The following is a 72,089-nucleotide window of genomic DNA, read 5'->3' as shown; positions in this document are numbered from 1 at the left end:
TTTCCAGAAGGGGCTCTCCTTCCAGGGCCTGAGAGTGGGCTCTTGTTTGATACTTGGAAATGAGCTGTCCAAAGACACACACATACTGACAAAGCAAAAGACTTTATGGGAAAGGGGTTCCTGGGTGGAGAAAAGCAGGTTAAGGGGACCCAGGAGAGCTGCTCTGTCATGTGGCTCACAGTTCTAGGTTTTATGGGAGTATGGGCTTAGTTTCCGTGTTGTCTCTGGCATTCATTTTGCTTGTACCCATATTCTGTCTCATTCAGTGCCCTTTCTGGTGGTATGTGCAAAGATTGATTCCAGTGCAAAGGTTTCTGGGAGGTTGGCAGGACGTATTACAGGCTGGTGTCTCCTCCTTCTTTTTGGCCCCTCCTGAATTCTTCTGGCTAGTGGTAGCTTATTAGTTCTGTGTGCCTTATCAGGACCTCCTGTTGTGAGATAACTTATGAAAGCGGTTATTATCTTGCCTGACCATGGTAGGCAGTTTAGGCCAGTGGTTCCCCAACATTACTACTTTGAAAAGTAAGCATTATTTGAAAGATGAATCCTATTTTCTGAAAGAGTAAATGATAAATTTGTAGAGAATACAGTATTTTCTTTTACCCACATATCAGTTAGACAAAAATCTATAATAGATATATTTCAAACCAGTCCTCATATAACTTCTCCACCTCTTCATCCTGTCTGTCCCCTGGGTTGTGGCCATTGGAAGGCAGGAACGATTCCTCATTCCACCCTGTTTACTACATACCCAGACAATGCAGGACTGTGGTTTCAACTCAGCTGGTCTGCTATAGAGTGAATCATTGGCATTTTAAATATTCTTCTGGCTGTGGGCAGATGTGCAGGACAGAACAGACAGTGAGAAGGGTTGGCCCTGAAGGCTAGCTTTGCCTGTTTTCTTCTTCCCCTTTGCTGACTAAAATCTGTTGCCTGCCATTTCATTACTCAAGAATGAATACCACAAAAAGGAACAAAACTGGGTCATTTGTAGAGATGTGGATGGCCCCAGAGACTGTCATACAGAGTGAAATAAGTCAGAAAGAGAAAAACCAGTATCATATATTAGTGCCTATAGATGGAATCTAGAAAAAAGGTAAAGACGAACCTATTTCCAGGGCAGGAATAGAGACACAGACATAGAGAACAAACATGTGGACACAGAGGGGACAGGGGATGAATTAAGAGAATGAAATTGACATATATATACACTGCTATGTGTAAAATAGCTAGTGGGAACCTGTTGTATAGCACAGGGAGCTCAACTTGATGCTCTGTGGTGACCTAGAGGGGCTGGATTGAAGGTGGGTAGGAGGGAGGTCCAAGAGGGAGGGTATAATATATATATATATATATATATAACTGATTTACTTTGTTGTACAGAGGAAAACAACACAACATTGTAAAACACCTATACCGCAGTAAAAATTTTTTTTAAAAATGAATGTTGCCCACCATCAAAACATCAGCCACTGCAGTTCCCCTCTGTCAGTGCCCCCTGAGGGAAATTCAGATTTGAGAGCTAAGATGCACGTCAAAGGAGTAGTTTCAATGAGCCCAGACTCTTGCGTCTTGCATACATAGAAAAGCACTAAAATCATCAACTTGAGCTTTCTGTTTTTTCCGATTAGCTTTAATCTTTTGACATTTGATTGCATTATTTCAGTGATGTGCTAAGTCACTTCAGTCGTGTCTGACTCTTTGCTACCCTATGGAATATAGCCAGCCAGGGGCTCCTCTATCTGTGGGATTATCCAGGCAAGAATATTAGAGTGGATTGCCATTTCCTCCTCCAGGAGATCTTCCCAACTAGGGATCGAACGCATGTCTCTTATGTCTCCTGCATACGCAGGCATGTTCTTTACCACGTGCACCAAAAACCCCCATATATCTTGGCTCCCTCCTTTACCTCGGGGAGCAGTTCCTCAGGGTTATTTGACAGGCTGATTCTCAGGTCATGTCCTCAGTAAGGTCCCGGATAAAACATAATTCACAATTTTTAGGTTGTGTGTTTTCCCTCAATCAATACTTCTAAAGCTGTGAGTGCAATTTTTTTCTTTGATTTCTAAGTCAATTAGAAAATCAGTGCATTTTCAAAAAAGTGCTAAAGAAAATTCAGTGATCAGAGCATTAGGGTAAGGTTTTTACACACAAATGGGCCTTCTTGCCTCTGGTTCCAGTGACTTCCATGGAAACTTATGTTGTGTTCTTCACATTTGGATCACAGCTGCGCTTACCATGATCACCTAGGGTATACATACTAAGGCTGTTGTATAAACCGCTGTTGCACTTTTTCTATTTAAATTGCAAAACCCTTTCTCCATCAGAGGTGCTTAAGATGGACAGGTGGGCACAGGAACAGTAGAAGCTGTGTTTTGGTCTCTCTACACTTTTGGTCTCCCTGCCCTGTAAGTAGGTGTTGCCCATGACTCCTCCCCCCACCATTCTACCACTTCCCATCACTTTCCTTCCTTTTCCCCATCCCATTCTCTCCTTATTTTTCTTTCAATATTCTCTTATCCTCCTTTCCTAATTTCTCTCTCTCTCTGTCTCTCTCTCTTTTTTTGCAAAGTACTAAGCACTTCACTAACTACAAGGAAGAAGGTAGCATTCCTTTGTCATTCAGTAATCTTCACTCCATTCAAAATGCTTCTGAATATACACACCTCATAGTACTGATTAAACAATGATTCTACTCCATCTCTGGTCTCCATTCTATTTAATAAATTAGCTAATTTCTTTCTAAAATGTATTTATTTTTAATTAGAGGATAATAGCTAATTTCATCTAATACAATATATGGGTTTTCATGAGTAAAATCCAGCAGAGACAGTAGCAGGCTCCATGGTGGTCTTTAAAACTGAGAATCATTTGTTTTATGTAGTGATTAATTATAACCTGGACCCCATATCATTCACTTAGCACCATCTTCTAGCTCTGTGGATTCTCCAGGGAGGAAACTAAGAGTCACAATGAAGAAAGGGCCAATCTTCATTTCTCAAGCTGATGAGAGGCAAAACTAAGCCATCCATGGTCTAGGGGCTCTAGCTCTTTGCGCTTGGCCATTTGCTTAGCTGATTTGAGAACAGCGTCAGGTGTTCTAAGAGCCAGTGACCCAACTTGTGTGAGTGTATATACCAGTTGTCCTTCCCTTCAGTTTAGGCTCTACCTCTGAACACTGCTAAGCAGCATAAGTAGAATGCATCCCTAATGTAGCTTCATGGATGTCCAGCACAACACACACACACACACACACACACACACAGCACTTTCTACAAATTCTGTTGCTAATTATTTTTGAGTGCTAGTTCTGAAAATCAAACTGGTATTTCCATATTTTTTAAAAATTGACCTCATTATTATTTACCAAAGAAGAGACCCATTAGGATCTATTGATTAGAAGTATTACATAGAAATATATAAAGAAAATAATTAAATCTTATCTACTCATTTAACCAAAGCATCTTCAAGAGGAACAGTAAAATAAATAATTATACAGATATATTACTTAAAATATAGGCAAGAAACACAATTATTTCAGAAAATAGTTAACATTAACATCTTATAGTTGAGGTACAGAATATTTGAAAACATGTACATGCATTCAGAGTTTTATAAGACCTTTAAGATGCCGTCGGAATTGACAAAGATTGTATGATACAGCTGACTTTTAATGCAGTTTACTTTTTTTTTCTTACAATAGAAGTTTTTTCTTAAAACAAAACTGTATAAAATTCTCACTGAATAAATTGACCAGGGTAAATAAGTCAAAATCAAATTTAGTTCTACTTGATGAAAACAGACATGATTAGGTTGAAGATAAAATAATGTTCTTCAATTACATATATTTCCCTAAAACAATGATATTTTTCTAGAGTCACAATCAATGATAAATTTTACATAATGCTTAGAAACATAATGATTTTTTCTCTTGAATAGTGTGTGATAATATTGTAACCCTCATAATTAACCAGCACATGAAAAATCAAGGCTATTAATCAACTCACCAACCTCAGTACAATGATATTTGCTATTACAGGAGATATGGCAAATGAAAACAATTAAATGAGGTCAACATGTCAAGTGAATTTGAGGCCAGGCAGCATTTGTAAAATCTCAAACTTTTATCTATAACTCTTAAAATAGCTGTTCAGGAGTCTGGGAATCTGAAAGTCAGTCCATTGATCTGAGAGGAAGAAATCAGTCAGGTGAATAACAACTACCTATACTGCGAGGTTTTCATAACATCTTCATTTTTTGCATGAATGCATTTTTCTATTATTTTCTTCAGTCTCCATCTCTGAGAAAGGTCTGGAAACTACATTTAACGTTTTTCATTTCCAAGGATGACTTCACTTAATTCCCACTGAAGATGATCTTTTCTTACATGGACTCTCTCTTAGGGAGGTGATACTGATGGAGGTGGGCAGCTTCTCAGACAGCCTCCGATGATTCTGCCTCCTGGTCTACCCGCCCTGTGTAATACCCTCCCCTTCACTGTGGGCTGGACAAAGACAAAATGCAAAAGTGATGAGGTGGCACTTCTGAGTTTAATTAAGCCAAACCTATAAGCACATTCCCTGATCACTGCAGGGTGAATTGACCTAAACCTCCTGAGGCATAGGTTGTTACTAATTCCTGAGGCTCTGGGAGTTCTGCAGTGCACATTTAGATGTTCTAAGTTTCCCCTTCTGCCAGTCTAGCATTGGCTTCTTTGAGCTTGTTTTCTAGCTTGTGTCACTGTTTTCTTTTCCATTTTACTATAGCTTCAAAAGTGCATGTCTTAAAATTCACTTACCAGCCTTTTGGAAAGATTTGGTGAAGAGTTAGAGGTAAACATTACATTCCACTGAACTCAACCTGAAGCCCTTGATATTTCTTTTTATCCTTTCTTCCACCTGATATATAGATCAAGGAACTCAGACCTACTCTTAGTAGAAACACAAGATCCAAAATACAGGCACTCTTTACTGGGATTCTATCAGGAAAGCAAAATGTCAAAGTAGTATATTTCTATATTTCTCATATAATTTTATCACATTTCTTACGTCTAAGTTATCTGCTAAATTTTGCGTTCATAATATGATACTTCTGACCTTATCCATATGTTTTTAGAGCCTCACATTATTCTTTATTCAACTCAGTTCTTTTAAGATGATATAGTCTCTTGAATTTGCAATTCAGATAAAATATGAACTTTACTTCTACTTCAGAAAACTTTCACTTCTGCTATACCATTTCAATTTAAAGAAGAAATTCTATAACCATCAGTTTATTAAATAATTAATTGACTAAATAGAATAGTCTTTGGTTATCTTATTTAACTCTGCTAAGGCTCAAAATCTCTCAAAAATGTACATATTGATATTCATTGAAAATGCTTGCAGAAGTTTTGGTTTGGTATTAATTCTAGTATCTTGTAAATGTAACCCAAATGTATGAGGGGCAGGAAAAGTCTAAATACTGTGATTTTAGTCCTCTGTGGATATGAATGACATAGCAGGGAGAAGAGCATCCACCTGTATATCCTACAAATATTTGACTACCTTCCATTCTATATTATATTATATCACTTTATATATAATATTATATGTAAAGTGATATAATATATATAATATATATTATATTTATAATATGAACATATATTATATCACTTAAAGTTGTGAAGTAGATAAGTGCATATTATCTCTCAGTTATCATGTAAGCAGTAATCATGGTATATGTCTTCACATTAAGATAAAAAATCATCCTGTAGGTAAATTGTGAATTTTTAGGGAAGTCTATGTTCATTTCCCTGAATTTCTCTGACAATATCTCTTTATGTTAGTTCCTTTTTCCTTACCTGGTTTTTCCCTCTCACTGGGAATATACATAAGATGATGTGGCATATTACTCTGGGCTACACACTGGCTGGTCAGCACCACTGGACACATAAAGACACATGACTGCTTTGCAGCTCTCCTTGCCAGTAGACACAGGGATCCATGGGATGCTGCTAAATAACTCCTCTGTGCATTTAATTAAAATAAAAATGAAGCATCCTTTGTACTTCTTCAAAGAGAATGAAACCCCAGCAATGGTTCCAACATGAGAGATGTTATCCCTGTGGGAACAATATCCCTGTGGGAAAAAAATTCCTATACAGACCTATAAAGGGCCTCCTTCTTCCCTAAGAGTGTCTCATCACAGCCCAGCCCAGGCCTATTTTCAGCACTGATTATTCCGGCTGTCTCTGAACACTTTGACACTTTCAGACTCTCTCTCATCCCTGGTCTTTAGAAACCCTTCTTCCTGGCTCCCTTCTTCCTTTGACTCTTGTTCAGTCTCCAGGAAGGCATAAATCAAATAAAAGCAAGATAAAATTATAATACTACTTTTAACATTTGTATTTTTTAAATGTGTTGTTTATTTTAATGCTTTCCCCCCCATCTTATTTCTTTCTGGATTGAAGATCTGAGTATTCATTTTCATAAGAAAACATACAAGAGATATATTAGCCTGATTTTTCCTATGTTTGTTAATTGTTTATACCTACTTAATTCCAAATGAGATCTAAGATGACTTTACAATAAAAGCATAAATATAATTGAACCAATAAAAAATGATTGAAATAATAGAAATCCATTAATAAAAAAGAGAAGATAAAAGTACAATTGATATGCCTAGAAAGAAGAGAAATAGAATTATACTAAATGTTCAAGTAAAGCCACAAAAGGTAGAAAAAGATTATAAGACAAAAACAGGAGCAAAGATTGAGAGCAAAAAATAGAAAATAGTAACAAGCATGGTAGATATTAACCCAACTATATCAATAGTCATTTTCAACATAAGTGGTCTAAATATACTAATTGAAAGTCACAGACTGTCAGAGTGGATCAAAAACCAATATCCAGCTCTATAATGTCTACAAAAATCCCACTTTAAATATAAAGGTACATGTAAATTGAAAACAAAGGGATGAAGACGAGCATACCACATTAATACTAATCAAAAGAAAGTGAGAGTAGCTACATTAATTGCAGAGAGTGGCTTCAGAACAAAAATTATCAGGGATATAGCAAGTCATTACACAGTGATTAAATGTGTCAATATATGTGAAGCAAAATCTGATAGAACTACAAGGAGAAATAGATAAAATCCACTATCACATATGGAAACTTTAACACTTTAACTTTATCTGACTGCAAGGAGTTCAAACTGGTCAATCCTAAAGGAAATCAACCGTGAATATTCTTGGAAGACTTGTTATGGAAACTGAAACTCCAATACTTTGGCCACCTGATACAAAGAGTCGACTCATTGGAAAAGACCCTGATGCTGGGAAAGATTGAAGACAAAAGGAGAAGAGAGTGGCAGAGCATGAGATGGACAGATAGCATCACCAACTCAGTGGACATGATTTTGAGCAAACTCTGGGAAACAGTGGAGAACAGAGGAGCATGGCGTGCTACAGTTTATGGGGTTGCAAAAGGTCAGACACGACTTAGTGACTGAACAACAGCAAAATTATAAACAGACAAATTCAGCAGGCAGAAAATCAAGAAAGACATAGTTGAACTAACAATACCATCAAGCAACTAGATGAAATGGGCTTCTATAGAGTTCTTCATTCAGTGGCAGCAGAATACACATTCTTCTCAAACTAGTAGGTAACACTCACCAAGATAAACAACATTCTGGGCCATAAGACATGCTTTAGCATATCTTAAAAAGTAGAAATCATACAATTTCTGCTCTCAGACCACAAAGGAATTAAACTAAAAATCAATAACAGAAATAGAGCCAAAAAAAGTCCCAAATTGTGGAAAGTAAACAACATACTTCTAAATCACTCATGCATTAAACAGGAAATCTCAAGAGAAATTAAAAGCTATTCTGAACAAAATGGAAACACTGAAATCTGTGGAATGTAGCAAAAGCAGTGCTTCAATGGACATTTATAGCATTTAATGTACATATATAATTTATAGCATGAATACACATACCATGAAAAAAGAAAGATCTAAAATCAATAACTAAGTTTCCAGCTTAGGAAAGCAGAAAAAGAAGAATAACTTAAATCCAAAGTCAGAAGGAGAAAAAAAATAGTGAAAATTAAAGTATAAATCAGTGAAAGTGAAAATTGAAAATCAATAGGAAAAAACCAGCAAAACAAAAACTGGCTCTTTGAAAAAATAAATACAATCTGTAAGCTGTTAGCAAGACTAACTGAATCACAAGCTGGAGTCAAGACTGCCAGGAGAAATATCAACAACCTCAGATATGCAGATGATACCACCCTAATGACAGAAAGTGAAGAGGAACTATACAGCCTCTTGATGAAGGTGAGACAGGACAGTGAAAAAGCTGGCTTAAAACATTCAAAAAACTAAGATCATGGCATCTGGTCCCATCACTTCATGGCAAATAGATGGGAAGCAATGGAAACAGTGACAGATTTTATCTTGGGGGGCTTCAAAATCACTGCAGATGGTGACTGTAGCCATGAAATTAAAAGATGCTTCCTCCTTGGAAGAAAAGCTATGACCAACCTAGATAGCATATTAAAAAGTAGAGAAATAGCTTTGTCAATAAAGGTCTGTATGGTTTTTCCAGTAGTCATGTACAATGTGAGAATTGGACCATAAGGAAGAATGAGTGCTGAAGAATTGATACTTTTGAACTGTAATGCTGGAGAAGACTTGAGAGTCCCTTGTACTGCAGAGATCATATAAGTCAACCCTAAAGGAAAGCGGCCCTGAATATTCATTGGAAGGACTGATGTTGAAGCTGAAGCTCCAATACTTTGGCCACCTGATTCAAAGAGTCAACTCTTTGGAAAACCCCTGATGTTGGGAAAGATTGCGGTCAGAATGAGAAAGGGGCAGCTGAGGATAAGATTGCTGGATGGCATCACCAACTCAATAGATATGAGTTTGAGCAAACTGCAGGAGATTAATGAAGGACAGGGAAGCCTGGCACGCAATCTATAAAGTCGTAAAGTGTTGGACATAACAGCAACTCAACAGGACTTCCCTAGTGGCTCAGACGGTAGTGTCTCCCTACAATGCAGGAGACCTGGGTTCAGTCCCTGGGTCAGGAAGATTCCCTGGAGAAGGAAATGGCAACCCAGTCCAGGACTCTTGCTTGGGAAATCCCATGGATGGAGGAGCCTGGTAGGCTACAGTCCACAGGGTCAGAAAGAGTAGGACGACTGAGCGACTTCATTTAGCAACTGAACAACAAAACTAAAAAAAAAAGTAATACAAAGTTCTAAAAAGAAGCTGTTAATGATTATGTCTATAAATTCAGAGTCTCTGCTATTAACTCTATCAAAATACTATAAATTTTAAGAATTATGCATTTCCATTCCAGTTTATTTTAATAAATGATGATTTATTATTGGAGGGAAAAGAGAGAGTACCATTTTATGATAAACTTAGATTAAGTTATAAATAGTATATTTAAGAATAAAATGTTGAAAATTTTTTCTAATGTAAAAAGATTACTATGTGACACTATCTCTTTAATAAAAAGTTATAAAATCTTTAAAATATTTCAGAACACTTAAAGTTTTGGTGCTCAATCAGTGCCATAGAATTATGTTCATATATCTCATAATTGTCTAACTTCCTATAAAAAAGCCTGTTGTTTCTTCATTTATGCTGTCTGTAGATGAATTTTGTGGTTGTAAACATCTTATGGAGTAAAAATGATTTTAGAAAGCATTGTATTTTACAGCATGATAATTTATCATGCATAAAAACTGGATTTAGCTATAACTAAATACTTAACCAGAAAGAAATTAGTCCCTTGTGATGTTTTCCTTAAAATATATGTCACTAATTTCCTAGTTTGGATAGTTCTTAAATGACTGATTTGTGGTTCCTTCGGTTTGTTGGGTTAAAATGTTTTACTGTTTTGCTTTTCTTTGAATGACAGTCAGCTTTATTTATCAGTCTCACACACACAAACATATCAGCTTGTGTTTTCTTTTTTGCTTTTTGCATCTCTCTATTTACCTTTCATTTCCCTAAACTTTGCTTTAATTCTTTGCAAAAACATACAATTGCTGATGTTGATACTATCCTTTTCTTACCATCTTGATTTAGCTTCTGAGCATTGGGAACTTTGTATGCTGTGAATATCTGTTAGATTCCTTTCAAAGATTAAAATGAGATGTGTTTTTTGATGTTCACAGTGATTTTCTTTTTTAGTTTACTTTATATTAGACTATAGCTGATTTACAAGGTTTTGTTAGTGTCAAGTATACAGCAAAATGATTCAGTTATACATACAGCTATGTCTATTATTTTTCAAATTCTTATTCCACTTAGATTATTACAGAATACTGAGCAGAGTTCCCTGTGTTATACAATAGAACCTTGTTGGTTATCCATTTTAACTATAGTAGTTTTTATATGTCAATATATCCCAATTTATCCTTGTTTTAATAAGTAACTTTTTGAGCTTTCACTTTTTAAGATAAGAAATTTAATCAAATAGTTATCTTTGTCTTCTAGATTCCAAATAAATCTTATGATTCTTTGAGCAGTGGGCATAAAATTGTATGAACTCCTGGGCTTTATCTATCTCATTGGAGATTCTCATTCAGAAAGCTGGACGTGAGGCTTGGGAATCTTCACTTGATTTGACAATTACAGTAAAGCAGACTCCCCAGAAGGAAAACTCTGGGGACACATGAAGGTTTGCCATCTCTTACAGAATGGGCTTGCCCATTCCTGTTAGATGACAGGTGGAAGCAGACACTATATTCTTTGAGGATGAGTTGAAATTTGGGCAAAAAACTCCTCTGACCACTTCAAACTTGCTCTCCCCATCTCCCTTCTTGATTGATGCCCTGGAGATGAGGCTCAAGTCACAGCCTGTGGTGCCCCCAGAGGTGCTGGCTGGTCCTAAGCCCTAAGCCTTATCTCAGTAACCTGACTGGGCTGCCAAAATCTCCCCCTAAGACCACCACTTGGCTTTGTTAGCTCCTGTCCATACAGCTTCTAAGTGTACTTTGGCTTGGACTTCCAGTTGATTTACTAGTGAAACATTTACTAAGTTCAGCCAGTTTGGGACGTTCAACTATATTATTTATAAATTCTTGATTTACTCTAATTTTCTAAAACTTACATGAAAAGTTTGTCCAGGCCTTGTCACCTCTGCATAGAGTTGTCATTCTACTTGAATCATGCAAGAGATCTGTCTAATAACCATCTGGCTGTTTACTGTCAGTACTCACCCCTCAGCAGCTGTTAAGTAGGAGATTCACTTGTACACATGTCATTCCAAAGCTCACTTTTATAAGGGAAGAGGCATTAGGAATGGGAGGTGTTTAGTTAAGTTGATGAAAGATGGACCCCATTACACTGCCATCTGTGTCACAGGGCTTAATGCAATTCTTCTGTGTTCATCTGTTGATTTACAGACATTAATATTGTTTGACAACTGCCTAGTGTCAGAAATAAATTATTGGCTCATTTTTAAACTTAAGTGCTATTGATTCAAACATGCAAACATATTTGTATATCTCTTATATGTTTAAAAAAGTTACCACTTTAACTGAACATCTGCTTGGAAAACACTGGACAACATAGAATCAATAGCTATAAAAATAACTCTTATAACTTTAATAAACTCTATCATTGAATCCATGTTGAATCTTATTCTACATGGTTGGTCCTAGAGCCCTGCAGATGCACAGAGGAGATGTGAGCTGCCAAAGTATGCAGTAAGAGTCAACAGTAAGCCAAGTTGTCACAGGCACCTCTTTTCAAGCCATGTGATTATCTAAATATTTGCAGCTAATATCACACTGTTAGAAATTACTCACTGAACAGCAGTCACTTCACTTCTAAAAGAGCAGCTTCCAGTAGAGGAATTTTTAAAACCTCATCTGTGAAAAATAAATGAGAAAACTAGATAGACAAGAGAAAACTGGATAGAATATGTTAAGCTTTGATAAAGACCCAGATAACACAAATGTAACTTTGCATTGTTCAAATTCCTTAACCATCACTTCAAGTATCAAAGTATTATCTGCTAAGTTGACCCAATTCTTAGGTGCATATCTTGGTGGTTATCAGTTTCCTATCTCTGTTATAGGATTTTATGTAAATTGTACTTAATTTGATCATTAAGTCCCTTTTCAGTCTCTTCTTAGATCTCATGTTAATTTATTTCATTCACCCATTGCTACCATTGCAAAGTAAATAGCCATTGTTGTTGTTATTTAGTTGCTACGTTGTGTCCAAATCTTTTGCAACCCCATGGATTGTAGCCTCCCAGGCTCCTCTATCCATGGGATTTTCCAGGCCAGAAAACTGTCTTTACTTTATCTCTAACCGTACTGAAGCAGGAGATAGATGGACTGCTGGGGCAAATAGCTGGAGTTGTTCTCTGTGGATTGAAACTCCAAGACAAAAATAGCAGGACAATCGAGGGAGAAGGCTGAGACCTTCCCAGATAGAATATAAGCGATCACATATTTCTCATTCTCAAAGTCAAGAGACGTCCCGGACTATACATGAGCAAAAAGGCTCCTTGGAGGTCCAAAGGGGAGTGATGTTCAGTGATGTTAAATACCCATAGGCCTCTTTGGTAGAATCCATCTTGGCTGAGAGATGCATAAGCACATGGGAGGACTCTGAGATAAACCAAATACAGACTCTGAACCAGGGAAATCATAATGATTGGCCAAAGGAAATCCAGGAGAAATGCCCCATAGAAGTGACTGAAACTACCACGAGGGCTCAGCTCTCTCTCTCTCTCTGTCTGCCTGTGTGTCTATCCACACATACTGTACTCTTCTTTCCTCCTAATAAACACTTTACTTATTTCACTACTTTTTGTCTTTGTGGGAATTCTTTTTTCTGTAAAGTTGAAGGGCCAGGGCCTTGTTACCACACTGGTCTAGTGGCTAAGATCTGATACCTTCAGCACTATGACCCAACCTCAATCTCTGGCCAGGAACCAAAATCCTGCTTCAAGCCACGGTAGGCCAAGGCCGCCTGAGATTGCTACTAACTGGATTCCTTAAGTTAATTGAACTCTCTCTCTCTCTTATTTTCTTCAGACTGACGCCAGATTCTTTTCATGACATAGATCTAATAATTTTATCCTCCTACATATACACACACATTATTAAATCCCATTACTTGTTTCTCATTGCTCTCAGGATAAATACCAACATCTTTTCACAGTCTTTAAGGCCCAGGATGTCCAGGACCATGCCTGGCTTTCCAACCTCATCCAGTGCTTCCCCTCCATCTCCTGCTCCCATAGCCAAAGGGCCTTCTCTCCAGTTGTTCACACCTTCTTCACCATGAGGCTCTGTGGATGGTGTTTCACCTGAAGACCGTATCACCTGCACAGTTAATGCTCATTCCTGCTGACCATCCTGGTATTTTTGTCTTGGAGTTTCAGTCCAAGCTCTTTGGTGCTTGGAACCATACAGAGATTAGCACAGCCCCTGTGCAAGAATGGCATACAAATTCATGAAGCATTCCATTTTTTATCACAGATTGAAAGAACAAACTTATGGTTACCAGAGGGAAGGGTGTGGGAAAGAGAGATAGATTGGAACTGACATGTATACACTACAATATTTAAAATGGATGACCATCAAGGACCTACGATAGAGCGCAGGAAACTGCTCAACACTCTGTAATAACCTAACTGAGAGAAGACTTTGCAAAAGAAGAGATATATGTATATGTATAACTGAAAGGTTTTGCTGTACACCTGAAACTAATACAACACTGTAAAATAACTACAGTCCAATATAAAATAAAAATTTTGGGGAAGTCTTTACTGGCTGGATTTGAGTTCCTCTGTAAAATCTGAGAGAATTGAATTTCTTTCCTTAAGACCATTTACTTTAGAATAAGATAACTTGCTCATAATTGTCTTTATTTAATTATGTTCTCTTTACTATACTTTGTCTTCATTAAAAAGACTGATATATTTTCCTTCTCTATGTTTTCCATTTTTATTACAGGGATGCCAATAGAATGGGTACTCAAAAAATATATCTCTGTGTGTGTGTGTGTGTGTGTGCACGCGTGCACGCTCAGTTGCTCAGTTGTATCCAACTCTGTGACCCCATGGACTGTAGCCCTCCAGGCTCCTCTGTCCATGGGATTTCCCAGGCAAGAAAACTGGAGTGGGTTGCCATTCCTTCTCCAGGGGATCTTCCTGACCCAGGGATTGAACCTGGGTCCCCTGCATTGCAGGCAGATTCTTTACCATCTGAGCCACCAGGAATATATGTGTGTGTGTGTGTGTGTGTCTTTATTGAATTTGTTATAGTATTGGATTTGTTTTATGCTTTGATTTTTTTGGCCACAAAACATGTGGGATCTTAGCTCCCCAACCAGGGGTCGAATCCACACTCTTATGCATTGGGAGGCAGAGTCTTCAAACTATATTTTGAAAGAATGAATAAAGGGGTTGATATGTCTTAATATAATGTTATATACTATTACTGAAATACTACATTTTAAAATAACTTTCATACTTAGCATGAACCTAAAATTATACAACCAGTCTAACTGATAGTGTTAAACATGCAAAAAATCAAAGGGTATTTTTCCTGTGAATACTACTTGAAGAAACTTTTGGAGAATAAATTTCTTCTAATCAAGACCTACCAGCAAAATAAAGCAAAAACATTGGCAATGAAATTTGTATATATCAATTTTGATACTAAAACAAATATGGAGACTCGAACCTGGACATAAGAAAAATGTCTTGACGATGCAGAATTGACATATTCAGTGAAAACTCAAAGGGAGAGGTGAAAGAATGTCAAAGGAAGAACAATTTTATTGATTCTCTCATCTGAACAAGATGACCTGGGTAAGGGCAGAGGGATGTAGTAATTTCAGAAGTCACTGGTAGATTCTATTTTTGAATCAGGAAAATGAAATTAAATAATTCCCCTCTCTTCACTATTATATTTCTGGAACTTCACTAATTTTTATTTGGTTCATCTCAATGGACATTCTCAGTCTCTCTTAATGACTCTTTCATGTACTTTTTTGATTTGTAATGTCACTGTACTGTGTTCAGAAAGCAGCTCTCATTCCAGCCAAAGTAAGTAAAATTTCATTTCAGAACAAATTATAAAATTAGAAATTATACCATAAATTGCTTCTACTAATCTTCTGTTCATCTCATAATTTGAGGTTTATCTGTTTATCTATATTTTTATTTTAATGTCATTTTGCACTTCCAAGATGTCCAGTTGGTCATTTTCATATTTTATAGCCCTATATTTATATAGAAGCATTATTATTTCCTCATTTGCTGACTAATTGTATTTATTTATATGGTTATTGAAACTAATGAAGGAAACTGTTTTATTAATGAGTTAATCTATGTGGATTATCAATATAAGGTAATCTATGAAACAAAGCAGAAGTTCTTAGTCAAAAAGGCCATGAGATCTTAATTTATCTGGGAAATTTCACAACTTTTGAGGAAGGTGTTGGGATTCCACAGGACTTGGATTTGAGTATTTCATTAGATTTCATCAAACTCTCAAGAGAAAAGAGAAGGTCCAAACTAATAACTGCATTGTATTATGATTTAACTAATTATTCCAGGCTTTGCTTTTCATGTGGTAAGTGATAACAGTGGCATTCACACAAATGCCAGCCTTGTAGGAACAATACCTTATGCTAGACCTAAAAATAAAAGCCATTCTATTAGTTTTGAGCAACCTAAGAGCTACAGGTAGGCTCTTCATGAGGCTCTTGAGGTCTGCAGGTGAAGGATGTGTGAATCATCTATAATAATTTGATTTCTTGTCAGACAGTTGAAGACTCTGCCTTGTCAAGCTGCTGCACATTTAAAGAGAGAAGGTTTAAATTAATACATGTGAGCTTTAATTCCACATCTCCTGCAAAATATACCTCTCAGATTCCAAATATGATAAAGAGTCTGAGCATATGGCTTGGTGTCAATAATTATCAAGAGTATCTTGAATAATAAACCTTTCTAAGCCAACCAATATGTCAGTCTTTCGACTGATATTATAATTTTTACCTATGTTGAGAAACGCATTCCTTTGAGGTCCATTGTCAATGGCACATATAGAAAGGATTAAAGGAGTTATTTCTTCCCTGACTGGAGAATAATGACCTGGCAGATACAGTCCCACGTAGACCAGTGAAGTAAGAGCTCTGCAATGACCATATTGAGTGTGAATAAGCGTTTTATTTTTTTTTTTCAAATGAAATATAGGCATTAATTCTTCAGGAATTGTCCTTGAAAAATAAATTTTAGTATATAAATATTCAGATTTATCTTTTGAGCTTCTTCATTATCCATTTAAGAATAATGATATCCATTCAATTTCAGTTGACTTGTAGAAAGTGGAAAGGAGGAAATTAAGGCTCATTTTCTCATATTTTAAGTTTTAGTTTTGTTGAGTACAGATGGACTTCCCTGGTGGCTCAGATGGTAAAGTGTCTGCCTACTATGTGGGAGACCCAGGTTCAATTCCTGGGTAGGGAAGATCCTCTGGAGAAGGAAATGGCCACACACTCCCGTATTCTTGCCTGGAAAATCCCATGGACAGAGGAGCCTGATAGGCTACAGTCGAGCGACTTCATTTTCTTTCACTTTCACTTTTGTTGAGTGCAGATATTTACTGAAAAAAATGGGTAAGTGTCACGGGTTATTATATTTCTATCTTGAACCTATGTAACAGGAAAGCTAAAAAAGCAAAGCCACCTATTTTGTGAACCAGTAATGAACAAGGGGAATTTGAAATTAAACACATAATACATTTATATTATACCATCAAAAATGAAATACTTAGATATGAATCTAACACAATATGTACAAAATCTATACTGAGGAAACTTTAAAATACAGATAAGTGAAAACAAAGGACTAAGTTAATGGAGAGATATTCCATGGATAGAAAAGCTCAATGTTGTCAACATATCAGTTCTTCCAAACTTGATCTCTGGGCTCAGCAAAATTCTGGTCAAAATTCCAGCAATATGTTTAGTATACATTGATATGCTGATTCTCAAGTTTATATAGAAACCCAGAATAGCTAACACACTGCTGAAGGAAGAGTATGGAGTAGGAAAACAATACTAGATTTAAAACTTACTATAAAGCTACAGTAATGATAGTGTGATATTGACTGAAAAACAAAAGATTGATCAATTGATGAAGTAGAGTAAAGAGCCCAAAGTATAATAGATCCACATAAATATAGTCAGCTAGGTCGATATAGGTTCATTGATTGTAGAAAATGTACCACCTAGGAGTAGGCTGTTGATAGTGGAGGTTTTGCATTTGTGAGGATGAGGGTATATAAGAATTCTCTGTACTTTCTGCTCAATTTTCTGTGACTTGAAACTGCTCTAAAAATATTCCATTAAAAAAAATCACATACATTTTTCTTTCATTACACAAGAATGATCACAAAAGAAAACATAAGAAATAGTGATTCATGAAATATATTATCATTAGAGTAGTTAAAGCTTTGCAACAATAAAAACAGAATTATAATCATGAATATTATTTTTAAAATAAAAATATTAGATAAATAAGAATTAGGTGGTACTTAAATAAAAACAAGTCATTGAAAAAACAAGATGATAAAGTACATGGTTGTGCCTTATTTTACCTATTGGGTTTTCACCACCCTCAGATATGGCCTTCCATGACCCTGACTTACACAGAATCCACACTTGGAGGGCAGTGGCCCATGGTTTAGCCTCCAGCACAATAACCTGCATCTGTGGAATCAGTAACCTGTAGACATTAACTCTGAAGAAATCACAGGAATTGGTTTCATGGATTTAAGAAGACATAAAATGGTTTATCTAATGTGTAACACGAACATGAAAATATCGACAAGAATAAAAATTACCTTTGACATATGAAAAGATGCTCAACATCACTAATTATTCAGTTTAGTTCAGTCACTCAGTCATGTCCGACTCTTTGCAACTCCATGAATCGCAGCACGCCAGGCCTCCCTGTCCATCACCAACTCCTGGAGTTTACCCAAACTCATGTCCATCGAGTTGGTGATGCCATCCAGCCATCTTATCCTCTGTTGTCCCTTTCTCCTCCTGCCCCCAATCCCTCCCAGCATCAGGGTCTTTTCCAATGAGTCAACTCTTCACATGAAGTGGCCGAAGTATTGGAGTTTGAGCTTTAGCATCAGTCCTTTCCATGAACACCCAGGACTGATCTCCTTTAGGATGGATTGGTTGGATCTCCTTGCAGTCCAAGGGACTTTAGAGAGTCTTCTCCAATGCCACAGTTCAAAAGCATTAATTCTTTGGCACTCAGCTTTCTTCACAGTCCAACTCTCACATCCATACATAACCACTGGAAAAACCATAGCCTTGACTAGATGGACCTTTGTTGGCAAAGTAATGTCTCTGCTTTTGAATATGCTGTCTAGGTTGGTCACAACTTTCCTTCCAAGGAGTAAGTGTCTTTTAATTTCATGGCTGCAATCACCATCTGCAGTGATTTTAGAGCTCCCAAAAATAAAAGCTGACACTGTTTCCACTGTTTCCCCATTTATTTCCCATAAAGTGATGGGACCAGATGCCATGATTTTAGTTTTCTGAATGTTGAGCTTTAAGCCAACTTTTCACTCTCCTCTTTCACTTTCATCAAGAGAAATGCAAATCAAAACTACAATGAAGTACCCCCCCTCACATAAGTCAGAAAGGCCATCATTAAAATGTCTACAAACAACAAATGCTGGAGAGGTATGGAAAAAAGGAATCCTCCTACACTGTTAGTGGGAATGTAGATTGGTGCAGTCACTACGGAAAACATTATGGCTGTTCCTCACAAAACTAAAAATAGAGTTGCCATATAACCTTGCAGTCTCATTCCTGGGCATATAACTATATGCCCAGACAAAACTATAATTTGAAAAGATACATGTACCTTAATCCTTGCAGCACTATTTACAATAACCAAGATATGGAAGGAATGCAGATGTCCATTGACATTTGGATGGATAGATAAAGAAGATGTGGTACATATATACAATGGAATACTACTCACCCATTAAAAAGAATGAAATAATACCATTTGTAGCTAGTTGATGGACCTATGGGGCTTTCCAGGTGTCTCAGTGGTAAAGAATCCGCCTGCCAATGCAAGAGACTTGGGTTTGATCCCTGGATTGGGAAGATTCCCTGGAAGAGAAAACAGCAACCCACTCCAGTATTCTTGCCTGGGAAACCCCATGAACAGAGAAGTCTGGCAGGCTACAGTCTATGAGGTCGCAAATGGTCGGACATGACTAAGCAACTGAACATGCATGCATGGATGGACCGAGAGATTATCATACTAAGTGAAGTAAATCAAAATGAGAAAGATGAAAACTCTATGATATTGAAGAGGAAAAGTTAAAATTTCACATAACCTCCTGCTTGTTCTGCCTCTGTAACTCAGCTTGCTCCTTGCAAAGTCTGGATCAAGTAGGTCATGTAGTCTCAGAAAGTGGGGCCTTACAATACAGGAGCTGGAGTTTAACTCACTCACCCTTGTCAGACTGTTTGCAATTGCCCAGGCCCTGCAAACCTGCTTAACCATGCCTGTCTGTGTAAAGATCAGGCATTCCCCTCCCCATCTTGACTGCTGTTCCCACGTGTGAAATCCCTTAGTTTAAACCAGACTATTAGTGGCTAGTGTTGCCCACTATAGTCTGTCTATAAAAACTCTGTAACCCCTTTGTTCAGGGCTCAGAGCTTGGAATGTTAACTTCTCTAGGCCCACCGGTGTAACAAACCTGAGCTCTACAACTCTTTGAGTGTGGTGCTTGGTTTCTCAATTACTGATTTCTAAAAAATATCACCTATATGTAAAATCTCAAATATGAGATAAATGAACTTATCTATGAAACAGAAACAGACTCATAGACATAAGAATGGACTGGTGGTTGCCAAGGGAAAGAGATAGTGGGGAAAGATGGACTGGAAGTGTGGGATTAGCAGATGCAATATAAAACAGAATCAGTTTGTTATGCAGTAGAAATCAACACAATCTTATAAATTAACTATACTTCAGTAAATAAAAATTTTAAAAAAGAATACATACCTTTGGAGAGAGTTCCAAGCTAGAGATGTAGTTAATGGGGTCAACAACATTTCAATAGTTGAAGTCCAAGGGCAAATCATACTTTTCAGGAATAACTACTATACAATAGGAAGAGGACCAAGATCCGGATCTCTGAATTAAGTTGTATGCATTTGAAGATAGACCATGAAGGAGAAAAGGAAAGGAAGTGGAAAGATACAATAAATCAGAAAAAAAGGAAAAAAATCTGGTGGAAATGTTTTGTATTTTTTTCTGCAGAAAAAAACAATATTAGGGCTATTGTTATTGTTCAGCTGCCAAGTCATGTCTGACACTCCTTTACCCCATGAATTGCATCATGCAAGGCTTCCCTGTCCTTCACTATCTCCCAGATACTCAAACTCATGTCTATTGAGTCAGTGATGCCATCCACCCATCCCATCCTCTGTCATCCCTTCTCCTCCTGCCTTCAATCTTTCCCAGCATCAGGGTCTTTTCCAATGAGTTGGGTCTTTGCATCAGGTGGTCAAAGTAGTGCAGTTTCAGCTTTAGCATCAGTCCTTCCAATGAATATTCAGGGTTGATTTCCTTTAGGATTGACTGGTTTGATCTCCTTGTTATCCAAGTGACTCTCAAGAGTATTCTCCAGCATCACAATTTGAAAGCATCCATTCTTCAGTGCTCAGCCTTCCTTATGGTTCAGCTCTCACACCGGTACATAACTACTGGAAAAATCATAGTTGGCTGAATGAAAATTAGATTGGAAAAGAGTGAAGAGTAAGTGAAAGAGAAATAAGTGGGGACAAACAGCAACTATTCTTTCATGGTGCAGAGGAAAGATGTTTATAAGAAAATATAGCCAAAAGAGTATTTACTTGTTTTTAGAAGAGTAATAATTAAATAAGTTTAAAAGTTGACTGTGAGAATGGCATTGAAGCATGTAAAATATCATGTATGAAATGAGATGCCAGTCCACGTTCGATGCACGATACTGGATGCTTGGGGCTGGTGCACTGGGACGACCCAGAGGGATGGTGTGGGGAGGGAGGAGGGAGGAGGGTTCAGGATGGGGAACACATGTATACCTGTGGCAGATTCATTTTGATATTTGGCAAAACTAATACAATTATGTAAAGTTTAAAAATTAAAAAAAAAAAAAAAGTTGATGGTGAGAAACTGGTAGAAAGTGAAAAAAGTTTCCAAGGGAAAGTGGGCTAATTCAAAGGAGGTGAGAGGAGTAGACAGGTTTGACTTTCCTGAAAGGAGGCCTCACTGAACTGGAAGGAAAGGCAATCAAGAATGTCTGGGATGCAGATACAATTTAGGGGTACAATGTATCTCAATCTGAAGGCACTTGTCTCTCAGGACTCTGCAGAATTGAATATGCCTTTGAGTCTACACAATATCTCCTTGTGGAATATGCTTTCCCATCTTACACCAACCACAACAAATTTAAATTCCAAGTTTTAAACCAATGAGGAATCAACCAGAGCTCTAACAGATGTCTCCTTAATTCAAAGAGAGTAAATTTTGTAATGTGATCAATTTTTGAAAACAAACAGCAGTCAGTCTTTATTACTTCAATAAACATTTGCAAGCAAAACTTTCCATCTAGATCAATAATGTTACCAAGGGGGCTAATGTGATATTTTGAGACAGGTCTATTATTTATCTGATTTTTCTTTTCTCACAAATGTCTTTGCTTAGGAACCAACATTTGTTTCTTAAAGCATTTCTCTGCTTCTGTAGCAATTTCGATTTGAAAACACAATAGGCTCTACAAACAATATAATTAGCTGCCCAGGGAAAGAGTGAACTTGCAAATGGACATGGACAGACCATATATGACAATAGAACTCTACCCATAACTTCTGCAACCATCAGCCAGAGAAGTCAGAGCTAGGTCAGTGAAGTCAACTTCCTTATTTTGTGCTCCTGCTTCCAATTTGAGAGCAATCAAAGAAAGACAAATGTGGTTCCCAAACCAAAAACTTAATGTATTCCATTTCTTGTTTGTCCACCTTTCAGTTCAGTTCAGTCACTCAGTCATGTCCGACTCTTTGTGACCCCATGGTCTAGTGGTTTTTCCTACTTTCTTCAATTTAAGTTTGATTTTTGCCTTGGAATAGGCCAAATAAGATTCTGCAACACTTGGCTTTGATTATACATATGTTGTATGAGTATCATTTGCACTTCTCAGTCATTTTAGTAATAATGTAGTATTTCCACTTTCTTAAATCACTTCTGGAAAAGTATAGGACAGCCACCACCATAATGCGATAGATTGTATGTGTGTGTGTGTGTGTGTGTGTGTGTATGTGTGTGTGTGTGAGTGCTTCCTTAGTGGCTTAGCAGTAAAAAATCTGCTTGCAGGTTTTGCAGGAGATGCAGGTTTGATCCTTGGTTCAGGAAGATGCCCTGGAGGAGGGTATGGCAACCCACTCCAGTATTGTTGCCTGGAGAATGCCATGGACAGAGGAGCCTGGTGGGTTACAGTCCATAGGGTTGCAAAGAAAGAGATGGACACTACTGAAGCAACGATCATGTATGCATGCATGACTACGTATGTGGGGGATAAAGTGTAATGCCTTTCCTGTTCTATGTTAATCTGTGTTAAATTCTTGACCTGCCTTTCTCATTGATCCTCTCAGCATTTCATACAGAGTCCTATCTTATTTTTGTTTTACAAAGATGAAATTAAAACTTAAGTGGGGGGGTTCTCACGGCCCTTCTCAGTGTCCATTCTCAAGACCATTTCACTTCATGACTATGTAAATGAATTAAGGCAGCATTTTCTCATCACAATAATTTGCCTTAGAGAAGATTTAATGCACCAATCAAGAATCTTACTAGAAGATGGACTCTTGCTCATATTAAAAACCCTGTATCAAAAATTGTTTTTAGTATTATACTTCTGTCACATATTTCCCACTTGGGACAATCCTAGTTCACTAATTAAGCAATTAGGTCATGGACTTCACCCTTCCACAAACTACAAGATTTGAGGGGGCTTGTTTCTGTTGCTGATTTTGGTTTTGATTTAATGCCACTATGGTACCACATTGTGGTAAGCTGGAAATTAATCTATAGAACATCTATATGATTTCTACATGTTTGCCTCATTATTGACTGTTCTAAGGTAAACATAAAAAGATAAGCCATCAAAACAAGATTCACCTGTAGTACCTATGAATTTAGGTGAACTTTTCTTTTCTTGGTATACTCAAACATCCCTTACCTGTCCTTACAGAATCCTTACCTGCCAAGTAGGGATCCTCCTTACTAACTTGTAAGCTGAACCCTGTAAGTCAAGTATCAAGTCAACTTTCCCAAGAAATCTTTGAAAGCATTAGTTCCCTAGAGTCAACTTTACTTCCTTAAAAGTTGCTAGGCATACCTGATTAAACCAGCCTTTATTCTCAAATATGACATTCTGGGCAAGGTTTTGATTGCATAATCAATTTTTCCAATTATATTCTGCTAAAAAGGAGGACCACTTCTTATTGAACTTATATAAATCTTATACTTCTATGCAAAATAAGAAGATTGAATAGAAGTTTCTGAATTGTGGGGTTTCCATGTTTTGATGCAAATTGTTATATGTCATGCAAAATAAGAAGACTGAATAGAAATTTCTGAATTGTGAGATTTCCACGTTTTGGGGGAAGAATCAGTAAGAATAATATATCATTTAAAGTGTTTCATTACAATTTACAAAAGCAGATTCTACTAAATTGTTATACATTGTTATGAATCTGTAGATGACAGACTTAAAATGATTGTAATTAATTTATTACCCATAATTTTCAAATGTGAGGATTCTGATGAGTTCATATCAAGAATAATCAACTGACATGAAATTTGGCTGTTTCTGGGGCATGCAAAATATAATAAAGTTAGATGGAAGGAAAAGCTTAAAACAAAATACCTATCAGTTCAGTTCAGTTCAGTTGCTCAGTTGTGTCCGACTCTATGCAATCCCATGAATTGCAGCATGCCAGGCCTCTTTGTCCGTCACCAACTCCTGGAGTTCACTCAAACTCACGTCCATTGAGTCGGTGATGCCATCCAACCATCTCATCCTCTGTTGTCCCCTTCTCCTCCTGCCCCCAATCCCTCCCAGCATCAGGGTCTCTTCCAATGAGTCAACTCTTCTCATGAGGTGGCCAAAGTATTGGAGTTTCAGCTTTAGCATCATTCCTTCCAAAGAACACCCAGGACTGATCTCCTTTAGAATGGACTGGTTGGATCTCCTTGCAGTCCAAGGGACTCTCAAGAGTCTTCTCCAACACCACAATTCAATAGCACCAATTCTTCGGTGCTCAGCTTTCTTCACAGTCCAACTCTCACATCCATACATGACCACTGGAAAAACCATAGCCTTGACTAGACAGACCTTTGTTGGTAAAGTAATGTCTCTGCTTTTGAATAAGCACACTAATTAAGCATATTTTCAAAAAAGATAGAGAAGGATACAGCTCATATATAAAAATGAATGAACATAATCTATAAGGGAAGTATCTTGACAAGTAACATATAATAATTGTGAGATGTTATATACATACTACACCACAGATAAACCAATAGTATCAAATAAAGAGATGCAGTGAATTTGGGGTAAGGCCTAGATATCTATATAGTTATAAAATTTCATAAGTAAATCTGATGTACATACCCATCTTAGAACCGCTGCTCTAAGATGCTAGAATAAAAATGAAAAATAAAGGTGTAGTCAAGTAAGCATTTTATAGAATAAATTATGACAAATGATTTTAATTCTACACTACCATTTGCCTGCTAAGTTGCGTCAGTCGTGTCCGACTCTGTGCGACCCCTAGACGGCACCCAACAGGCTCCTCAGTCCCTGGGATTCTCTAGGCAAGAATACTGGAATGGGTTGCCATTTCCTTCTCCAAGGAAATTAGGAGACCCAGGAATCGAACCTGCGTCTCCCGCATTGCAGGCAGACGCTTTACCATCTGAGCCACCAGGGAAGCTAATTAGGCCATTTGCCTAATATAATGCAAAGCACCACCAGGCCTCCAAAAACAAAGGAAAACTCAATGGAGCTATTTCATAGCATTTTAGTGCTTCTCCTAATGTTATAACATGTGGAAAGTGAGGGCATTAACAAACTCCTAAGCACTTCTTATGAAGTATATACTTTCTAAAATAGTTAAGTTAAAAGACATTTGACTTAAACAAATTTAACTTGGCTATGACTGAGAATTTCTGCTGATTTGACAACTCTTCCCACAAAATGCATCAATACTGATAAGTTAAAAAAAAACCCACACAAAAAAAACACTAGGGACTTCCCTAGCTGTCCAGTGGTTAAGACTCTGTGTTTCCACTGCAGGCGACTCAGGTTAAATCTCTGGTCAGGAAACAAAAATCTCACGTGCTGCAAGGCCAAAACACAAAAACTAATTACTCTTAGCACTCTCTCTTTATAAGATGAAGCAACAAATCTCTGTAAATTATCAGCTATCTTCTGGAGAATCTCTGAGTTTTAGGTGCAAAAGATACCCTAAAATTTTTCATTTATTTTTTTATTATACTTAGGATAGGATTTTATGAACCTGATAGTTAAAAAAAAAAAAAAAAGATGTTATCAAAGTTTCCAAATCAGAATCATGGGTGCCTGAGGGAAGAAAGTGGTTACATATTTAATCAAAGTGACAGTAAATATCTATAAGTAAACAAAAAAGGTAATATGATTGTTTAAAAAAGAATCTTAGGTATTTCATAAATGAAGAAACATTGTTTTCTTAAATAATAAAAAGGAGTAGTAATGACAATATAAAGCAGAAAAAAATTATTTCAGTATATCGCAGAGTGTTTGCTCTCTAGAGAGCTTATATAGGAAACTAAAATAATCCTTTGTAGTAGGTGGAATTCTAAAGATGTCCCCACAAGGTTCCTGTCCCTGGTGACTCAGTCAAATACTAATCTAGGTACTGCTACAAAGGGACTTTTCAGATGTAATTAAGGCTACTAATCAGCTGATTCTAAAAAAGGAGGTTTTTCTGGATTATCTGGGGAATGTCAGTATAGTCCCACAAGCCCTGAAAAAGAGAGGAGGAGAGAAAAGAAGAAATGAGGTAAAAGTGGAGGCAGAGAGAAGAAAAAAGGGATGCTGACCAGCCATTGCTGGCTTTGAAAAACTTTCAGTTCACTTCCAGGAAGGAAATAGAACTCGGTTCTACAGCTGTGAGGAACTGATTTGAACCAATAACCCATCAATAATAAGCTTAAAAGCTGATTCTTTCTCAGGTTCTCTGGAACGGAAGGCAGCCCTGCCGACACCCTGACTAGCCTGTAAGAATCTAAGACAACAACTGGATACGCCACGCTGTACCTGGACTTCTGATTTTACAGAACTGTAAATAGTAAATGAGTGTTTATTACCTCAAGACTACAAGTCTGTGGGACTGCCTTGGTGGTCCAGTGGCTAAGAGTCCATGCTCCCAATGCAAGAAGCTTGGGTTTGATCCCTGGTGGGGGAACCAGAACTCACAAGCCCCATCTAAGAGTTTGCATGCTGCAGCTAAAGATCTTGCATACCGCAGTGAAGATCGAAGCTCCCATGTGCCACATTATGACTCAGCAGAGCCCAATAAGTAAATAAAGAAATAAAAAATTTTAAAAATCAGTTGTCCACATATCCATTTTGAAAGCTGGAAGCCCAGGGTGCTGCAGTCCATGGGGTCACAAAGGGTTGTACATGACTTAGTGACCGAACTGAACTGATTAAAAAGTTTGTGGTAATTTACTATGGCGCCCATAGAAAATTAGTGCACCACTCATATTGTAGGCAAGGCAGTAAACAATATCACAAGTCAACACACTTGGCTAAATGTTAACGCATTTCATGATTCTTCAAACTATGGTAAATAAGCCAAGGCAAATAAATTTACTTTCCAAATTTTATCTTTAATTATGCTCTTTCCTGTTCCAAAAATCACCAAAACTTAATGTCTGATATCAACAGTCCTGTGTGTGTGTGCGCTCAGTTGCTCAGTTGTGTCTGACTCTTTGCAACCATAGCCCGCCAGTCTCCACTGTCCATGGGATTCTCCAGGCAAGAATACTGGAGAGGGTTGCCATTTCCTTCTCCAGAGGAGCTTCCCAACCCAGGGATTGAAACTGTGTCTCCTGTATCTCCTTCAGTGCAGGCGGATTATTTACCACTGAGTCACCAGGGAAGCCTGAGGTGTCCTGTGAGATCAGAATTAATTTCATGGTAATACCAAGATATTATTAACATAAAATGTGTTCATTGTTGCTATTTTTAAATGAACCAATACATGAAATATTAGAATTTCTCCATTTCAGTTCCAGACCACTTATATTATCACTTCTAACCACAGTAATTAATTTCTATTTTATAATAGTGTAGAAAACTGAACTCTGCATCTTGCACCAGCATTTTAAGAGATACTTTAAAAAATACTGCAGTACTTTTCAGTATTTATAACAACTGTATAAAACCTTAAACATCCCTCATACAACTTCTCAAAGTGGCAAAAATGAATACATTTATTAACATGTATCAAAGATACAGCTTCTCTGGGGCATATAAATTGGAAAAGAAAAGTATGTGAATGTACAATTATGCTAATAGTCAAGCTTCTTAGAAATGACCTAAACAGCCAATAATTCCTCATTAAATATTTTAATTTAATATCAGTACCTGTTACTGATAAGTTACTCAAAGATACTAAAAAAGTACATTCGAGCCTTGCAGTAGAACTTAGCTACCATATCAAAAATCCATATGAAGAAAGGAGGAAAAGAAGGCTGCAGCTCATGGGTAAGGGAAAGACCTTGGAACTGACTTCTTCAGCTTCCATCAGGTTTTTAGATTACTGAAGTCCTTTCAAACATCTCAACTGCAGTCTCATGAGACACCCTGAGCTAGAAACACCTGGTGAAGCCATTCCTAGATTCCTAACCTCAGAGACTACGTGAGCCATTATGCATTTGTTTTTTAAGCTGCTGTGCATGTTTTGGAAGAATTTATATGCAGCAATAGCAATAGCTAACATACACATGGGCAACAAGAGGCATCATGATTGTTGAAAGGTCTCAGTAATACACAATAATGTTCACAATAATGTTCAGCTTGGCTGGTAGATCATTTGCCCTTTTTTAATATGTTAATTTCTCAACAGCACTAAAAAATCTAGACTCATCCTTTGTTCATTTTCATCTTTACAATCTTTAAGAAATGTCAATTCAAGTGCTGTTAAGCAAATAATCATTTAAACCAATTTTCATGGTGTAATTCCTTCCCAAAGAAACAAGTTGTTTTTTTTTTTTTTAAATGGGCAGTAGACAAATGTGATTTCTATTCAGTGAACACATCGCTGAAATGTACTCCTATCTGAACTGACAGTTTATTGACAGGTGATCTGACAAAACAGCTTATCTTTTTTATGGGCCAAACCTATTACATATAAAGAAAATCCACATACATATTTGTCATTTCTAAATGCTTCAACAAATAGCAATAAAAGTCTTCCTTTTTTTCTTCTCTTTTTGTTTGCTTTCAACTAGATTTTGTTTGTAGCAACTTTTGACAGTGCAAAGAATGTGAGAATGAGGATCTAAAAATGATCAAGTAATTCCATAATCCTCGCACACTGCACATGATACAAAGTGAAGATAATGTATACTGTAATAATCTACTTAATCTTTCTGTTGTTTACACTTTAAGCAATAACTTTCTTTGTGAGAGTATTAATTAAAAATGAGAATTCACACATATTGGGTCCTAGGAGAATCATAGATTAAAAAAATTTTTTTTTGCTTTATTTTTTGGAAAGGCCTTGCTTGTGAAATAAAACCCTAGTTATTTGTTTTCAGTTTAATTTTGACAGTTTTACAACCAAATAAAGAAACGGTCTCTCCTTAATTTTCTAACATTGTTTTCAAGATAAATGGAGTGATCCACAGTCAGACTGGAAAAAGTAACATTCCTTTATTCAAGCTGGCATTACCTATGAACAGAATGTGAAAGTGTTAGTCACTCAGTTATATACAATTCTTTGTGACCCCATGGACTGTAGCCCCCAGATTCCTCTGTCCATGGAATTCTCCAGGCAAGAATTCTGGAGGAGATTGCCATTCCCTCCTCCAGGGGATCTTCTCAATCCAGGGATTGAACCTGGGTCTCCTGAATTACAGGCAGATTCTTTACCTTCTGAGCCACCAGTGAAGCCCAGAATACTTGAATTTTAAGACTTTTCAGTCATTTCACCATTTTTTGTTATAGAAACAAGATGTACCGGGATTTAATGAGAGCTCTATGTTAAATCTAGAAAAGACAAAAACACTAAATCTGAACAAACAAAAATTATGAAACAACCTCAGTCTTATCATTTTTTGTCACTTATTAAATTTATAACCTTAAATAAGAATAACTTCTCTGTAAATTACTTTCTTTAAATGTTCAAAGGAAATCCTGATTCTTGTCCTATTTACTTCAAAAAAGTTTATGTCAATCAAGGGAAATAGCATCAGATTTGGGAAGTATTGAGCAACATACATATTTAATAATAGCTGTATTGATTTACTCAATCTGAGTGAGGGAAGTCCTACATCTTGAGGGCAATCTCTCCATGTATATTCTATACATTAACTGAAAGATGTTCTTGTGAATTTTGATAATCATTTCACTTGTTAAAATGCAATATTATCTGATTATTTTGTCTTGGCTTATCTAAATTTCAAAATATCCCAATATATGAAAAATTTTGCAACCAGATTTTGAGTATGTAAAATGTACCTGGCACTGTCTTAAGTATTTTTCCTAAGATATTTCATTTAATATTTTTACATATGAAATTGACACATGCACTGATAGCAAAAATTGACATCAAGTTGCCTCTGCAACTGATCCAAATGTTACATTTTATTCCCTAACTTGTGCCCTTCACTCCATTTGACATGTTTCGTCATTGCTCTGTGATGATGTTCGCTTCAACTCTATTCTCTTCCTTCACGCGTTAACACCACTTAACTGTTCTCCCCTATCTCTTTCACCTGTTCAACTCCTACCATTTTTAACAGGTTTTTAAAATGGCCTTTGTTTTCTCTACTATCCTCAAACCATTTCCCACAAACAGCTCTAAATAAGTGTGCTTTTGTGAGATATTGTATCCTGGACAACAGCCTGCTTCCTGGAAATCTTTTTCCAAATTGAAAATCAGCCCTCCCCCTCCCCCTTTCAGAGTTATCTACTGGCCAAACTTCTCAGAGGCCCTTCAGGATATAACAATCATTCAGTCCTCAGCATATGAGGCAAGTCACATTAGTGGCTTTAGAAACCTAGTATGTCTGAAGAAAGACTAATGTGCTCTGATTAAAAAAAAATTTTTTTTTCCTACTCATCATCTCTTTTTCTCCCCATCACTATTTTGTCTTTGCTTGTAGTTCTGTCTCTTTGTTGCTTTCTTGGTACTAAGGTTTGTATTTCTTTTGTTTGGGTCTCTTTGTGACCTCCTCTGACAGTCTGTCCGTTTACTTTCCCAGATGTCCATCTCATCCAACACTCTTTCTCTGCTAGCTCTCTCTCCCTTCTCTTAAATTCCTCTCAGGTTACAGTGAAGCCTCTTGAAGCCATTTAAGAGGTGGTGGAAAGTTTCTGCACAGTAACTTACATTAAAAAACAAGATTCAGGAACTGCTATTAATAAGTTAAGGCGGTGCTCTAGGGTCAGCCAGTGCTACTGGAGCAGCATATTTAAATACTTTTCCTCATTTATAAACCCAGCTGGAACTCCAACACTGATTTCTTCTTTAATTTCTTTCTCAGTTTCCAAGACTGAGTGGGACAAGTTACCTCACTTGGTGCTGTTCTCATTCTCTCAGTGAGACCTCACAAACTGAGCCACTCAGAGATCAATCTGCGATAGCTGGGGACGCAATTTAATTTTTTTTTTGTCTTTTTGGGCACTTATAAGAGGATTTCCCTTTAAGTACCTTCAGCTTTTTGGTAGGAAGATCTGACTTCTTATGGGAGACTAGCATTTTCCTGATTTCCTATCAATAATAAGAACAAAGAACTAAAACTATACTTTTCAATTAACCTATAAGCAGATTCTTTACTATCTAACAATTTTTATCTTTATTTTTTTCATTGTTTTTTAGTACTGGGTGCTAGGTGTAAGACTGGAAGAGCAATATCAATCTCAGACCAGTTGGGCATCTATTATGTAGATGAAGGTCCCGATAAAGATGCTGGAATCCTGGGGTGAGGAGGACATCTCCAGGATTTTCAGTCTTCATGTGTCTTTGCATACCGCACAAGGACTTTTTTGAGAAGATTCAGCACTTAGTGTGGAATAAACACCACTATTTCTTATTACAAGCATTCCTATTTTCATCTTTCTAAACAGGGGAGCAAGTACACATTAAAATCCTTCCTCGGCTTACGTTAACTTTCTGCCTACTGATTTGGAGTCTTTGGCAGAATTGGTACTGTCTGTACTCTCATATAATTTTCCGTGTATTGTTTTCTTAACAGTTTTATTGGGACATAATTGAATATGATACCATTTGCACTGAGGATATTCAATAGCTTTTTTGTATTTACCGAGTTGTTCAACCTCGACACAATCTAATTTTAAACCCTCTTGGCCATCCCTTCAATTAAACTCAGTTAATTGAAATGGGGTTTAGTTAATTTAATTAAGCAACCACTAATCTCTTTGTGTCTCTGGATTTGCATCTTCTGGATATTTCACATGAAATAAATCATACAGTTGTGCCTCTTTGTATGTGGCTTTTTCACTTGGCATAATATTTTCAAATTTACCCATGTTATAGCCTGTATCAGTGCTTCACTCTTTTTTATAGCCAAAATATATTCCAGTCCATGGATATGCCGCATCTTCTTTGTTTATTCACAGTTTATCATCGTCTGGAGTCTTTTGACTTTTGGTTATTATGAATAATGCTGCTGTAAACTTTTGTGCACTAGTTTTTGTGTGGACGTATGTTTCCATTTCTTTCGAGAAGTTTATATCCAAGTTGGAAGAGGTGAAAATGTCTTTTGCTCCTGACTATACAAAATAGTACAATAGCATACTAGGATACAATAGTATTTCATTATTTTACAAAATGTACTTATTTATTAAACCTTACTCCTAAAAATAGATCCTAAGCATAAATTTTAAAAATATATTTTGGAAAATATTAATCATACTTTAATATCTTGGTTGAAATAAATGAAAAATTCCTAAATATCTAATAATAATATAAATTAAAAGACCCACAAAACATATAGCAATAAACTAAGAAAGCCACAAATTTGGTATCTATAAAGTTTCTTTAGAGGCATAAAAAATGATAAATATGTGAAATGCATATAAATTACAGTTTTCCTTTCTTTAGACTTGTACATGTGGACAAATCAAAACTAAAGGCAGGGGTTTCATTAGGATAGGGAATGAATCAATTATTTTTTTCAGCTTTTAGAAGTATTAATTTCTTGCTTTTATGGGTATGAACTTTCAGTTATGCAAGAAGAGTAAGTTTCAAAGATCTGTACAAACATAGTGTCTAGAATTAACAATAGGGTGCTGTGCATTTTCAAAATTGTTAAGAGGGTAGACATCATGTTAAGTGCACTTACCACAATAAAAACACAAAATGATGGAAAGTAGGACAAATGGAACCCTATCAAATTTCTCAAATAGCGTAATTGTATGCATATGTATGTGTGTGTGTGTTTGTACTTTTTTTTACTTCACCAGAAGGAGATTCTGATTTTGTAGTGGTTATGGGTTGAATAGTTTAGCCACCTGATGCAAAGAGCCGGATCATTGGAAAAGACCCTGGTGCTGGGAAAAATTGAGTACAGGAAAATGGGGTGATAGAGGATAAAATGGTTAGATAAAATCACCAACTGAATGGACAGGAGTTTGAGCAAGCTCCAGGAGATAGTGAAGGACAGGGAAGGCTGGCATACTGCAGTCCATGGGATCATCAAGACTGAAAAACATGGTTTGAACTGTGTCCCCACAAATCTATGTTGAAGTCCTAATCCTCAATACTTCAGAATGTCTCCTTTGGAAATTGGATTGTTGCAAATGTATTTGGCTAAGGTGAGACCATGTGGCTTCCTTGATTTCTCATTTGGTAAAGAACCCACCTGCAATGCAGGAGATGCCAGTTCGATTCCTGGGTTGGGAAGATCCCCTGGAGAAGGGAAAGTCTACCTGCTCCAGTATACTGGCCTGGAAAATTCCATGGACTGTATAGTCCATTGGGTCACAAAGAGTCACACATGACTGAGTGACTTTCACTTTTCACTCTAGGTGAGGCCATACTGGAATAGCCTGGGCTCCTATCTCAATCTGATTGCTTTGCTTGGTGTCTTTATATAAAGAAGTAGAAAGACACACAAAAGGGTAATCACTTCAGTTCAGTTCAGTTGAGTCGCTCAGTTGTGTCCGACTCTTTAGGACCCCATGAATCACAACACACCAGGCCTCCTTGTCCATCACCAACTCAAGGAGTTCACTCAAACTCATGTCCATCGAGTCAGTGATGCCATCTAGCCATCTCATCCTCTGTTGTTCCCTTCTCCTCCTGCCCCCAAATCCCTCCCAGAATCAGGGTCTTTTCCAATGAGTCAATGCTTCGCATGAGGTGGCCAAAATATTGGAGTTTCAGTTTCAGCATCAGTCCTTCCAATGAACACCCAGGACTGATCTCCTTTAGAATGGACTGGTTGGATCTCCTTGCAGTCCAAGGGACTCTCAAGAGTCTTCTCCAACACCACAGTTCAAAAGCATCAATTCTTCAGCTCTCAGCCTTCTTCACAGTCCAACTCTCACATCCATGCATGACCACTGGAAAAACCATAGCCTTGACTACACGGACCTTTGTTGGCAAAGTACTGTCTCTGCTTTTGAATATGCTATCTAGATTGGTCATAACTTTCCTTCCAAGGAGTAAGCGTCTTTTAATTTCTTGGCTGCAATCACCATCTGCAGTGATTTTGGAGCCCCCAAAATAGTCTGTCACTGTTTCCATTGTTTCCCCGTCTATTTCCCATGAAGTGATGGGACCAGATGCCATGATCTTAGTTTTCTGAATGTTGAGCTTTAAGCCAACTTTTTCACTCTCCTCTTTCAGTTTTATCAAGAGGCTTTTTAGTTCCTCTTCACTCTCTGCCATAAGGGTGGTGTCATCTGCATGTCTGAGGTTATTGATATTTCTCCTGGCAATCTTGATTCCAGCTTGTGCTTCTTCCAGCCCAGCATTTCTCATGATGTACTCTGCATAGAAGTTAATAAGCAAGGTGATAATATACAGCCTTGACATACTCCTTTTCCTATTTGGAACCAGTCTGTTGTTCCATGTCCAGTTCGAACTGTTGCTTCCTGAGCTGCATATAGGTTTCTCAAGAGGCAGGTCAGGTGGTCTGGTACTCCCATCTCTTTCAGAATTTTCCACAGTTTGTTGTGATCCACACAGTCAAAGGCTTTGGCATAGTCAATAAAGCAGAAATAGATGTTTTTCTGGAACTCTTGCTTTTTCAATGATCCAGCGGATATTGGCAATTTGATCTTTGGTTCTTCTGCCTTTTCTGAAACCAGCTTGAACATCTGGAAGTTCACGGTTCATGTACTGCTGAAGCCTGGCTTGGAGAATTTTGAGCATCACTTTACTAGCGTGTGAGATGAGTGCAGCTGTGTGGTAGTTTGAGCGTTCTTTGGCATTGTCTTTCTTTGGGATTGAAATGAAAACTCTCCTTTTCCAGTCCTGTGGCCACTGCTGAGTTTTCCAAATTTGCTGGCACATTGAGTGTAGCACTTTCACAGCATCATATTTCAGTATTTGAAATAACTGGAATTCCATCACCTCTACTAGCTTTGTTCGTAGTGATGCTTTCTAAGGCCCACTTGACTTCACATTCCAGGATGTCTGGCTTAGGTCAGTGATCACACCATTGTGATTATCTGGGTCATGAAGATCTTTTTTGTACAGTTCTTCTGTGTATTCTTGCCACCTCTTCTTAATATTTTCTGCTTCTGTTAGGTCCATATCATTTCTGTCCTTTATCGAGCCCATCTTTGCATGAAATGTTCCCTTGGTATCTCAATTTTCTTAAAGAGAGCTCTAGTCTTTCTCATTCTGTTGTTTTCCTCTATTTCTTTGCATTGATCGCTGAGGAAGGCTTTCTTATTTCTCCTTGCTATTCCTTGGAACTCTGCATTCAGATGCTTATATCTTTCCTTTTCTCCTTTGCTTTTCGCTTCTCTTCTTTTCTGAGCTATTTGTAAGGCCTCCTCAGACAGCCATTTCACTTTTTTGCATTTTTTTTCCATGGGGATGGTCTTGATCCCTGTCTCCTATACAATGTCACGAACCTCCGTCCATAGTTCATCAGGCACTCTGTCTATCAGATCTAGTCCCTTAAATCTATTTCTCACTTCCACTGTATAATCATAAGGGATTTGATTGAGGTCATACCTGAATGGTCTAGTGGTTTTCCCCACTTTCTTCAATTTATGTCTGAATTTGGCAATAAGGAGGGTAATTGCAACATGAAAATGGAAACAGATTGTAGCTATGCTACCACAAGACAAAGAATGCTTGGGGCTAACAGAAAGAAAGAAGAAAGGCAGGATCTTCTCCTCGAGGCTTCAAAGGCATCATGGCCCTGCTGAGACCTTAATTTCAGAATTCCGCCCTCCAGAACTGGGAGACAATAAGTATCTGTTATCTTAAACAGATTTTCAGGGTACATTTTTATAGCAGCTTAGGAAAATAATTTAGTAGTCTTAAGGTCTGTAGTATCACTTACCAGACAGATAGCTGTTGCCCAGGTATGGCATAACATAGCTGTTAAGAGCAGAAGCACGGGTGTATCATGGTTGCAACATGGCAAACTTAGGAAGCCAGATTCTGGGGTTCAAATGGCATCTCTGCCACTTCCTGCATGTCTGCTCTTATTGTTGTGTTGTTATTCAGTCGTTAAGTCATATCTGACTCTTTGTGACCCTATGGACTGCAAAACACCAGACTTCCCTGTCCTTCACTATCACCCAGAGTTTGCTCAAACTCATGTCCATTGTGGCGGTGATGCTATCTAACCATTTCATCCTCTACCGCCCCCTTTTCCTTTTGCATTCAATCTTTCCCAGCATCGGCATCTTTTCCAATGAATTGGGTCTTTGCATCAGATGGCCAAACTGTTGAAGCTGCAGCTTCAGCATCAGTCCTTCCAACAGATATTCAGGGTTAATTTCCTTTAGGATTGACTGGTTTGATCTCCTTGCAATCCAAAGGACTCTCAGGAGTCTTCTCCAGCACCACAATTCAAAAGCATTAGTTCTTTGGCGCCCAGCCTTCTTTATGGTCTAACTCTCACATCCATACATGACTACTGGAAAAACAATAACACTGACTCATATGGACTTTTGCTGGCAAAATTATGTCTCTGCTTTTTAATATGCCCTCTAGATTTGTCATAGCTTTCCTTCCAAGGAGCAAGCGTCTTTTAATTTCATGGCTGCTCTTATATAGATTATGTAATTTATCTGTGATTTAGTTCCTCATCTGTTAAATGCAAACAAGAATAATAACAAAATAGCAAGACTTACCTCAGAACTTTATTATGAAGACTAAATGAATACTTAAAACAGCTGTTGTTGTTTAGTTGCTAAGTTGAATCTGTCTCTTGTGACCCCATGGACTGCAGTCTGCCAGCCTCCTCTGTCCATTGGATTTCCCAGGCAAGACTACTGGAGTGGGTTGCCATTTCCTTCTCCAGGGGTCTTCCTGACCTAGGGGTTGAATCTGAGTCTCTTACAGTGGCAGGTGGATTCTTTACCACTGAGCCACCAGGGAAGCCAACTTATAGCTGTGCCTGGCCTAAATTAGTGCTACATGACGCTGTTACTATTAACCTCTTGGTAGTTTGGTTCTCCCATCTAAACTGAGATTATAAGAGTACCTGTTATACGTTAGAGGGTACAGAGTGCTTAAAACAGTATTCAAAAGATTAGTAAAAGCTCAAATATTAGCTGTTATTTTTTGTAAGTTACAAATACATACTAGGTGTTCCGAAAGTCTTTGCTAAATGAATAAATAGATGAAGTAAGTGTAATGTGAAGTGTATTTTAATATTATTGTTGTCTTATTTCATAAATCACTTTCTACTTTTATGCTAATAATTTGTGTATGTGCCATAGCCCCTAGTGTATTATATGTTGAAATGGTCATCTCATTTTATTTGTGACTGATGAATATAAGTTTAGTCTATGAAATTTCTCATTCTTAGATAAAGAGATCATTGTTTTTTATTTCTTATTTTTATTTCCTTATTTCTCTTATATATAAAATGGGGATATTGTCCTAAATAATCTCTCAGGTCCTTTCATACTATGAATATTTCATAACTCTGATATTCTGAAGATTAAAGTCTGGGATATTAAAGTCTGAGTCTTCTTTGCAGACCAATAGTTTGAAGCAGTCTATTTAGAAAATTGTTGTTGTTTAGCCACTAAGTCGTATTCACCTCTTTTGCAATCCCTTGGACTGTAGCCCACCAGGCTCCTCTGTCCAAGGAATTTTTCAGGCAAGAATACTGGAGTGGGTTGCCATTTCCTTCTCCAATTAGCAAAATACAATAATTTAAACAAAAATATCTCTATAAGGGCTCAAAAAAAGGGTTGAGCTGCCGGAAAAACAAACAAAAAAACATACATTAGGATCAATCAACAGAGATTACCTAATCAATAGAATGGAAAGAAAAAATAAGGGGAAATGAACAGAGTCTTAAAGAAGTATGGAGTACCAGTAATGTATACCCATGTAAACAATGAAAAATCCAGAAGAGGAAAGAGAGAAAAAGACAGAAAATTTATTTGAAGAAATTATGACTGGAATCTTTCTAGATTTGATGGAAAACATTAATTTTCAACTCCTCCAACACAACAAAATTGTCCCCAACACAACAAAATCTTTATCTAGACATATAATACTCAAACTATTGAAAGCCAAAGACAGAGAAAATTTTGAAAGAAGAAAGAAAAAATGACTTTTAACGTACAAGCGAATCTCTTAACAATGGACTTTTTATTAGAAGCATTGAAGGTCAGAAGACTTTGCAATGACATATTCAAAGTGCAGTGACATATTCAAAGTGCTAAAAGAAAAACCTGTGGATCAATAAACCTGTACCTAGCAAAACTTTAAAAAGTGAAAGGAAAATAAGACATTTCCAGATAATCAAGTCTCCTTAATGAAGCTTCCCAGGTTCTTTCTCCCTACATTGGACATGCTTTGGCCCGCATTAACATCTTAGGTCTTAGCAGAGGTGTGTGGTCATGTCATTTACACAGAAAATGCCATTTAGGCTGTAAATCATCCCCATTTTATACTTAGAAAAGTACATAGCTTATACCACATTTTCCAGACAGCTGTACCCAAGAAGTCCAGAAGTTTCCGTTGTTTGTTTGTTTGTTATATCAGGAGCAGTTTTAAACAACATCACATATTGTACTGAAAGCAACTGATAGAAAAGGGATCTCCTGTGTGTCAGTAGCAAGTTTATAAGATGGTAAGATTGAATCACCTGCCTTCTTTCTTTCCCCTGGGCTTTCCTCAAAATGGGAAAAAGCACCTATATCTCAGACCTTTCCTTTCATAGTGCTGAAATGTTGATGTCAAATTATCCACAAAATGACCCATCAGAATCCTTTGGACAGAAAGTGTACATGCTGCAAATGTCTGGAGAAAAAGAGCTGAACCATTAGTGCTGGTAATTGTCCATCTATATTCTTCTCACATCAGTGAAAGAATAGATTTCTTTGCACTTGCCAAGTATAAGCATATTATAGATTCATACTATAAGTGATTAAATTAAAACATTTTCATTTCACTGAAAACTCAAACAATGCAAGACCTTTGCAAAATTAAATAAAACTCGGCTTCTGTTGGTCACTGTAATTATCTTATTCTGGAACACTATGTGTAATTGAGTTTTGAATTGAAGTCAGTAGAGCAAGTCTGTCAAAATCAATTCAATTGATTTTCATTTATGCAGATGCATTGAGTTCTACAGTGGTTGAAGTTCTTTACTGAATGGATTAGATTCCAGATGAAGACCAGTTTTTCATATTCCAAATCTTTCACACCCCAAAACTTTCCATAGATATTTTGAAAACTTTCCTGGACAAATAATAAGGCAAGTATGCTTACACTAGGCTAAGCAATTACTTCTAAAATTAAAAATATTGAGTTAACTTTTTAAAATGGAATTACTAAGAATGTAAAATACAAATAACTCTAATAGGAATTTTTCAAAAATATAGAATATTTATGTAACATAAAATAGGGATAGACCAAAATGTTAAACATCAATTGGCTGTGGTCTGGAGTTGCCAGGGATCATCCTGAGGCCAAATAAAGACAAGCAAAATGAAGAGATCAATTTTTTTTTAAATTAAGCATCAGTTGTCAAATTTTATCTTTATAAAAGTAAAAGCTTCTAGAAAAAAGTTTTTTCAAACTTGCTTTTGGAAAAAAATAGCTATTCAGATGAAATTACTTAGTTTACATTATTCCAATGCGTTGATTTAACATCTATTAAATTAACCACTAATGATTTAGCATAAAATCTTAAATTATCTGAGATGGAATGAAGGGGCAATAGAAAGCAATTTTTAAAATACCTTACATCGATTCAACTAGACACAATTATTTTTATGTGCCATCTCATATAGAGTAATTGGAGCATAGTATTACCTCATTTATTATCACTTACATGAATAAGGAGTTCCATATCCAATGAAGTATGTATCCAGAATTTTATGACGCTATTTAGCAAACTTTACTGTTGTTTTATTCATAGCCTAAATATGATTGCAATTTGTTAAAGTCCAATAACACTTTAAAATAATTGTCTCCAAATTTATTGCTAGATGGTGTAATTAATTTTTCATTAGAGTTGCAACCATTCATATTATAGTTGATGTTGTGATATTTCATAGACTGATTGCAGTATTTTAATTTTGAAAAAAGTACCATTGGTACTTTTTTGGAGTATTTTCTTTGGGTCACCCATGCATAAACTCTAACATAGGTGTCTTAAGGAGAAAAAAATCTACTTTACTTAGATAGTCATGGGGTTCTCTGTGACCTTGGAGAGCTGTTATCAAGGATGTACTGTTTCCCCACAAGAAAGAAATTGATTAGTTTGGAGGCTAACAATGATCTTTTTCATAAAGCTATATCACTTAGCTCCTTAAACAAACTGGAATTATTTCAGCTAAGATATCAGGGGAAAACTCTAGGGTCATTTTACATTTTCATATACCAAATCTTGAATTATAACTTCAGATACAAATTGCCTCACCTAGAAGTGGTTTCATGTGATTTACTAAAGGCAACTTGGATTTTCTAATTGTGCTATTTAGGATAGCACCCATAGAATCAAGTGATCAAAATGACAGAGTTCTACACCAAATATAAAATTCTTTCAAAGTTCAAAATATGAAAAGAATATTCATTTGTAAACTATTTTCAAATTCCCACTCACGATCACATGAAAGCATGTTGAAATTGCTTCATGTACAGGCAACTAATCCTCTGATTTAAAGAAATCGTTCTTATTTCTGTAGGTGAGAAATGTTGAGTGACTTGCTCACAATGATCAATGTAGTTCCTAGAATTAGGGTTAGTGGGGTATTAAAAAAAAAAAATCCAACAAATTTAAAGTAAAAATGAGATCAAGAGGGCAAAGGTGCAGCTCATTGGACCTAAAAGCCCTTCCTGGAATAGTTGTCATGGATCAAAACAGCAGTCTTCTTAAATATTAAATAGATTTTCTGAGTTTGGGGGGCTGAGAACTACACTCAAACATATTATTCTCAAAATGTTGAAAACCAGACACAAAGAGAATATCTTGAAATCAGCAAGAGAAAAATGACTCATCACATATAATGGAAAGGCAATAAGGCTAACAGTTAACTTCTTAATAACAACAGTGAAGAGCAGAAGGCAATAGAATAGCATATTTGAGTAACAGAAAGGGAAAGAATTTCATGTAAGAATCTTACATCATGTAAAATATTTTTCAAAAATTAAAGGGAGATAAAGTAATTTCCAGTTATATGTGAGAAGAACTCATTATTAGCCAATCTATTTTATACAAAACACTGAAGGAAATTCTTCAGGCTGAAAGCAGAAGAAACCAGTCAGTAATTTAAATCCACAGGGTGAGAAAACATAAAAAGCATTGGTAAAGGTAATTATGTACATAATTATAAAAGGCAATATAATTGCATATTTTTTTTCTTTCTTTTCTTAAATGATTTTAAATGTTTATATATCTATCTAGTATTATTGGTCCTATAACATATAAACTGTATACTGTAATATATTTGACAAAATATTAAAAAGCAAGAAGGTGAGAACAAAACTACATTGAAAACATATAGAAAATAATACTAGATAACTCAGATCCATTGGAAGAAAAAAAGAACCAGAAATAGCAAATAAGAAGATTAATATAAGAAAACCTAGAAATATATATTTGCTATCTTTATTGTGTCAGCTTCATTAAATTTAATTATAAGTAATAATTATCAAAATATGTTTTTGAAGCATAACATATGTAGACATAATACTCACAGAAGCAAGAGCTATACAAGAATAAATCATCTATGTGCTGAGACAGTTAAGTTGTGTCCTACTCTTTGAAACCCTGTAGGCTGTAGCCCAGATGTGAGCTTCCAGATGTTAAAGCTAGATTTAGAAAAGGCAGAGGAACCAGAGATCAAATTGCCAACATGCACTGGATCATAGAAAAAGCAAGAGAATACCATAAAAACATCAACTTCTGCTTTATTGATTACACCAAAGCCTTTGACTGTGAATATCACCACAACTGGAAAATTCTTCAAGAGATGGGGATATCAGACCACCTGACCTGCCTCCTGAGAAATCTGTATGCAGGTCAAGAAGCAACAGTTAGAACCAGACATGGAGCAACAGACAGGTTCCAAATTGGGAAAGGAGTACGTCAAGGCTGTATATTGTCAACTTGCTTATTTAACTTACATGCAGAGTACATCATGTGAAATGCTGGGCTGGATGAGGCACAAGTTGGAATCAAGATTGCTGAGAGAAATATCAATAACCTCAGATATGCAGATGACACCACCCTTATGGCAGAGAATGAAGAGGAACTAAAGAGCCTCTTGATGAAAGTGAAAGAGGAGAGTGAAAAAGTTGGCTTAAAACTCATCATTCAAAAAATGAAGACCATGGCATTTGGTCCCATCACTCATGGCAAATAGATGGGGAAACAATGGAAACAGTGACAGACTATTTTTTGGGGCTCCAAAATCACTGCAGATGGTGGCTGCAGCCATGATATTAACAGATGCTTCCTCCTTGGAAGAAAAGCTACGACCAACCTAGACAGCTTATTAAAAAGGATAGACGTTACTTTGCCGACAAAGGTCTGTCTAGTCAAAGCTATGGTTTTTCCAGTAGTCATGTATGGATGTAAGAGTTGGACTATAAAGGAAGCTGAGAGCCAAAGAATTGAGGCTTTTGAATTGTGGTGTTGGAGAAGACTCTTGAGAGTCTCTTGGACAGTAAGGAGATGAAACCAGTCAAACCTAAAGGAAATCAGTGCTGAATATTCATTGGAAAGACTGATGCTGAAGCTGAAACTTCAATACTTTGGCTACCTGATGTGAAGAGCTGACTCATTTGAAAAGACCCTGATGCTGGGAAAGATTGAAGGCAGAATAAGAAGGGATGGCAGAGGATGAGGTGGTTGGATGACATCACCGACTCAATGGAATGAGTTTGATTAAGCTCCGGGAGTTGGTGATGGACAGGTAAGCGTGGCATGCTGCAGCTTGTGGGGCCGCAGAGTCAGACATGACTAAGCGACTGAACTGAACTGAGACTGTAGCCAACCAGGCTCCTCTGTCCATGGCATTCTCCAGACAAGGTACTGAAGCAGGTTGCCATGCCCTCCTCCAGGGGATCTTCCTGACCCAGGGATTGAACTGGTGTCTCTTGTGTATCCTGCATTGGCAGGTAGGTTCTTTATCACTGAGCCACCTAGGAAGCCCAAATTATCTGTACCTAGAATAAATTCAATATAAATTTGAAGTAGACTATCCTAAGTTATGTGTAGGTGGCAACACTTAGAATAATGACTAAGAAAAACTTTAAAATATATAGTCAAAATTATTTTAATCATTAATAGTTTAAAGCATAAACATCCACCCAATGCAAAAGAAGTGAGTAAATGGGCCCAGAGAACAAAAAGATATAATACATATGGGAAAGTAGAGCAAAATGAAGAATGCATTATAATATTTAAAACATCAATATTTCAGGGAAATATAACAATTTAAAGGTATATGTACCTAAGATGAGAAACTCAAAATACATAGAGAAAAAAATCTGAAAAAATTTAAGGGAGAAATGGACAAGTCAGTAATTTTAGTTGGGGACATCAATGCCCCACTTTAAGTAATGGATATGACAACTTAACAGAAGATCAACAAGGAAATTAAAAATTTGAACAGCACTATAAACCAGTGAGACCTAACAGATATCTATAGAACACTGCATTACACAACAGCAGGATACATACTCTTCTGCCATGCACATGAAACATTTTCTAAGATAGACCATATGGTTGACCATAAAACAAGCTTCAATAAATTTAAAAGGAATGAAATCATACAAAATATGCTCTTTGACAACAATGGAACTAAATTAAAAAGCAGTAACAAAGGAAATGTGGAAAACTCACAAATGAGCGCAAATTAAACAAAATAGTCTTGAATAGCAAAAAGAGCAAATTAAAAATCCTGAAAAAATTAGGAAATACTTTGAGATGCACGAAAATAAAAATACAGCATATCCAAACATATAGGATACAGATAAAGCAGTGCTCAGAGAGAAATTGACATTTATAAAATGTTCATGTTACAAAAGAGAAAAAGTAGTTTATATCAGTAACCTAAATTTCCACTTTGAGTAAAAGAAGTAAATTAAACGCAAAATTAGAAGATGGAAAAAATTAGTGAAGAACAGAATAGATTTAGTCCAAGATATTTTATTCTTCTTGATGCAATTGTGATTGAGATTTGTTTCTCTTTCTGATAGTTTGTTGTTAATGTAGAGAAACACGACAGATTTGTATATATTTATTTTGATCTTGCAACTTTATTGAATTCATTGATGAGTTCTAATAGGTTTTTTTTTCTTTTTGGTGGTATATTTGGATTTTTGATATATAGTATTACGCCATCTATAATCATTGACAGATTTATTTATTCTTTCCCAATATGGATTCCTTTTATTTATTTTTTTCTTGTCACACTGCTGTGACTAGAACTTCCAACACTATATTGAACAAAAGTGGCAAGAGTGGGTGTCCTTGTTTTGTTACAGATCTACTTTTCATCACTGAGTATGTTAGTTGTCAGCTTGTCATATATGGCCTTCATTATGTTGAGATATGTTCTTTCTATCTACTTTCTGGAGATTTTTGTCATAAATGGTATTGAACTTTTTTTTTTTTATTTTATTTTATTTTTAAACTTTACAAATTGTATTAGTTTTGCCAAATATCAAAATGAATCCACCACAGGTATACATGTGTTCCCCATCCTGAACCCTCCTCCCTCCTCCCTCCCCATACCATCCCTCTGGGTCGTCCCAGTGCACTAGCCCCAAGCATCCAGCATCGTGCATCGAACCTGGACTGGCAACTCGTTTCTTACATGATATTTTACATGTTTCAATGCCATTCTCCCAAATCTTCCCACCCTCTCCTCTGCAAGAGTCCATAAGACTGTTCTATACAACAGTGTCTCTTTTGCTGTCTTGTACACAGGGTTATTGTTACCATCTTTCTAAATTCCATATATATGCGTTAGTATACTGTATTGGTGTTTTTCTTTCTGGCTTACTTCACTGTATATAATAGGCTCCAGTTTCATCCACCTCATTAGAACTGATTCAAATGTATTCTTTTTAATGGCTGAGTAATACTCCATTGTGTATATGTACCACAGCTTTCTTATCCATTCATCTGCTGGTGGACATCTAGGTTGCTTCCATGTCTTGGCTATTATAAACAGTGCTGCGATGAACATTGGGGTACATGTGTCTCTTTCCCTTCTGGTTTCCTCAGTGTGTGTGCCTAGCAGTGGGATTGCTGGATCATAAGGCAGTTCTATTTCCAGTTTTTTAAGGAATCTCCACACTGTTCTCCATAGTGGCTGTACTAGTTTGCATTCCCATCAACAGTGTAAGAGGGTTCCTTTTCTCCACACCCTCTCCAGCATTTATTGCTTGTAGACTTTTGGATCGCAGCCATTCTGACTGGTGTGAAATGGTACCTCATTGTGGATTTGATTTGCATTTCTCTGATAATGAGTGATGTTGAGCATCTTTTCATGTGTTTGTTAGCCATCTGTATGTCTTCTTTGGAGAAATGTCTATTTAGTTCTTTGGCCCATTTTTTGATTGGGTCATTTATTTTTCTGGAGTTGAGCTGTAGGAGTTGCTTGTATATTTTTGAGATTAGTTGTTTGTCCGTTGCTTCATTTGCTATTATTTTCTCCCATTCTGAAGGCTGCCTTTTCACCTTGCTAATAGTTTCCTTTGATATGCAGAAGCTTTTAAGTTTAATTAGGTCCCATTTATTTATTTTTGCTTTTATTTCCAGTATTCTGGGAGGTGGGTCATAGAGGATCCTGCTGTGATGTATGTCAGAGAGTGTTTTGCCTATGTTCACAAGCATGGAAATTGAAACCGTAATCAAAAATCTTCCAGCAAACAAAAGCCCCGGTCCAGACGGCTTCACAGCTGAATTCTACAAAAAATTTAGAGAAGAGCTAACACCTATCCTGCTCAAACTCTTCCAGAAAATTGCAGAGGAAGGTAAACTTCCAAACTCATTCTATGAGGCCACCATCACCCTAATGCCAAAACCTGACAAAGATCCCACAAAAAAAGAAAACTACAGGCCAATATCACTGATGAACATAGATGCAAAAATCCTTAACAAAATTCTAGCAAGCAGAATCCAACAACACATTAAAAAGATCATACACTATGACCAAGGATTCTTCAATATCTGCAAATCAATCAATGTCATTAATCACCACATTAACAAATTGAAAAATAAAAACCATATGATTTTCTCAATAGATGCAGAGAAAGCCTTTGACAAAATTCAACATCTATTTATGATAAAAACTCTCCAGAAAGCAGGAATAGAAGGAACATATCTCAACATAATAAAAGCTATATATGACAAACCCACAGCAAACATTATCCTCAATGGTGAAAAATTGAAAGCATTCCCTTTAAAGTCAGGAACAAGACAAGGGTGCCCACTTTCACCATTACTATTCAACATAGTTTTGGAAGTTTTGGCCACAGCAATCAGAGCAGAAAAAGAAATAAAAGGAATCCAAATTGGAAAAGAAAAGTAAAACTCTCACTATTTGCAGATGACATGATCCTCTACATAGAAAACCATAAAGACTCCACCAGAAAATTACTAGAACTAATCAATGATTATAGTAAAGTTGCAGGATATAAAATCAACACACAGAAATCCCTTGAATTCCTATACACTAATAATGAGAAAACAGAAAGAGAAATTAAGGAAACAGTTCCATTCACCATTGCAATGGAAAGAATAAAATGCTAAGGAATATATCTACCTAGAGAAACTAAAGACCTATACATAGAAAACTATAAAACACTGGTGAAAGAAATCAAAGAGGACATTAATAGATGGAGAAATATACCATGTTCATGGATTGGAAGAATCAATATAGTGAAAATGACTATACTACCCAAAGCAATTTATAGATTCAATGCAATCCCTATGAAGCTACTAATGGTATTCTTCACAGAACTAGAACAAATAATTTCACAATTTGTATGGAAATACAAAAAACCTCGAATAGCCAAAGCAATCTTGAGAAAGAAGAATGGAACTGGAGGAATCAACCTACCTGACTTCGGGCTCTACTACAAAGCCACAGTTATCAAGACAGTATGGTACTGGCACAAAGACAGAAATATAGATCAATGGAACAAAATAGAAAGCCCAGAGATAAATCCACGCACCTATGGACACCTTATCTTTGACAAAGGAGGCAAGAATATACAATGGATTAAAGACAATCTCTTTAACAAGTGGTGCTGGGAAATCTGGTCAACCACTTGTAAAAGAATGAAACTAGACCACTTTCTAACACCATACACAAAAATAAACTCAAAATGGATTAAAGATCTAAACGTAAGACCAGAAACTATAAAACTCCTAGAGGAGAACATAGGTGTTGAACTTTTTTCACAAGATTTTTCTGTCTCTATTGAGATGACTATATCTTTTTATTCTTCAGTTTGTTAATGCAGTATATTGATTTGTGAATATTGAATCATGATTTTATCACTATGATAAATCCCACTTGTTCATGGTGTATGATCTTTGTAATGTATTGTTGAAATCAGTTTGATAATATTTTCTTGAGGATTTTTTACATTTTTATCCATCAGTTATTGATCTGTGATTTTCTTTATTGTGATATATTTTCTGGTTTTGTATCAAAGTGGTGCTGGACTTGTAGAATGAGTTCAAGAGTGTTTCTCCCTCAATAATTTTTTGGGATAGTTTAAGAAAGACAGGTGTTACATTTTCTTTAAATTTTTGGTAGAATTCACCTGTGAATACATCTGGCCCTGGAACTGTTAGGAATTGTAATTGTGTTTTGTTTTTAGTATTTATTCAATTTCATTACTGGTAATTGGTTTGTTAATAGTTTATTTTTTTTCTGATTCATTCTTGAGAGAGTGTACATTTCTAGAAATTTGACCACTTTATCTAGGTTATATTTTATTGCTATATATGATTGTTCTTTGTACTTTTGTGAAATCAGCTATAACAAATTATAATTTCTCATTATCTATTAATATTTCTATTATTTCTACTTTTTATTTATTTTGGCTCTTCATCTTGATGTGTGACTAAAGGTTTATTAATTTTATCTATTTAAAGAACCAACTCTTAGTTTCATTGACCTTTTCTACTTTTCAAGGCTCTATTTTTATTTCTGCTTTGATATTTATTGTTATTTTTGTCTATTAACTTTGGAAATAAAAGACCTATATTCACAGAACTATACTTCAGTTCAGTTCAGTCGCTCAGTCGTGTCTGACTCTTTGCGACTCCAAGAATCACAGCACGCCAGGCTTCCCTGTCCATCACCAACTCCCAGAGTTCACCCAAACTCATGTCCATTGAGTCAGTGATGCCATCCAGCCATCTCATCCTCTGTCGTCCCCGTCTCCTCCTGCCCCTAATCCCTCCCAGCATCAGAGTCTTTTCCAATGAGTCAATTCTTTGCATGAGGTGGCCGAAGTATTGGAGTTTCAGCTTTAGCATCATTCCTTCCAAAGAACACCCAGGACTAATCTCCTTCAGAATGGACTGGTTGGATCTCCTTGCAGTCCAAGGGACTCTCAAGAGTCTTTTCCAACACCACAATTCAAAAGCATCAGTTCTTCGGGGCTCAGCTTTCTTCACAGTCCAACTCTCACATCCATACATGACCACTGGAAAAACCATAGCCTTGACTAGACGGACCTTTGTTGGCAAAGTAATGTCTCTGCTTTTGAATATGCTATCTAGGTTGGTCATAACTTTCCTTCCAAGGAGTAAGAGTCTTTTAATTTCATGGCTGCAGTCACCATCTGCAGTGATTTTGGAGCCCCCCAAAATAAAGTCTGACACTGTTTCCACTGTTTCCCCATCTATTTCCCATGAAGTGATGAGACCAGATGCCATGATCTTCGTTTTCTGAATGTTGAGCTTTAAGCCAACTTTTTCACTCTCCTCTTTCATTTTCATCAAGAGGCTTTTGAGTTCCTCTTCACTCTCTGCCATAAGGGTGGTGTCATCTGCATATCTGAGGTTACTGATATTTCTCCCGGCAATCTTGATTCCAGCTTGTGCTCCTTCCAGCCCAGTGTTTCTCATGATGTACTCTGCATATAAGTTAAATAAGCAGGGTGACAATATACAGCCTTGATGTACTCCTTTTCCTATTTGGAACCAGTCTGTTGTTCCATGTCCAGTTCAAACTGTTGCTTCCTGAGCTGCATATAGGTTTCTCAAGAGGCAGGTCAGTTGGTCTGGTATTCCCATCTCTTTCAGAATTTTCCAGTTTATTGGGATCCACACAGTCAAAGTCTTTGGCATAGTCAATAAAGCAGAAATAGATGTTTTTCTGGAACTCTCTTGCTTTTTCCATGATCCAGCGGATGTTGGCAATTTGATCTCTGGTTCCTCTGCCTTTTCGAAAACCATCTTGAACATCTGGAAGTTCACGGTTCATGTATTGTTGAAGCCTGCCTTGTAGAATTTTGAGCATTACTTTACTAGTGTGTGAGATGAGTGCAAGTAGTTTGAGCCTTCTTTGGCACAGAACTATAAGAGACTGATAAAAGAAATTGAGGGCTTCCCTCATACCTCAGTTGGTAAAGAATCCACCTGCAATGCAGGAGACCACGGTTTGATTCCTGGGTCAGGAAGATCCATTGGTGAAGGGATAGGCTACCTACTCCAGTATTCTTGGGCTTCCCCTGTGGCTCAGCTGTTAAAGAATTTGCCTGCAATGTGAGAGACCTGGGTTCAATTCCTAGGTTGGGAAGATCCCCTGGAGATGGGAAACGCTGCCCACTCCAGTATTCTGGCCTGGAGAATTCCAGGGACTATAGTCCATGGGGTCGCAAAGAGTCAGACACGACTGAGTGACTTTCACTTCATGTTACTTCACTAAAAGAAATTGGAGAGAACACAAACAAATGGCAAGATACATTGTGTTCATAGATTGAAAGACTTAATATTGTTAAAATACCATACCTATACAAGGCACTGTATACATTTAATGCAAGCTCAATCAAAATACCAATGGTATTTTTTAAAGAACTAAAATCAAAATTTCCAAAGTTTGTATGGAAACACAGAATACCTCAAAGAACCAAAAGAATCTTGAGAAAGAAGAATGAATACTGGAGGTATTATGGCTCCTGATTTCAAACTTACATTACAAAGTTATAATACTCAAAAGAATATGGTACTGGCACAAAAACAGACACATACATGGATGGAACAGAATAGAAAGCCCAGAAACAAACACATACTTATACGTTCAATTAATATAGGACAAAGGAGGCTAGAATATACAGGGGGTGGGAAGACAACTTCTTCAATAAATAGTGTTGGGAAAACTTGAAAGCTGTATACTACTTTGTTTTACCCTGTACAAAAATAAACTAAAATGTATAAGACATGAAACCATAAAAATTCTAGAGTAAACATAAGAAGTACACTTTCTTACATCTGTCTTAGCAATATTTCTTTGGATATGTCTCGTTAAGCAAAGAAAGCAAAAAAAAAATAAACAAATGGGACTACATCAAACTAAAAAGGTTTTAAGAAGAAAAGAAAATTATTAAAAAAATGAAAAGACTGCCCACTGAATGAGAGAAGATACCTGTAAACAATATATCTGATAGGTTAATTTGCAAAATGTACAAATAATGCATATAACTCAACATCAGAACAAACAATCTAATTAATAAATGACAGGACCAGAATAGACATTTTTCCAAAGACAGACTTGAAAAATAATGCTCAACATCACTTATCATTAGAGAAATATAAATCAAAACAGTAAGATATCACCTCACACCTGTCACAATGACTATTACCAAAATGACAAGAAATAGCAAGTGTTTACAAGGATGTGCATAAAAGAGAACCTTCATGAACTGTTGATGAGAATGTAAACTGATTCTTCCATGGAAAACTGCATTTTGGATCCGTAAAATGGGATGTTCACCCCTTTGGATTGGGAAGTTCAGTGAGGCAGCAGCCGCAAGTGCAAGGTTTTCTCCACCCTGCTTGGTAGCATGTCAGGTTGCGTGCATTCCTCATGAATAGAGTCTAAGCTTCTTCAGACCTCTTATCTGAACAAGACACGAGGGCTGTGAGGTCCAGATTATACCTCGATCTGCTCACTACCTAGCTTAGAGGTTCACTTACATAGACCTTCTCTTCCTTAAGATTCTTTCCAGGGTTCAGGTCCTGACCCAATGTCTTTTTTCTGGTCCTACTTGGTTTTCATGACACCTTTCTTGCATCTTTGATTGTGTAAGAATTCTTATGCCAGTTTTTAGTTCATTTTCTGTTACAATTGTTTCACATGTAGATGCATTTTTGATGTGTTTGTGGGACTTAGTGAACTCTATGTACTCCCACTCCACCATATTTGCCTTCTTTTATTTACTTTTTTATCGAGTCTTCAGTGGACTAACATATCAAAATGAATATCACTTTTGGTTGATATGAAGTAACATTTTTCTCTGTGACTTTCTTCTATGAGGCCTTCTCCACCTATAGGGCATCACTGATCTTCAGATTACCATATGAAATCAAAGGTAGAAGTAACTCATCCTAGAGAAAATAGTACTTTTTTTTGAGATGTACCCTGAGGAAGAAGTTGATTTGAACTGGTATATAGATATGACTTTGCCTTAAGAAAAACTAATCCAGTTTGTGCAACAGCCTCAGTTATGGGATGTTTCCATAAACCAGCTTTATTTCATCTTATTGTCTTTATCTTCTTTCATCAAAACCATTTTCTCCACCTCTTACAGATATCCTAAGCAGAATCCAGAACTGTACTCAGGTTCTGAAAAATAAAATATAACCCAGTTGAAAACTCCAAATTATATTCAAATTTTACCCTATCTACTCATTTGGACCTGGGCAAGGCAGTCAACTCAGTATACAGCTGAGTGATCTGCTCACTCACATCTTCTACTCAAGCATTTTGGAGTGTGAGAATGAATTAATCCACTTCTGATGTACCTCTCACTCCATCCTCTTTCAAGGCTAACTTTGTTGGGGTGAGGAATAGAGGATAGAAGATCTCCCTGGAGAATTAGCAAACTCTTGATTACCAGGAGATATCTCTGATGGGTTCTAGATTTCGATTTCTTCTGCAACAAGACCATGAAGATCTCCATGATTCCTTAGGGTGATACTCTGCTCTATCCTGGCTTCATCTGTTACTGCAAATGCTCTAAGAGAAAGACAGTCTCCCTTCAGCACCACATGGCTTTATCTTTCACCTAACTTTGTGTAGAACGCCAGAAACTGTTGAGATCCTCTTCTTCACTGTACAATGAAATAATCCTTTCATTCTCTGCTTCCCAGGAACGTGACACTATAGTATGAACCATCCCTACTAGAGCAGGATTATCCAGTAAGCTTCAATCTTTGTAAAATTTCCATGTAAGAAATAGGCACCAGTTTATCATCATTCTCCTGGAGGAGGCATGGCAACTCACTCCAATATTCTTATATGGAGAATCCATGGAGCCTGGTGGGCTATAGTCCATGCGGTCACAAAATGTTGGACATGACTGAAGCAACTGAGTAGGCAGGCATGCTACCATCATCCTACAGACACTCAGGGACACAGGCCAAGCTCTCCCAAGAATGTCTGGCCCACATTTCTTCCCACTCCAGGGGCAGCCCCAGGTCTTCACATAAAGTTCTCATTTCAGCAGCCATTGAGCTGGAGACTAAGATACACAACTCTCCTTATAAGCATTCCTACCTCTCAAGTGATTCTCACAGAGCTCCACCCACTCAGACTTCCTGGAGTTTGGAGAGTGAGAAAAGGCCTATTCCCTATAACCCTGAACTTCTGAGAGCTCTCACTCCTGCTTCCTGCAACTGCTCTCTGATGTCCTTCCAATCAATAATCTCAGAGTATAGACTGAAGAGAGGAGTGTGGTGAGAAATTTTTGACTCATAGAGGAGGCAAGGAGGATTCTTATGACTACTTGTAAGGTATGGGAAAGGTTCTCCACACACTGATAGCTCTCTCTAGAATGTGAAATGGAATATCTCCTGCCATAAATATAAATAAGAATGTTAGAGCCATCCATGATTCTGGCCTTCCAAATGTGAATGCTGAGACTGGAAGGCCCCCCAAAGGGAGAACAATGCTGCAATACAGCTGCTGCCACTCCCTATGGATGGAAGGTTGGGAAATGTGAAAATGCAGGATGCTGGTGCTAGATAGCTGAGATTCATATGAAAGGAATGAGTTCAGTGAGCCCAGATACTTGTATCTTCTTATAGATAAAAGAAAACTACATTCCTTAACTTGAGATATCTGGTTTTCTTTAATTAACAATAATCTTTGATGTTCAGGCTATCTGTCCCGTTTGTTGGCATCTTCTATATAACCTGATTCTTCCCCTCTCCCTTGCCTGCTCAGAACAGTTTCTCTGGGCTACTTGAGATGCTGCCTCCCAGGCACATGACTCTCAACCTTCAGGCTGTGACTTTATTTTAGTTGACAAGAATATAGGTTGCTTAGTACCTACTTGTTTTAGAATTCTAATGATCATTTGAGAGTTCAAAAGAGAAATTCCATGCAACATCCTATTATGGGATGCAACTGGAACAGAGCAGTAAAAATTCCCCCAAATTTACCAATCAGAATTTTTTCTAGCAGTGTTCTGAAGCCATTGAAAAGAAAGTTTAGTGAAAGTCTACTGGATTTGTGTGAAGGTTAATATTTTTCAAAAATTTTATGTATTGGAAATATTTCCATTATTTATTATTGAACATAAAATACAAGATAAGGAACATCATACACAATATGATCCTGTTGATATATGTATTGGTTTGTATCTGGAACACGAAACAAATAGGAAATTGTTGACTTACCTTCACAGTGGGATGGATATAGGGAAACATGGCAGGGGGGAAAGGGAGGGATCAAAAGGCAGAGCATAGAGGATTTTTAGGGCAGTGAAATGATTCTGTATGATGTTACAGTGGTGGATATGTGTCATCATACATTTGTCCAAATGCACAGAATACACACCACCAAAAATAAACTGTAATGGAAACCATGGACTTTAAGTGATTATGATGTGCTAACGTAGCTTCATCTATTGTAACAAATATAACCCTCTGGTGGGCAATGTTGATGGTGGGGGAAGCTATGCTTGTGTAGGGGCAGGGAGTATATGAGAAATTTCTGTAGTTTCTGCTCAATTTTGCTATGAACCTAAAATTACTCTAAAAAGTAGGCCTGCCTCTACTATGATAGTTGGGAGAGATGAAGCTACTTTATGAATAACCTTCATACTTTGCAAGTCAGAAAGGAGAGTTTACAGTACTTGAAAACAAACCAAAAAACTCTAGTCATGTGCAGTCTATCTTTGTGTCCTTCAAATCAAAATTGACTTGAATTCCTTCAGGCTGTTATTAAAACCACACATCAACTCTCTATAATTCAGGCTGTCTTAATCTTTAAATTTTCTTAAAAATTTATAAATTTAATTTTCTTAAAAATTTATCAATTTTAAATTCTTTTTTTTTAATTTAATTTTATTTTATTTCTTAACTTTACAATATTGTATTGGTTTTGCCACATATCAAAATGAATCCATCACAGGTATACATGTGTTCCTCATCCTGAACCTTCCTCCCACCTCCCTCCCCATACCATCCCTCTGGGTCATCCCAGTGCACCAGCCCCGAGCATCCAGTATCGTGCATTGAACCTGGACTGGCGACTCGTTTCATATATGATATTATACATGTTTCAATGCCATTTTCCCAAATCATCCCACCATCTCCCTCTCCCAGAGAGTCCAAAAGACTGTTCTATACATCAGTGGCTCTTTTGCTGTCTCATATACTGGGTTATTGTTACCATCTTTCTAAATTCCATACATATGCATTAGTATACTGTATTGGTGTTTTTCTTTCTGGCTTACTTCACTCTGTATAATAGGCTCCAGTTTCATCCACCTCATTAGAACTGACTCAAATGCATTCTTTTTAATGGCTGAGTAATACTCTGTTGTGTATATGTATCATAGCTTTCTTATCCATTCATCTGATGATGGACATATATGTTGCTTCCATGTCCTGGCTATTATAAACAGTGCTGCAATGAACATTGTCTCTTTCAATTCTGGTTTCCTCAGTGTGTATGCCTAGCAGTGGGATTGCTGGGTCATAAGGCAGTTCTATTTCCAGTTTTTTAAGGAATCTCCACACTGTTCTCCATAGTGGCTATACTAGTTTGCATTTCCACCAACAGTGTAAGAGGGTTCCCTTTTCTCCACACCCTCTCCAGCATTTATTGCTTGTAGACTTTTGGATCACAGCCGTTCTGACTGGCATGAAATGGTACCTCATAGTGGTTTTGATTTGCATTTCTCTGATAATGAGTGATGTTGAGCATCTTTTCATGTGTTTGTTAGCCATCTGTATGTCTTCTTTGGAGAAATATCTATTTATTTCTTTGGCCCATTTTTTGATTGGGTCATTTATTTTTCTGGAGTTGAGCTGTAGGAGTTGCTTGTATATTTTTGAGATTAGTTGTTTGTCAGTTGCTTCATTTGCTATTTATTTTCTCCCATTCTGAACTCTGTCTGCAGATGACATGATCCTCTATATAGAAAACCCTAAAGACTGCACCAGAAAATTACTAGAACTAATCAATGAATATAGTAAAGTTGCAGGATATAAAATCAACACACAGAAATCCCTTGCATTCCTATACACTAATAATGAGAAAATAGAAAGAGAAATTAAGGAAACAATTCCATTCACCATTGCAACGAAAAGAATAAAATACTTAGGAATATATCTACCTAAAGAAACTAAAGACCTATATATAGAAAACTATAAAATACTGGTGAAAGGAATCAAAGAGGACACTAATAGATGGAGAAATATACCATGTTCATGGATTGGAAGAATCAATATAGTGAAAATGACTACACTACCCAAAGCAATTTATAGATTCAATGCAATCCCTGTCAAGCTACCAACGGTATTCTTCACAGAGCTAGAACAAATAATTTCACAGTTCGTATGGAAATACAAAAAACCTCAAATAGCCAAAGCAATCTTGAGAAAGAAAAATGGAACTGGAGGAATCAACCTGCCTGACTTCAGGCTCTACTACAAAGCCACAGTCATCAAGACAATATGGTACTGGCACAAAGACAGAAATATAGATCAATGGAACAAAATAGAAAGCCTAGAGATAAATCCATGCACATATGGACACCTTATCTTTGACAAAGAAGGCAGGAATATACAATGGATTAAAGACAATCTCTTTAACAAGTTGTGCTGGAAAAACTGGTCAACCACTTGTAAAAGAATGAAACTAGAACACTTTCTAACACCATACACAAAAATAAACTCAAAATGGATTAAAGATCTAAACGTAAGACCAGAAACTATAAAACTCCTAGAGGAGAACATAGGCAAAACACTCTCCGACATACATCACAGCAGGATCCTCTATGACCCACCTCCCAGAATATTGGAAATGAAAGCAAAAATAAACAAATGGGACCTAATTAAACTTAAAAGCTTCTGCACAACAAAGGAAACTATAAGCAAGGTGAAAAGACAAAATTTTAAATTCTTATAAAACTTACGATTTTTTAAAAATTATAAAATTTTAAGAAATTTATAAAATTTATTTTTTCTTAAAAATTTATTAAAAATTTTATTTAAAAATTTATAAATAACCAAAAGTTTGTCAATAACCAAAAATATTTCAGTAGGCAAACATTCTCATGTTGCAATTGCAAGATAGTTAATTTTGTCACAGTCAATTATGTGGATATAATTATGAATAAAAATACAGCAATTAGAGAACAGTGAACAAGCAAAAACATAAATAAATCATCCATAAAAATATAGGGATGGACATATATATGCATATCTACACACATCTGTATATCTACATATATCCCTACACACCCATGTACACATAAATAATACATATATTCACATATACGTAAAGTTGATCACAGCTAATGACTTTCTTAAGCAAAGCTTAAGAGATCAATTTCAAGTATAAATTTTTTGTCCACTTTATTAAGAATTGTAGGGACCTTCCTGATGGTTCAGGGGTTAAAAATCTACCTGCAATGCAGGGGACAGGGGATCAACTAAGTCCAGGTGTCACAACTATTAAGCCTGTGCTCAAGAACCCAGGAGCACAGAGCTCCAGAGGTGCAACTACGGAAGCCTGCACACCACAATAGAGAGAGCCATGCACAGCAATGAAAACTCAACACTGCCTAAAAAAAAAAGAAAGAAAAAGAGAGAATTGTATGGCTGGGGTTTTAATTTAGGTTTCATATTCAAGAGACTTTTTATCCCAAACATCATTGTCATTATGTGTGCTACCACATGTGCTCTGACCATTTTCCAAGGAGCACCGTTACATCTGCCAAAAATCTGCCCACTTCTACCCAGTCTCCTGGTTGCTCAGGACAGCCACACATCAAGTTACTGGCAAAGTTCAGTGATGCATTGTGTCATAAAAGTAACATATGGTAAATAGTGTATGTTGAATTATGTCCCCTCAACCAACTTATGCAGAGTACATCATGAGAAACGCTGGGCTGGAAGGAGCACAAGCTGGAATCAAGATTGCCGGGAGAAATATCAGTAGCCTCAGATATGCAGATGACACCACCCTTATAGCAGAGAGTGAAGAGGAACTAAAAAGCCTCTTGATGAAAGTGAAAGAGGAGAGTGAAAAAGTTGGCTTAAAGCTCAACATTCAGAAAACGAAGATCATGGCATCTGGTCCCATCACTTCATGGCAAATAGATGGGGAAACAGTGGAAACAGTGTCAGACTTAATTTTGGGGGGCTCCAAAATCACTGCAGATGGTGATTGCAGCCATGAAATTAAAAGACCGTTACTCCTTGGAAGGAAAGTTATGACCAACCTAGACAGCATATTCAAAAGCAGAGACATTACTTTGCCAACAAAGGTCCATCTAGTCAAGGCTATGGTTTTTCCAGTGGTCATGTATGGATGTGAGAGTTGGACTGTGAAGAAAGCTGAGCACAGAACAATTGATGCTTTTGAACTGTGGTGCTGGAGAAGACTCTTGAAAGTCCCTTGGACTGCAAGGAGATCCAACCAGTCCAACCTAAAGGAGATCAGTCCTGGGTGTTCATTGGAAGGACTGATGTTGAAGCTGAAACTCCAATACTTTGGCCACCTCATGTGAAGAGTTGACTCATTGGAAAAGACCCTGATGCTGTGAGGGATTGGGGGCAGGAGGAGACGGGGACGACAGAGGATGAGATGGCTGGATGGCATCACCGACTTGATGCACATGAGTTTGGGTGAACTCTAGGAGTTGGTGATGGACAGGGAGGCCTGGCGTGCTGCAATTCATGGGGTCACAAAGAGTCAGAAATGACTGAATGACTGAACTGAACCAACATAAGATATGTTGAAGTCCTAACCCCTGATACTGCAGAAAGTGACCTCATTTATAAATAGGACATTGCAGACATAGTTAAGATGAGGTCACAGGGGAGCAGGATGGGGGCCCTGAATCAATATGCTGCTGCTGTGCTGTGCTCAGTATTGTCCAAGTCTTTGCGACCCCATAAACTGTAACCTGCCAGACTCCTATGTCCATGGGATTTCCCAGGCAAGAATACTGGAGTGGGTTGCCATTTCCTTTTGGCACCTGGAGTTGCAACTCCAGTATGGAATACTGAAGTGCAATCCCATTTCTCAGGGATCAAACCTGAGACTCCTGCATCTCCTGCATTCACAGGCAGGTTTTTTCTTTTCTTTCTTTAATTTTTTTTTTAAACACTGAGTCACCTGGGAAGCCTGAATCAGTATGACTGGTTTCTTAATAAAAAGGGAGAATTGGGGCACAGAGACAGACACGCACAGAGGGAGAATGTCATGCACACAGGAAGGCAGAGATATGGCTGATGTGTCAACAAGCCAAGGAATATCAAAAAGTGCTATCAAGTCACCAAGAGCTCTCTCCCTTGGTGGTTCAGGGTAAAAAATTAGCCTGCAATGCAGGAGACCTGGGTTTGACCCCTGGGTCAGGAAGATCCCCTGGAGAAGGAAATGGCTACGCATTCCAGTATTCTTGCCTGAAGAATTCCACGGACAGAGGAGCCTCGTGGGCTCCAGAACCCAGGAGCACAGAGATCCAGAGGTGCAACTACGGAAGCCTGCACACCACAATAGAGAGAGCCCATGCACAGCAACGAAAACTCAACACTGCCTAAAAAAAAAAAAGAAAGAAAGAAAGAATTGTATGGCTGGGGTTTTAATTCAGGTTTCATATTCAAGAGACTTTTTATCCCAAACATCATTGTTACCATATGTGCTACCACATGTGCTCTGACCATTTTCCAAGGAGCACCATTACATCTGCACACACCAAGAGCTAGGAGAGAGGCCTGGAACAAACTTCTCACAGCCTCAGAAGGCACTAACCCTGCCCAGACCTTTATCTCACATTTCTAGCCTCTAGGGCTGTTTGAGAGTTAATTTCTATTGTCTAAATTAACTAACTAAATAAATAAGTAAAACATACATAAATAAGTAAAGGTGAAAGATGTATCAATATAATTCTCTTGATGTGTGAGTGAATGTGGTGGTTTATATAGGGGTATATCAGTGAGAAATGCAGCATTACTGACTTATCTCCATGGTGAGGTGGGGTGTAGGGAAATATTAGAAGAGACACTTAAGATGTAGCTTCTTCTCTACAGTGAGTCCATATTCTCAATATTGTATTTTGTATTCTGTTATATTTTCATAATGTAAAATTATCATATTTTTACAGTAAAACCCATAAAATCTATTGAAAATGGATGTATGAAAGTAAAATGAGGAAATCTATCATTTGCCATTTCTATTTCTTTAAATTGATAAATATATTTGAAGAAAATTATTTCCTCCTTATTGAAAGAATTTTGTTATGAAATATTCAGAATTCTTTCTGCCTCAGTACCAATGTATGTTAGATTTGGACCATTCATAATCCTTTCTAACTCAAAAAAGTGTCTGATTTAATAAATATGTAAAGGACTCATTATTATTAATGAATGTGGAAGGAGAAAATAAATCACCATGCTTCTGCTTCATAAATAGTGTGAAACAGGTAAAAAGAGTGATGGGCTCCGAGAGGAGCAGACCAAGTACAGCACCACTAGCAACAACAGCCAGGGGGTGGGTCAGGGAGGGCCTGGCCACTATCTGCCAGGGGAAGTTCACTTTGTCAGAGTCCTGATAAGACCTGGACACCAAACCCAAGAGGGGAAGTCAGCAGTCAAAGCCATATAAGTGGCGTCTCACTGTTTTACTCACTATTGGTGAAAAGAGAAATCCTTCACCATTTCACACTCCACATTCATGGGGGTTGAGTATTGCCTTCATCTGACTTTCATGCTTTATGGACTTTGCAGATGGTGACTAAAGTCATGTGAGGGAAGTCAGCCCCAAATGACCAGAGTATTCTTCCTGGGCTCTTCTCTCATAAACCAATACTTTCTTCTTTTGGAGGAACTCCTCCTCCTCCTTTTAACAATTTTGCAAATTATATAAAAGAGCAACATTGAAATTTGTTTCACAAATTATCCAGAGCGGGGTACTTGGTCCCAAAGTGATTCACGTATTTGTGGTGGTTGCACCCATCAGCCAACCAGTGAATGTTGCTTTTGTCTCTCTGCCTCAGGGGAGAAATCTCTCCAGAGCCCTTTCTGTACTGGATGCCCAGGTTGCTGGGCTCTGCTAGGCACTTCCTATGTTCTAAGCTGGTCTTGGTTCTGTGCTTCACTCTTCACTCAGAAAATCTAGGGGTAGGTTTGGTGGTAGAGTATCCACACAAAGACACACATTACACACACACATATGTATTCCTTTTTAAAATTTATTTATTGAAGTATAGTTCATTTACAATGTTGTTGTAGTTCTACGTGTATAGCAAAGTGGTTCAATTATACATACCTATATATCCATTTTTTAAATGTATTTTAAAATACTGAGTACAGTTCCCTGTGCTCTCCAGTAAGTCTTTGTTGGTTAAACATACATGTCTTACTGAATACTGCAAAGGTAATCTGAATACAAATTCTGTAGGTTGTAGAGATTCACTTTAATTTATCAATTTAAAATTAGAATTATATGAACAGCTTTTCATTTTTTTAAAAAGAGAACCCTCTTACACTGTTGGTGGAAATTTAAACTGATACATGCAATTATGGAAAATAGTATGGGGATGTTTTACAAAATAGGACTAAATCTACTGCATGACACAGCAATCCTACTACTGGGCATATACCCTGAGAAAACCAAAATTCTAAAAGACGTATGTACCCCAGTGTTTTTGCAGCACTATTGACAATTGCCAGAACATAGAAGCAACCCAGATGTCCACCAACAGATGAATGGATAAAGAAGATGTGGTACATATATACAATGGAATGTTATTCAGCCATAAGAAAAGAATGATGCTGCCTTATGATCCAGCAATCCCACTGCTGGGCATACACACTGAGGAAACCAGAAGGGAAAGAGACACGTGTACCCCAATGTTCATCGCAGCACTGTTTATAATAGCCAGGACATGGAAGCAACCTAGATGTCCATCAGCAGATGAATGGATAAGAAAGCTGTGGTACATATACACAATGGAGTATTACTCAGCCATTAAAAAGAATACATTTGAATCAGTTCTAATGAGGTGGATGAAACTGGAGACTATTATACAGAGTGAAGTAAGCCAGAAGGAAAAACATAAATACAGTATACTAACGCATGTATATGGAATTTAGAAAGATGGTAACGATAACCCTGTGTACGAGACAGCAAAAGAGACACTGATGTATAGAACAGTCTTATGGACTCTGTGGGAGAGGGTGGGAAGATTTGGGAGAATGTCATTGAAACATGTGAAATGTCATGTATGAAACGAGATGCCAGTCCAGGTTCAGTGCACGATGCTGGATGCTTGGGGCTGGTGCGCTGGGAAGGCCCAGGGGATGGTATGGGGAGGTTGGGAGGAGGAGGGTTCAGGATGGGGAGCATGTGATTTTTTTAATTTAAATTAAAAAAAAAAAAAATAAAATAAAAATATTGAGAATGCAATAAAAAAAAAAAAAAAGAATGAATATCAGTCAGTTTTAGTGAGGTGAATGAAGCTAGAGCCTGTTGTACAGAGTGAAATAAGTCAGAAAGAGAAAAACAAATATCGTATATTAATGCATATATGTGGAATCTAGAAAAACAGGATTGATGAACCTATTTGCAGGGAAGGAATGGAAACACAGATGTAGAGCATGGATTTGTGGCGACAGTGAGGGAGGCAGAAAGTGAGATGAACGGAGAAAGTAGCATCAACATATATACACTATTATGTGTAAAATGGATCGCTGGTGAGAAACTGCTGTATAAAACAGGGAGCCCAGCCCTCTGTTGGGCTCTGTGATGACCTGGAGAGGGAGAATGGGGGAGGGAAGGGAAGCTTAAGAGGGAAGGGATATATGTATAATTATGGCTGACTCTCATTACTGTATGGCAGAAACCAACACAACATTGTAGAGCAATTTTCCTCTTAAAAAAAAAAAAAAGAAAGAAACATTTATTCTTAGATTTTGTATATTGAAATAAATATAGAAAAATTTCATGGACTCCATGCCACCCAATTCTTACTCAGATTTGGGAATTGTTACAGCTACCTAGAAAATTGTTCAATCCTTAGGAAAAGGTTTATACCAAAAACATAGGGTGGGGAATGACTCTAATCTTAAATGCTTCCTTTATTGGCTTTTTATTCTATAGTAAAATCTCTACAATAAAAATGTACAATCACTGAAATAAAGAGAACATGGAATAGTTCTTCTGGATTTGATAATAAAATGCAGAAAGAATATTAAAAAAAAAAAACCCCAGCTTTCCACTTAACTAAGGCAATTTGAATAATGGGATTGCAAGAGAAAAAGAAAGTGAAAAGAAAAATCAGAATTGCTAGTTAAAAACAAATGTTTTAAGGGGAATATCACTCATCAGTCTGCATTCCAGTCAATAGATTCATATTAGATGATCTGAAAGTAACCTAAGAAATGAATTTTTACGAGTTAAAAAAGTTCTGTGCTGTTCTTAGTCACTCAGTCATGTGCGACTCTTTGTGACCCCATGGACTGTAGCCCACCAGGGTCCTCTGTCTATGGGGATTCTCCAGGCAAAAATACTGGAGTGGGTTGCCATGCCCTCCTCCAGGGGGTCTTCCCAACCCAGGGACTGAACCCAGGTCTCCCGCATTGCAGGCAGATTATTTACCAACTAAGCCACCAGGGAAATCCTAAAAAAGCTCAGTATTCAGTCAGTTCAGTTCAGTTGCTCAGTCATGTCCAACATGCAGCCCCATGGACTGCAGCACACCAGGCTTCCCTGTCCATCACCAACTCCCGGAGTTTACTCAAACTCATGTCCATTGAGTCAGTGATGCCATCCAACCATCTTATCCTCTGTCATCTCCTTCTTCTCCCACCTTCAATCTTTCCCAGCATCAGGGTCTTTTCCAATGAATCAGTTCTTCATATTAGGTGGCCAAAATATTGGAGTTTCAGCTTCAGCATCAGTCCTTCCAGTGAATATTCAAGACTGATTTCCTTTAGGATGAATTGGTTGGATCTCCTTGCAGTCCAAGAGACTCTCAAGGGTCTTCTCCAATACCACAGTTCAAAAGCATCAATTCTTCGGCGCTCAGCTTTCTTTATAGTCCAACTCTCACTTCCATACATGACTACTGGAAAAGCCATAGCTTTGGCTAGACAGACCTTTGTTGGCAAAGTAATGTCTCTGCTTTTGAACATGCTGTCTAAGTTGGTCATAGCTTTTCTTCCAAGGAGCACTCATCTTAATTTCATGGCTACAGTCACCATCTGTAGTGATTTTGGACCCCCAAATATAAAGTCTATCACTGTTTCCACTGTATGTATGACCATTACTACATAAAACTAAGTAAAATTTTATTAAATTAACTAACTTAATATATAGTTTGTACTTTTGAAACACCAAGCAATATTTTTGAAATGGCAAGTGAAAATAAATGTCATATATCATTCAATGATAATCAACTTCACAGCCCAAATAATATCAACTTTATAAATTTTTATTGAAGTTGAATATCTGTTGTAAATTTATATTTTTCAAGAATAACTAAGGGTGTTTTCTTTTATCCTTATGATTAACTGAGAGTTATATTAATCATATATGGATTATCAATTTTCAATTTCATATACTAATATAAAGACTCTGTCTACAAATCTTATTAAAGGCAATAAAACCTAAAACTCTTCTTTTTTTTAAATTTTATTTTATTTTTAAACTTTACAATATTGTATTAATTTTGCCAAATATCGAAATGAATCCGCCACAGGTATACCTGTGTTCCTCATCCTGAACCCTCCTCCCTCCTCCCTCCCCATACCCTCCCTCTGGGTCATCCCAGTGCACCAGCCCCAAGCATCCAGAATCGTGCATCGAACCTGGACTGGCGACTTGTTTCATACATGATATTATACATGTTTCAATGCCATTCTCCCAAATCTCCCCACTCTCTCCCTCTCCCACAGAGTCCACTTTTTTGAATTCGAAGTAAAGTATCCTTCTCTGGTAGTAGATATCTGCAGGGGGAGAAGGGGGGAACAGAGGAAGAGATGGTTGGATGGCATCATCGACTCAATGGACATGAGTTTAAGCAAAATCCAGAAGAAAGTGAAGGACAGGGAAACCTGGCATGCTGCAGTCCATGGGGCTGCAAAAAGTCAGCCATGACTAAGCAACTGAACAACAGCATTTGTGTTGTACAAGCAAGTGATTTGTTTCAAGGCTGAGTACAAGCAGTCAACAGAGAAAGAGGGATGCAACATACATAGTATTTGGGAAAATGGGTGGAACAAATTTTTTAAAGTTTACAGAAGGAAACAGGATGAAGAGAACTGTGGAAAATAGTAAGCATTATTGGGGATCATCCTCAAGAAAAGGAGCTACAAAAAATAAATATGTAATAGTTCTGAAGTTGGGAGAATGGTATTTGAGCAAACTTATGTTTAGATCTGTGTTCATCTTAGGAATTCTCCTGAGAGCCAGGAAAAGTGACCATGAATTAAAGGATATGAGGAAAATGAGATTGGAATTAAATGGAAAATGTGATAGGGAGTTCAAAGAAAGAGGTTGACTTATATTTGCTGAGCAGCAGCGTGGAGGGAGACAAATGATACTAGAAATTATAAATTAGAGGACCTAATTTGCTACAGTTTGTTTATATAGTTGGCTTTTTTTGTTTGTTTTACTTTGTTGTTGTTTTTTTTTTCTTTACCAGAACCCTGAAGAGGGGTTCTCAGGTGGTGCTAGTGATGAAGAACCCACCTGCCAATGCAGGAGACATAAGAGACACAAGTTTGCTCCCTGGGTTGGGAAGATCCCCTGGAGTAAGGCATGGCAACCCACTCCAGTATTCTTATACGGACAGAGAAGCCTGGTGGGCTACAGTCCATAGGGTCACAAAGAGTCAGACACGACTAAAGCTACTTAGCATAGCATAGCACGTGGAGAGGAGAGCAACGAGGTCCACTCAGGACTGGGGACAGTGACATAGAAATGACTTGACATCAACATGAGTGATTCTCAGTTGAGACAAGGCTTGGCTGCCATGGTCCAAGCTGGCAAAGATCACAGTGAGTGTAAGAGCCTGGAAGAACAGAGAGACCTCCAAGGGGCCAGGGTACAAAGAGGTTGGAGGCTGATTAGTGGCAAAACACCAAGAGGAACAGGAAGTTTCAGTCCATAGGAGCCTCTGCAAGTGGTGATGAGATTAGGGTGATCCAGCCTCCAACTGAACCTAAGTGGAAATTGAGGCTATAAAACTGTAAAAAAGGACGATGCTGTTTTAACTGACAGTACTCCCCCAAAGGATTTGACTTAGCTCTGTGGCTTAGACTTGGGTTTTGAAACTTTTTGTTAATCTTCTTGTTTATTTAATATGCTTCAAAGCTCACAGAAGACAGAAGTTCCTGTGATAATGTCCTTTGGTCGAGTGAAAGCTAGTGTGCTGTTCTGGTTTCATCCCACTTGCTAATCTAAGTCTTGAGACTGGGCTATAGGGGTTGGGCTTTCTCTCCTTGGGAAAGATTGACACAGAGTGTCAGGGGCTTGGCCTGCCTGCAGAGAGCACAGAGCAAGACACAAACTTCTCCAGTACAAGCTGCATTAATGTGATAGGGCCTCCATTTGTGACTGCAAAGGCCATCTTTTCAAAAGATTCTCTAATTGTTGATGATATCTGCCCTCCTGCTTTTCTCCAAACCAATTCTATTTATGAATTATCTGTAAGAGTAACTGTGCCTACCACAACAGATACCAATCTTTCATATGAATCCTTCTGAAACCTCACTCTGCTGACATTTGTGAGCAGAGTGTATGAGCAAGCTATTTTGGGAAGTGTTTTGCTGTTTGAATTCTGATCATTCTGTCATGTTAGTAAAGTTTGACAAGTCACATTTCAATAAAGAAAAATATTAACATGCGGTATTTATTACTAGGATGGCTACTGATATTAGGTGCCAGCAATGGCAGCCTAGTCATTTCAGGTGTCTGCTCCTGTGTGCTCCTCCAAGCTGAGGTAAGTCCCTGACAGCTAATCGCAAAGGGCTCCTTCACGAATAGTCATAACTCCTACACTCCCTTATCCATTAATACATTTACATAAACAGTTTGGGGCTCCACTCCCTGCCCAGAGGTACAAAACAGCCCATCAGACAGTTTAACACATAATCCTTCATTGATATTCAAAACTACTAAGAGCAGATCATGGAGTCCTGCCAGCCTCTGCAACACTGGCATTCAGTTTAGTTCTATCTATATAAAAAATTAAGCAGCCTTTTAAAAACTGCAATGTGGTGCTGTAGTGCCCTTCTATAATGCCTTGTTTCCTTTTCCTAAGGAGGTTTCAAGCAAAATCCAATGGATGAGAAGTTTAACAAACCAAACGAATATATCATTTTAATGATCCCAGATATTCAAAGAGATCCTTCTTTTCTCCAAGGAAGCCCCTAAACACAGAGGAATGCTTTGCTATCTGTCTGTAGCTTGAATACCAAGGCTTTCCTTGAGTGAACTTGGGTTCATTAATAAAATAACTTTTTTTTTTCCCCAGCAAATCATATTATGTGAGGAAGGAGTTTAACCATTTGAACTAGATTTTCAAATTCATTTTTGTAAAGGTCTGCAAAGTACTCTCTGGTGATTTTTCAAAAATATTTTTCAATGGTGATGTACTTATATTATATTTTGTATATTTGAGTTTTCTCCCTATATTAATCAAGCTAGACAGTAACTTGTATATTTTTAAATATTTTCAAAATACAGAATTTTTCTCTTTTAATTAAGGCTGCTGTTTATATTCTCCATGTCATTAATTTTTGGTTTTATTTTTATCTCCTTCCTCATGTTTTCTTTGATTTATTCTATTGTCTTCAATTCTTTAAACTGGAAATTTATTATTTTAATTATTTAAAATCTAATGTTAAAAGTATTTTAGTGTTACTGATTTTCCCCTGATCATTGCTTTCTGGTATGTGCTGTTCTCATTTTAATTTTTAAAAAACTCTGTAATTTCAGTTTGCATTTTTCCTTTTGTTTGAGGGTTTTTTTTTTAACTTATTTTAATTGAAGTCTAATTACTTTACAATATTGTATTGGTTTTGCCATTCATCAACATGAATCCGCCACAGGTGTACACGTGTTCCCCATCCTGAACCCCCCTCCCACCTCCCTCCCTGTACCATCCCTCTGGGTCATCCCAGTGCACCAGCTCTAAGCATCCTGTATCCTTCATTGAACTTGGACTGGCGATTCGTTTCTTATATCATATTATACATGTTTCAATGCCATTCTCCCAAATCAGCCCAACCTCTCCCTCTCCCAGAGTCCAAAAGACTGTTCTATACATCTGTGTCTTTGTTTAAGGTTTGTTCAACATAAGGGATACTAATTTCCAAGTGGAAGGACTTTTGTGTGTTCTATTTGTAATTTCTAATTTTATTGAAATCAGAATTTGCTGATGTTTTCCATATGACCTAATACACATTTGTTAAGTTTCATAGGCTTGTGAAAAATAAGAGCATGCTTTATTATCAGGGTGTAGAATTCTACATGTTTCAATAAGATCCACCACATTGAGGATGTGGTTTAGGCTCTATTCCTTCATGTTGTTTGCTCACTTGATCCTTCTTGTACTGAGAGTGGTGTAATAAAGTCTTCTCTTAGCAGTGTTTCTATGCATTTCCCTCCTATTCCTAAAGTTTTTGCTTTATGATGATGTTTGTTATCTTATTTGATACATAATATTCATTAGTATTATAGTTTCCAAATGGTGGCTTTGTTATGAATTTATGTGCTTCTTTATTACATCCTGTGATTTTTAGCTTAAATGCTACATTGTCTGACATCAAGTTAACTGCTCTTAAGTTTTCTTTTGCTTTCCATAATTCTGTCCATTATTTTGTTTGTAGTCTTTTTGAATTACTTCTTTTAGTTGTGTCTCTTGCATAGAGCATGGAATTAAATCTTGTTTTAAATTTATTTATTTTTAAAATTTATTTATTTTAATTAGAGGCTAATTACTTTACAATATTGTAGTGGTTTTTGCCATACATTGACATGAATCAGCCATGGGTATACAAATTGAAAATGCTTTTCCTTCTAATGGTTAAGTTCATTCATATTTATTGACATATTTATATAAATCTCAACTTTATTATAATATTTTATAATTTTTTATTTTGTTGTAATTTCTTTTGTTTTCTCTATCAAATGTAGTTAACTTTGTATTTCACTTCATTTCTTTTTAAGATTTTTATCAACATTATTTTCATTGTTTCTTCTTTTTTTTATTATTTTCTGTTCGTTCTTAAATTTCTAATACACACTTTTTATAATACACACCAATAATTGTTTACATATTCATCTATTTCCATGTGTAGTGCTATCTTTCAATTTTATTCCGCCCTCTTTTGTTTCTGTGAGGGAGGAGTTTTCCTCTGTTGATTTGTGCTGAATTTTATCTTATAATTACTTTGCAGTAATTCTATGGATTGGTTAATCTTTTCCTTGTTACTTCTATGACTTTGGGAAGTTTTACAAGATTCTTAGTTCAAAGGCTCCCCTATCTGTAAGTTTGGCCAAATTCAGATACTTTAGTGGATTATGTTTTGTTTTTGGCTGGAGCAATATTGTACGTCCTCAATTCCTTTGGTATTCTTTTGTTTTACAGAACTCTAAATGTCTCCCTTTTGCTGTTTTCCCTCTCTTCCACTTTTTTTGCCAAGCCACACTTCTTCCTTTCTTTTAGCCTTTTTTTCCCCAAAAGAGTCTCTGAGCCTGAAGAATGTCTCTTCAAATAGTGTGTACTTTTAAGTCTCTTCCCAGAGACCCATGTGTTGATCTACACAGATATATTTTTAATATTTCTGTACATAAAATGGACTTAGTCTTTTTGGCAGTGGTTTTAAATCGAACTTAGTCTTCATTGACAGCTAACTTCTTTATTTTTCACAGCTTTTCTTAGTCTGTTTTTGCTCATCAAAAAGCTTTGTTATAGTCATGGGTACAGTGAGTTAAAATACAAATTGAAGTGCATTAACATTTTAGAAATTTACTTGAGTAAAAATTTATTTGAATTGGGCAGCATGAACCAAAAGTGATTAGAACTTCTCTGTTGACAGGAGTTGGGGGAAAACTCTTTAGAGAAAAGGCAGAAGCAAAATCAGGAAATAATTGTTATTCTTTACTTGCTAAGTCTCTGAAACATCATGGACTGCCACAAGGCCAGGCTTCCCTGTTCTTCACTATCCCCAGAGTTTGCTCAAACTCTTGTCCATTGAGTCGGTGATGCCATCCAACAATTTCATCCTTTGTCACCTTCTTCTCCTCCTGCTTTCAATCTTTCCCAGCATCAGGATCTTTTCCAATGAGTTGGTTCTTTGTATCAGGTGGCCAAAGTACTGGAGCTTCAGCTTCATCATCAGTTCTTCCAATGAATGTTCAGGGTTGATTTCCCTTAGGATTGACTGGTTTGATCTCTTTGCAGTCCAAGGGATTCTCAAGAGTCTTCTCCAGTACCATAATTTCAAAGCATCAGTTCTTTGGTGCTCAACCTTCATTATGGTCCAACTCTCATATCCCTACATGACTACTGGAAAAACTATATAGCTTTGACTATACAGACTTTTGTTGGCAAAGTGATGTCTTTGTTTTTAATAAACTGTCATAGCTTTCCTTCCAAGAAGTAAGTGCCTTTTAATTTTGTGGCTGCAGTCACCATCTGCAGTGATTTTGGAGCCCAAGAAAATAAAATCTGTCACTGTTTCCACTCTTACACCTTTTATGTGTCATGAAGTGATGGGTCTGCAGCCATGATCTTAGTTTATCTGAATGTTGAGTTTTAAGCCAGCTTTTTTACTCTCCTTTTTAACCCTCATCAAGAGGCTCTTTAGTTCCTCTTTGCTTTCTGCCATTAGAGTGTTATCATCTGCATATCTGGAAGTGAAAGTGAAAGTTGCTCAGTCATGATCAACTCTTTGCAACCCCATGGACTACACAGTCCATGGATTTCTCCAGGCCAGAATATAGGAGTGGGTAGCTGTGCCCTTCTCCAGGGGATCTTTCCAACCCAGGGACTGAACCAAGGTCTTCCACATTGCACGTGGATTCTTTACCAGCTGAGATACCAGGGAATCCCAAGAATACTGGCGTGGATAGCCTATCCCTTCTCCAGTGGATCTTCCTGACCCAGGAATCGAACTGGAGTCTCCTGCATTGTAGGTGGATTCTTTACCAACTGAGCTATCAGGGAAGCATATCTGAAGTTATTGGTATTTCTTCTGGCAGTCTTAGAAATTACTGATTGTTAATGGTTGCTTGTCCTTAGGTTTTTCTTGTGTAACCTTAGGATATTTACAGGCTTGAATTTTGGGTTGATGCAAACACCCTAGGCATTAGAGTCATGTCAGGCAAATGACTTACTAAAAAAAATTATTTTAATAATTTCTCCTTTTTCATACATGATAGATTGACCAAAATTTGATATTAACACCACTTTTAGTGATCATCAGATTTAAATTGTTCCTGTCTCATCATGAAGCTCATAGGTTTTGATGTCAGATCTGAGGAAGAATTGCTTTTGCTTTTTATCCCATTGTTCATCTTGCTTTTGTTTCTCTAAGCACAGTGAAACCATCTGGTGTGTTGCAAATGGCTGCAAATACACAATTAAGGTCTTTGAGAGAACACAGCACACCAGGGAGACTACAATGATGACTATCAAGAGGAGAATACCAAGAGAATAAAGTATATACTGCTTGGCCAGAATCTTCATGAGCCAAACCAGTCCCTATCAAATAAATCAAAGAATGTGCCTGATAGAGTATCAACCTGTTTAGCCAAATAGCATGTTTGCTTCTCTGGTGCATCAGATGGTAAAGTATCTGCCTGCAATGCCGGATACCCAGGGTCAATCCCTGGGTCAGGAAGATCCCCTAGGGAAGGGAGTGACTACCCACTCCAGTATTCTTTCCTGGAGAATTCCATGGACACAGGAGCCTTCCAAGCTACAGTCCATGGGGTCGCAAAGAGTCAACAAGACTGATTGACTAACACTTTCACTTTCAGAGGCTTTACCAAGATACAGTAGGAGGTATTTGCTATGGCACAGACTCCTTCTTATTCAGCCAACAAGTAATCTAAAGGAATTCTGTCATCTAAAACCACATTATTATCTAAAATAATGCCTGTTTTTAAAAAAACACACCAGGCTTCTCTGGTGGCTCAGTTGGTAAAGAGTCTGCCTGCAATGCTGGAGAATTGGGTTCAGTCTGTGGATCAGGATAAATGGCAACTCCAGTATTCTTGCCTGGAGAATTCCATGGACAGAGGAGCCTTGTGGGCTACAGTCCATGGGGTCACAAAGAGTCTGACATGACTGAGTGACTAACACTTCACTTTTTATTTTATTTTATTT

General features: G+C 37.2%; 2 non-coding genes across 2 annotated transcripts; both read left to right on the top strand.

Annotated features, from left to right (window-relative positions):
• The first annotated feature begins 13,397 nt into the window (after positions 1 to 13,397).
• LOC138989011 (U6 spliceosomal RNA) lies at positions 13,398 to 13,501 on the top strand. Its single transcript, XR_011465260.1, has one exon. It is a non-coding gene; the product is annotated as a U6 spliceosomal RNA (small nuclear RNA).
• A 2,933-nt stretch (positions 13,502 to 16,434) lies between these two features.
• Positions 16,435 to 16,506, top strand: TRNAS-ACU (transfer RNA serine (anticodon ACU)). Its single transcript has one exon. It is a non-coding gene; the product is annotated as a tRNA-Ser (tRNA).
• The last annotated feature ends 55,583 nt before the right edge of the window (positions 16,507 to 72,089 follow it).

Source organism: Bos mutus, chromosome 8, assembly GCF_027580195.1.
Source record: "Bos mutus isolate GX-2022 chromosome 8, NWIPB_WYAK_1.1, whole genome shotgun sequence".
NCBI lineage: Eukaryota > Metazoa > Chordata > Mammalia > Artiodactyla > Bovidae > Bos > Bos mutus.
Note: the sequence above shows the minus strand (reverse complement) of the source record. Positions and strands in the feature narration are given on the sequence as shown.